Source organism: Diadema antillarum, unplaced genomic scaffold, assembly GCF_040938485.1.
Source record: "Diadema antillarum isolate AM-2024a unplaced genomic scaffold, OU_Dant_1.0 scf00000024, whole genome shotgun sequence".
NCBI lineage: Eukaryota > Metazoa > Echinodermata > Echinoidea > Diadematoida > Diadematidae > Diadema > Diadema antillarum.
The window spans coordinates 2,637,885-2,709,973 of NW_027270913.1; the positions used below are offsets into that span (position 1 = coordinate 2,637,885).

General features: G+C 39.4%; 2 protein-coding genes and 1 non-coding gene across 3 annotated transcripts in view; 2 read left to right on the top strand and 1 right to left on the bottom strand.

Annotated features, from left to right (window-relative positions):
- The window catches only part of LOC139733088 (uncharacterized), a 92,101-nt gene extending 82,301 nt beyond the window's left edge, over nt 1-9,800 (top strand). The window contains exons 11-13 of the mRNA XM_071643934.1: nt 1,960-2,057; nt 3,300-3,541; nt 9,358-9,800. Of these exons, the coding sequence (XP_071500035.1) occupies nt 1,960-2,057; nt 3,300-3,541; nt 9,358-9,560 (543 nt within the window). The 3' untranslated portion in view covers nt 9,561-9,800. The remainder of the gene's footprint in view (nt 1-1,959; nt 2,058-3,299; nt 3,542-9,357) is intronic.
- Nucleotides 9,801-28,064: 18,264 nt separating this feature from the next.
- LOC139733340 (pre-B-cell leukemia transcription factor 1-like) lies at nt 28,065-49,316 on the bottom strand. The gene is made up of 6 exons (XM_071644180.1): nt 49,074-49,316; nt 46,489-46,682; nt 43,471-43,606; nt 40,961-41,281; nt 38,535-38,672; nt 28,065-28,639 (listed from the first exon to the last, which is right to left on the bottom strand). Exons 1-6 carry the CDS (start codon nt 49,272-49,274, stop codon nt 28,418-28,420), a joined length of 1,212 nt encoding a protein of 403 aa, XP_071500281.1. The 5' UTR covers nt 49,275-49,316; the 3' UTR covers nt 28,065-28,417.
- Nucleotides 43,157-43,229, top strand: Trnas-gga (transfer RNA serine (anticodon GGA)). Its single transcript has one exon. It is a non-coding gene; the product is annotated as a tRNA-Ser (tRNA).
- Nucleotides 49,317-72,089: the final 22,773 nt, after the last annotated feature.

Below are 72,089 nucleotides of genomic sequence, written 5' to 3' on the forward strand. Positions count from 1 at the left end.
AAACATGACTGAACTGTTAAACATTGCGGGCTGGTAGCCGTTTGGTCTCGGGATGGCTCGAGCGTCGAGAGAACGTCGCAGGCATAGTTTGGCAATTTCATGGTTGTATCAGGACAGTGAGGTCTGTGCGAGACATTCAATGTCATAATTAGTGATCGATGTTTGTATAGTGATTGTTGATTAATGATGCATTCCTGACATTTTTTATATTTGGCATTGTTGTAAAGGGAATTACATCAGCATTTGTAATCTTATAGAATCATGTACATGATCTGCGTTCATCTGAAATGGTATGCTATGTTTCAATAAGATAGTCTTCAGTACTCGCTAGTTCAAGTAGTTTCTGGCAGAGTGAAGTTAAAAACAATATGAACCAAGTATGATATGACCTTCTACAGCTTTTATATCAAAAGTTTGAGATGATGAAATATTTTGCATCAGCTCTAGTCTCCCACAGGTATTCTACCCTTATGACCTGGGGAGTGTTTCATAAAGCTGTTCTTAAAGTTACGAACGACTTAAGAATGACTAGAACACGTTCTGATGTGCTATACACATCAGAATATCAATAATTCAGCACAAGAACTGATCACCAGTCATCCTTAGAGTTGTTTGTAACTTTAAGAGCAGCTTTATGAAACACCCCCTGTGTTGTTAAAATGTAATATGTACATGTAGTTAGGGTTGTACATACACATAGAATCTACAAATATATATACATTTATGTACATCAACACATTCAGACATTATATAAACATTATATACATTGTAAAGATATAGATAATGTAGATATATACATGTATATTTGTATTTACACTGTATGTGCAGATGTATGCATTGATAGATCTTACATTGTAAATTAATGGGGCAGTGTAGCATAGTGGATAAGACTCTTGACTTTCAAAATGGATATGCCAAGTTTGAATCCCGCTGAGTTCTTAGTCCTTGGACAAGATTTTTTACCCACGATGTCCCTCTCGACCCAGGTGTGTAAATGGGTACCTGGCAATGATGGGGTAGTAATAATTAATGGCAGGGCCCTCTGGTAGAGCAGTGGCAACACTGAAGAGGCTACCCTGGATAAATAAGACCTTATCATTATTGTGTCATTTTACATTGATACATTAGCTACATGCATAGCCATGGACAAACTACTGCATGGGAAAGTTTCAATTGAAGACTGATATTTGAAGCTGGCTTAGGAAGAAAAGAAAATCAAAGAACCAACAAATTACTTATACAACAAGCATGTGTAGCATCTTATTAAGTATGGTTTTCAGCAAGCAGCATTTGTTGACATGTACAACTGTACAACTGTAGCTGTGTCTTTTTGCCTTCTCAAAATCCATGGGTCATGGGTTGTCATCTGCCATTGGACTGTAGGATAATTCCACTTTCTACTTGTATTTGTGACATAGAAAGTTTCATACAAGCATATTTTTTTTTCATTGCCGCACCAATTTTAGAAATCTTTGATCACATGACATTTGCATGCATATAAGAATATTTGTTTTTATATATGAGATCTGATATTGCCTATCATTTTGTAGAGTTACATGTAAATTGAGTGAAATGCACGATTAATTGCCAGCAATATAGTAATTAATTGAGTTCCTGGTGGATAGAAACTGAGCATGATGTTTTGTCAGTGTAGCTCAACTGATAGGTTGCTATAAAAGTGCTGTGCAATTGATCGTGTAAACACTACTGCTCAGTCATACATTTGTAATCGACACAATTCTATCTGTCTTATTTTGAACTGAAAAACAAAGCGATGCCAACATGCATACACTGCTCATTCGTGCATGAATGATCCTAAAATGGATGCTGCATATTTGTTTACTTCTTGTTTTAACTAAAAAGAAAAAAATGGCACATGTACAAACGCTGCTTATAATTCATACGTGTATGATCCTAACACTGACTGCCCTCAACTTTTGTTGCACTCTTCTATTTCAGCTGAAAAAGTCCCCCTCTCTGAGGTCACTCACAGGGCTGCTGAAGAAAAAAGACAAGGACAGTGACTCGGGCTTCTCAGATGGCTTCTACGGCAAAAGGTCAGTCAGATGTCACCAGTTAGCCTTGGGGCAAAATAGCAACAACATCCAACCAAACAAACGAATGTCATTGACTTTGAAGGATGTGTTTTTGACATTTCAAAGCAACGTACGATGTTCATGTGCATATTAAAAAAGAATAGCCAGTTCAGATACCAACATTTTTGTTTGCTATTATTCTTTTTTCCGCCTTTTTTCACCACTGTCTTTTTAACCTCGGTTATTGATTTGTGGTTTTGAAGAGTTTTACTGAATGATCTTTTTCTCTTATCAAAATTGGCATAAAACCCTAAATCTGTTTTTCAATAGTTTTGGAAGGGCTTGAGTATTCGTGTTAGATGAAATGGGACAGGGTTACATGTGTACTTGAAATGACACTTTATACATTGTATATATCAGATGGCATTGAGGAGTGTTGTCTTAGCACACTACATAATCAGAGTTGGGGAAGCACCCTCATAGATGAACTCCACACTCTTCTCTTGTTCAAGTGTTCAGATTCCGGCGACTGTAATGTTGCCTCCTAGAACTGAAAGTGATATTGAATGGTGTGCACACTCCCTGCTTTTATTATGGCCAAGTTTAGCATCGATAGTCGGCATTCAGCTCAGCCCGGAATGATTTGACACAGCAGACGTGAATGGGAATCACAACCTTTTTAACCCTTCCTATTAAAGCCAGTTAGCAATGCATGATGGAGTGATTTCTTTGCCTGTGTGGCATAGATGTCTTGAAACTAATTGTTAGAAAATAGAGATTAGCTAATCCCCCCTAATCCCTATTATGTGTCGCCATGGCCCTTCCTGTTGGACTTGCACACATCGGTACACGTGAGTGTGCTGGCTGACTTTACAACTACAGTTGTACATATGTAGGTCAAATTTGGATAGATTAGTGAATGCTGATGATATAGCATGACAGTTTAACTCTGTTCTCCGTTACTGGAGAGGAGTGGGAAGGCCACATAAACATTTATAGAGATGGTATGTCTTACCCCTTATATCCCTTTTATTGTGGTAGTATCATAGTTACCCTTCGGTAAAAATAATAATGGCAATGCTGTCTGGGAGGGCAATGGATCGAGTTGATAGGGATACCCTGGTTGAATAAAACCATGCCATGACCATAAAACTGAATGCTGTGTTCTAAAACACAGTTTCTGCTAGAAGTAGTATTATGTTTATGCAAATGAGTGTGGTACGGTGACCCCTTTGACACTCTTAGCATGCCCACTCTATCCAGGCGGTCTGCTAGCGTACTTGGCCTGGAAACCGCCCCATTATCGCCGACGTCCTTGAAAGACGGCTACATCCGGCCGCAGCGGACGACGGAGGAAACCGACGTGACCCTGCCGACCCACGGGCGCAAGATCGGCCGGTTGCTTGCGGTCAAGCCGGACGGGACGCAGGTCATCCAGCTGGTCAAGCCGCCAAACGGGCCCTTTGGGTTCTACATCGCCAAGGGGACCTCGAGTCATGGGGATGGTAAGATTTGATAAAGGCTATCCCAAAACAATCTTGTGTTCATGCAGACAAGGTTGTTCCCCTCTAGCATGGAGAGCTCTTAGTGAAACTGGTTTTCCTGAGATGCCTACTGTTACTCTTTTAATTTTATTTGATTTATTCATTGTTTGTATGGTGTCATTTACATGGTTTTTTTTTTAGCAATGCAGTAAAACATAATACTTGTATATATAAATTATATGATACTCACTATAGCTAGTTTCTAAAATTTCAACAATTTTCATTTCACATACATCTGTGACATAGTTACAGCACATGTGTTACGAATTGCCATATACAATGTATATGCAATTTGTGCTGGGTTTTTTTTTTTTGGGGGGGGGGGTGGGGGAACTACATGTTTCATAGAAAATACTTTTTTTTCTTCAAAATTGTAATACTGCACATGTCTGGTGCAGGGAAGGTAAAAATACTGTTTTTTGTGTGTTTCCACAAAAAATACACATTTACAGCCCTTGTTTACAAGGTTGACATTCCTGGTTCTCACACTTGGGTTTATTCCAAGCATACATTTTACATACATAGTCACTTTTGGTTATCATAGCATGTACATGTACAAACAATGCAAATCAGTTGTGTACAATTTTTTGCTACTTAGTGACACATAGCAGTGTTAATGTTTTTAATAATTTGACAGAGCATTTACAATTCTGTTTGGAATTCACACTGAAAGCAGCCATATCATCTAGAAAGAAAGAAAAAAAAACTAGAATGATCACGGATGTGTATGATTATTATCATGACGCCACTCTGTACACATTAGGCGAGACTCGTCAAATCAGAATCTGCCATGAAAATGATAACTGGGTAAAGGTGTTCCATCTGATCAATGTACACTGAAAGAAAGGCAAGATACAAAAAGTATGTGTCTGTAATGGATGCAGCGTAAGCTTGGAAAGGTACATGGAATTGAGCAAGGGAAATGGAAGAATGCTGTAGTATTGTATTTGAGTCATGCTAGCACCCAAACCAATCCTATTGTGTGAGACAAGGTTTAGTGTTTGGTGGAAGCATCATAATACCCATGACTACCACTCCTATAACACACCTGTTTGGACAACAACAATGACTCTTGTAAAAATTCCATTGTGTCATGCTTTGAAGAATGTCTTTTCTTCTCCTTAACTGTGTGTGTACATGTGTGTTTGTGTGGGTGTGGGGGGGGGGGGATAAAAATTTATGATAATCCCTGTCTCATATGAATGATCCCACAACAATGATCACTCCAGGGGGTAATCATTCCAAGTTAGCTTCTCGCCTCCTTTTGACACATTTGTTTTTCTTAGCAGGAGAGTACTAGAAACACAGACAGACAGACAGACAGACAGACAGAACAAAGAGAGGGAGAGAGAAAAAATATATATATCATGTTTTAAATTGCATGTAGTTTTACTTTGCAGTGAGAATAGCAAGCCAGAAATAATTCTAATTTTTTTTATCTCAAAATATTTACCTGTATTGTTATATGGCCCTTCCAGTTTTTGGCAGGATGTAAACTTGTGTACGTGGCACTTTTTTCTTTCTTTCTTTCTTTATTCCTGCAAAATGTTTGTGTAAAGGTTAGTTGTTATCTACATGGCTATCTTTCGTTCTATCTATATCTGTGGTTTTAGTGTTACACTACAAATTATTAAATGTCACCCAGTGCTCTATTTCAGATCCAAACCTGCTACCCGCGAAGATTTTCATCACCAAATGACTACGTTTAGATCACTAGATTCACAGGTTCGACTGCCAATCTTAGCTGATTTAAAACAAAGGTTGGGGGGGGGGGGGGAGGGGACATCATTTGCAAAGGAGATATTTCTGTAAATGGATGCTCCTTCTTTCCACCACTTGTTTCGTGGGAGGAAGTTACGGTGCAAATATCTGTAATGTGAAACACCTGGATAGGCCTTGCCAGATCGTGTCACTCACCCACCTCTCATATTACTTGGAACTTGGGAATGCTGCCCTCTTGTGATCAATGTTGGCGTAATCTACCTCTTCTGTGTCAATGACCATGGGGTCACTGTGTATCACATTGCACTGCTTTACACTATGGCCAAGCTGTGACCAGACACAAATTAGGACACAAAGACATGAGGAAAGTTAAGAGAAATGTATAAGACGGGGGGGTCTTACTTTGGCTGTATATTATCAATCAACCAACAATTAATCAGTCTATCTATCTTTCTATCTATCTATTTATCTATTTATTTATCTATTTACCTCTCTCTCTATCTATCTGTCTATCCATCTATCTATCTGTATTGTTATTCATCCATATACACGCATTTGTTTATAGAGAGAAAAAGAAAGAAAGAAAGAGATAAAGAGAAAGATCGAATTATCTATCTGTCTCTTTATATCTATATATACACACACCTTTAGGTTGAAAGAATGAATGACTAGTGATGCTAGGAGATTCCGTGTGTCTATTTTCAGACAATCGGCTGAAATTTCGAGCAAGATTCAATCAGATGTACAAAGGGACAAAATCCTTGATTAATCAGAATTACAGACAGTCTCAAATGCTTTGAGGAAGTAAAAACATGAAGTTAATTCCACCCCGCATTCCCCAGATTAGGAGCTGAGGTGAGTCGGCAGTTTGATGTCTGCTCGTGTTTGGCCGTGGAAATACACCGGCAGGAGCTGGTTGGGTTTGTATTAAAGGTCCAAGGATAGGGGAGAGAAACTGAAATTGAAGTCACTGTGTGTCGCAGTAGAACAAAAAAAAAAGAAGATGAGATTGCAATTGCCTATGTAGACTAGTACATCTCTTGAGGTTCTGTAAATGAATGTGTATAAATAAAGAACTCTGCTACAAAGGAAAAGCTTTACACAGACACAAAAAAAAAGACCAGGAAATATTTTTCCACTGGCATGAAAAGATGAGGAAGGGAATGCTGCATCGGATTAACCCCTTGCTGTTTGGCACAGACAACCCCCGTAGTGCTGTACACACTGTCCAAAGTCCCTGACATTGAAAGGGTTAAGGAAGAGGTGGAGTCTGGGCTGGATTGAGTTGAGAACAACGGGAATTAATACAAACAAGGCTTACCTACACATTATAGGAGAGTGAGAGAAGGTAGTTTGGTGACAGAGGACACAGAATGGGTATAAAGAGCTGAGGGAGAGGGGGGTGAGAGTGGGGAGAAAGAGAATTCTGAAAGAGGAGGAAGGAGGAGGTAGAGAAAGTTATGAATGGTGGCAAGATCTTTCTTTCTTTTGTAATTTCAATTTACTGAGTGGTCCACATCTCAAAAAGCTTGTCTCACACGTGTGCCTCTCATTTCCCAAAATAAAATGATTTGAACATATACAGTATAGTGACATTTATGTATGTTCATACAGTTTTGTTTTATATTGAAATTTCCTAATGATATTGAGAAAAAATGTAATATTGGGAAAAAAAAATTGATTGGAATTTGAATTTGAATTTGAAGATCAACAAATCAGTTGCAGTAAAATCAAGATGTAGATGTGAAAAAAAAAATTAAAGTGCTACCCCCCCCCCTCCCATGAATACAGGAGACAGGGGAAGGAGGAAAAATGAGAGACAGATGGAAAGAGAAAGTATGATGAGGAAAAAGATGGTAAACTATAATTAGATAAGATCAAAAAGGTAAGTTTGCACCGAGTGGGGAAGGGCTGTGAGTGGGAGTTGATTAAGGAGAAACTGCACTAAGATGAATGTGACATTTATTGGTGACGTTTCATTGAGATATTTGGAAAGGAATACAAGCTGCAGGAGGAAAACAAACAACGAAACAAAGAGGTGAAAGAGGAGAATGTGCATGTATGGGCTTATAGAAATATACTCATGCTTGGTAGGAAATGGAAATGGGGGGGGGGGAATTGTCATGGGGTTTGAATAGATGAATCAAAGAAAGATACTGTACAACCAGAAATTTTTGTGTGCATTAAACTTTTGTGAATTTTGCAAGGAGCCAAGTAAATTGCACATGAAAGTTTTCATCTACACCTTGAATTGCTCCCCTTAGATTGTACCTCTGAATTATTTTTCTTTATCACTAATGTACCGTGTAATTTGTATCAAACAATTGTCAGTATTTTGTATTCATCAAGTTTATCAATTCTTTTTCAAAAATCCTATGGTTTGTACAAAAGAAAAATGTATTTGTTGGTAGGTGCCTATATTACGCTCGTCATGGAATTGGCAGAAATAAATAAATATCAAATATCAATTATCAAATTGAATGCCAGTGGCAATAAGCAAAAATTTCATGCTGCCAAAAAGTTTCATGCCACAAATGTTTCTAGTTTTACGGTATTCTTTTTTTTTCTTCTTCTTCTTTTGGTGGGGGGGGGGGGGGGGGGGAGGGGATGGTTTCGGTGGGAGGGAGGGAGGAAAATGGAGAAAGCAGATGTTTGGAGCTGCAGACGACAGCTAGTCCCCTCCAGGAAGTGCAGATTATGGATGAAGTGATGACATGGTGGCCAACATGAAGGAAATTATTCATGTTTCCTTTCAGATGGGGGGAAAGGACTGCTGACAGAACTCTGGCATCTGCTCCCATCACAGACCCCCACCACCACTCCCTACCCCCTCCTCCTCTTCCCCCTCCTCCTCTTCCCCCTTCCACTCCTCTTCCCTACCCCCCTTCCACTCTTTCCTTTCCTTCCATTCCCTACACTCAGCCCCCTTTCCTCCTTCATTTACTTACAGCCCCACCCCCTCTACATCCAATACTCAACCCTCTTCTACACTTTTTCTGACCATACAGCCTCCTCTCCTCCTTTCCCTACACATACACCCTACACTCATACCCCTCCTCTCTTTCCAGTTATTCCATAATACACTCATGTCCTGTGTGGTATTGGCAAAAGCCTGTACCATTATGCTTGTCCCCTTTTCCTTTTGTCCCTACGACACTCATCCCCTTCCCTTTCTCCATACACCCAACACTGACACCCTTATTCCTTCTCCATACACCCTACACTCATTCTCATTTCCCCCTCCCCTACACCCTACACCCTACACCCTACACTCACCCCTTTTTCCTGTTCTTTCTACACACAATACTCATCCTTTTTTCCATTTCTCCCTAAACCCAATGCTCATCTCCTACCCCCTTCCCCACACACCTTACACTAATTCCCCCTTCCTCCTTTCCCCTTCCCCCTTCCCCTACACCATACACCCATCTCCTTTTCCCCTTCCCATTACGCTCATCCGTTTTCATCTCTTTCTCCGCCGTGGAGGCATTTCACTTCAAACAGTGTGATAAGATGCATCTCAAAATAAGCCCCTTTGAACATTTTAAATCACTTGTATGGTGGATCTCACTTTTGTTATGCACATGAAACATGTCAATAATTTTCTTTTCTCAGAGGATGCATTGTCTTCATTACTTCATTACAAGATTGATAAAAAAATGAAATTTTTTCACTGCTATCAAGATAAAGAAATTACAGACAGTCTTGTATATGACATATTACTACAAAAGTTTGAGCAGAATGTATTGTGTAAGTACAATATTCTACATACCCTATGTGCATGTGTGTGTGAGTGTGCGTGAGTGAAATGCAAATATGGGATGCACATAATGGTGCACGAGCAAGGTGTGTTCTATCGCAACTGCCAGAACACTAAGTCAGAAAGTACGATGACTTTTAAACCGACAGACTGGACTAGGTATTAAGAAATTCATGGCCATTTTGCTTTTTCATTGTTACTGGAGTTTCTACGTCACTAGACAGCTAACCACCGGTTACTGCATTCTCCCTGCATCACCACTATCATTCTCTCCTTCTTCCCCCCTGCACTGCAGGAATCTTTGTGACGCGTCTGGGCGACGGACACCCGGCCAAGATCCTGGCAGGCCTCCTCCACGTCGGCGACGAGATCCTGGAGATCAATGGTCAGGACCTGCGGCGGAAGAAACTGGACGACGTCTACGACCTCATGATGGACAACGATGTGCTGGCGCTCCGCGTCCGACCCCTGGCGTCGCGGGAGGATTTCGGCTCATGAGGGCGCCATCATAATTTTGCATTTTCCTCTTCCCTGCTTGAACATCGTTGACATTGACAATGTGCCCAGTTGTGAGGGAGGCATCTTTTCCATCACCGTGCTAACAAGGATTCCACCTTCCCACGAACAAAAAGAAAAACTCAGGTTTCAATTGGTGGAAGTGGGGCGAATTCTTTGAGTCACTGTGTGATAAGATTGAATGACTGGATGCCTCAAAGGTTTCTCATTGCCATGGCAATGTCAGTGGCCACCCTTCGATGAGGGAAGAAGCATGGCGTAGCAGCAATGCCTTGCATACTAAAAGGAGACACCATATCTTGCCTTCAGCGATGGACGGTGCGAACTTATTTCTTTTGATAACACTGTTTGTGCTCCTATTGGAAACTATCTGATGTGTGTGGATATGCAAGCCAGTCGTACATTTCCCTTGAAAAGATTGGATATTGTTTTGAGGTTGCGCAATGGTAACAAAGTGAACTTCACAGAAATTATCCCTCCTCCAACACCCCCTCCCCTGAAAAAAAAAGAGAGAAAAAAAGAAAGAAAATTAAACAGGTGTGTTAAATAAAGTGGTGGCTTCCATTAGCCATATATCACAAGATGTCTCAGTCGGCCAAGACTGGGCTCAGTTGTGATTGACTTGAATTTAGAGTCTTATCCAAGTGGCAAAGGAATAGTAAACCATAAGAACACTTTTTCACCATGCAGTGTCACACTCAGATAGCCAATCAAACGCACTAAAAGTTTGACTTCATTCTGATCCTATATCACAGCCACAGATGAAGACTGTATCAAAGTTTGCTGAAACGTGCGAAAGCAAAGTGCTGATCGAAGTAGGATTCTATCTATGGTGATTAATGGTATACTTCCAAATGCATGTTAATGGTGGAACTTGTCATAACACACTAAATTCCATGAATTAATGATCTGTGATCAATTACTTGAACATATCACAGTGAAGGAAATGTTCCTTTCTAAATTTTCTGGCCTAACTGCAACTGTATATGTACTCAGTGCACTTTTTGTGTCAGATTCACAAAAGATTTTGTACAGGAAGCAAGCATCCCATCAAACCAACACACAGCTTGTTTATGCCTAATTTTTTTCTTCCCCTTTGTAAGTGAACCATCAAACATTTCAAATGTTACCACTGACGATGGATTATGACAATAGGGGGGGGGGGGGGTTGTAGTTGATGTTGTAGTATGGGGGTGGGGGAAATCACAATTACATGTATGAAAACTCCCTGGTGATTTTGCTGTAGAGACAAAAAAAAAAAAAGAAAAAAAAAGATAATAATGATCCGTACATTGTGCCGTTCCAAGGGCAATTCTTGAGCAGATGTTGTTTCCCAGGGTTCATTGGAAGGTCACGATCAGGACATAAATGATTTGGAATGCAAGCTGCCTCCTGCTCAAACACAATCCATGTTTAACAATACAGCTTTTATACTCAACAGCATAATTCTTTTTCCCTGTCGGGTTCTGACATACCTGAAACCTGCAATAAAAATGATTGTTAGAAATTACAGGGTTTTTCTTCTTTCGTGTATCTATCCACCCACTTACTGAAATATGTACATGTTACATCCTGATGTGCAGTTCAAAGGGAGATTAAAAGATTTTGGAATATGTTTGGCTAGGTTTATGTCAGTAAATTTACCAAGTGAAAGAGGAGACTACCGCACCTTACTTGAAACACATTTATGTGAATCATCACTTGGGTAATAAAATCTTGAAAAACCTTATCACGTATTTCATGAATTTAAGCTTCCAAGTTCCATGATTTTCTAGACCCCATTCAAATCACACATGATAACTATTTTGAAAATCTCACCTGGCATGTTCTCTTGGTGTAAAGTCTCCCTGTAGTCTCATGTGAGTAGTAGAAACAGACTTGATCAGCCATGTTCAGCAATGGGACTATTAATTCACATGTAATCTCATTACTGAGTGTATGGGAGAGATGCTCTTCATTTCACATGTCTACATTAAAGCATGGAGGAAAACCACTTAAAGAAGACTTAAAGAAGATCCAAAATTCTTCTGCAGCTATGCTATACTTAGGTAAAGCTGCTTGGGCTCGAGACATTTTGAAACATTCAAGGGATATTTATTTTTTTCTGTACCCAAATGTATAGGTTCCTGTCTAATTCTTGAAATCAGTCTGTTTACTTCATGGGGCAATATTTTCCAGTTATATGACGATGCGATATTACAAGATGTCTTCCTGAGCACTATTAGCAATCGTCAGACACTTTGGTTGTTTTGTCTGTTTTGTTTTTTTACTCACTTTCATTTTATCAGAGTGATTGGCAAATTGCTGAAAGTCTACATGCTCTCGTCAGGTACGCTGTATTTAAAGATATAAAGTGACTCTGAAGATTAGCATAAGAAAAAGAGAAAGATATAATTTAACCTGTTGAGGACGAGTCCCGAGTATACTCGGGCAAGCGTCTATGGGAAATGCGTGTTGTAGCAAAATCAAACCGTCCTCAACGGGTTAAGCACGTACACAAACCACTCTCACTGAAATCATTCTGGAAAACAGAAAGTCATTTTATTGTATCTTGTGTTTTCTCTTTCTTTTTTCATTTTCCTTGCAAAATTTTATGTGCTCCACACCTAAAATGAAAGAAAAAAATACTTCTGCAATTTTGTTAAAAGAGCAATAATAGGATACCACACAATAATGTTTTATTCACCTTGCATTTTACATTATTATCAAGACTGGGGGCCTCCAAGTAACCATTTTCCATTGACCATGTGTCTTTCAAAACCATGATTTACTATTATGCTGTGCTCTCTCGCTCTATTTGCTGATGCAGTTTTTATGCCTTTGCCTTTTGGGTAGTGAATGCTTTCACCTGGATGAATTGTGATTTCAAGATCTTGTATGAATATCATATCTCCTAGACAAATAACTCACAAGTAGAAAATGCAGGTAGATCTGTGTGAGTGATGAAATAGCAAGTAGATGATGTCATACTGATGAAGTAGGTACAGTGTAGAACATATGTATGTGTTTGTGTATGCAAGGCTTGACATTAACTTTTTTTTTTTTCCTGTCGGCCTGTTAAGGCTGCTAAAATCTGTCAACTTGAAAATTTGGTGGCCCAAAATAATAGGAAATATAGAAATTAATGTTGAATTCTAGCTGCCTGATTGGGCAACCAAAAGATTGCTTTTATAAAAATCTGGTGGCCCGACATCAACTTATAGTGGCCCCGAGCCACTTGGGGCCACTGGTAATGTCAAGCCTTGGTGTATGTGTGTGTAAAGTATTCACAAATCTAATGTCTTCCAGACATTTCATTTAGTAGACAGGTTTTATAGACAGGTTTAGAAATAGGATTCAGCTCAACTGTTGAGTTCTCCCAACTTGGCAACAATAGCATGCATCAACCCATATGATGTATGGACAGTGGAAACATTCTATCTAAACTGACTGCTAATTGTATTATGTACAGTAAAGTACAAACCTTCCAGTGTTCAAAAACTCTGGATATATTTCACCCAAAAAGAATCAAAGAGCAATCAACTTGAACCAATTTATTCATATAATGAAATTTAATGCAAATGTTCATCTGAAATTTGGCAGGGCATTCCCGACACCCAATAACATTTGCCTACTACTTAATAGACAGACATAGTTTAGCAACAACTAATGCATGCAAGCTGACTTCCAAAGGATTGAAATATACTAGATAAGAGTAGGTGATTAGAATTGCTTGTAGCTATCAGTCTGCAAGCGAAGAAAAAAATACATGTTCAATTTTTGAATTCATTCATGGTACCCGATCACCTTCAACTTCTTTTTACCATCATTTTTGATATGTGAAATCAGCTGTTGCTATGGCAAACTTCGTGCAAGATTTAGTTGTCATGGGTATGCTTTTGTGAAAGAAGTGTGCAAGTACATGTATGTTGCACGATGACAGTAAACTGGTCTGCTGTTGCTATGTCATGCAAGTCCCTAGCTAGCTTTATATTTGTTTATCTGTTTGTTTGTTTGTTTGTTTGTTTGTTTAGGGGGCTGTTGTACATGTATGTAACATCCGGTACAGGTTGGCGTGTGACACATTCTGATACAATTTGAGGTTTTTCTACTAATGAGATGTGATACAATTAATCTGTGTGAACCTAGTATTCATTCCATTCGTAGAGTGGCGGGGCTAGAATTTCTGACTCCTTTCCTCACTCAAAAACAGTGCAAGAATCCAAGGAAACTTACACTGGAACATACACAACATTCCAAACATAGCTAGAAGTTTGATTGGTAGTTCACTTCAGTCTTTAGACTTCCACCATGTTGTTTTTTTTAGTCAGACAAAAATATCATATTCAAGATACAACGTGTGGTAAACAAATATACCATGCACTGAGAGACTCTAGTTAAGTTTGGAATGGAGAGAGGCAGGAGTAGCGCTATTTTCTGAAGGGGACAGCCCCCAAGAAAATAGTGCAATTTCTGTTATCAAGGAATCCAGTGCATGATATAATTGTTTTATATCTTTCCAACAAGTCTTAAGTAAAAGAGAGTAAACTTCTTGTTGTAGTGAAGACGAAAAGAACCAAGCCCTACTGCGATGGACACAATTTTACACTCCTGCGATCTATGAGGCCGATATCAATTCGTCGATATCATTCATGCTATTGATGAAAAATGTTCATTGTTTGCATATCCGTGATGTAATATTCATGGTATAGTGCACTATGCCATGAATATTACTTCACAGTATACATACTTGTAGCACAATTTTCTCCATCGGCATTTTGTCTTCAACATAGCAATGTCATGTTTCGTCACCCGACACTATGTAGACCAATCACTGAGCAGGATTTCGTTATTGAAGGATATGATGTGAATTATGTTTGTACGGAGTGAGAAATCGTTGTATTCCGTGGCCGTTAGTAGGTTTTATTCCAGAGCCAAAAATCCCCTTCTAAAAATTGTGGAATAAGAGTTTGGCAACCTTGTTTTCTGTAAACGGACTTGAAGTATTCAAATATATAAAGTTTGTGTTTGAGTCAGTCAATCAATCTCATCAATACATATTGCTACCTTCCCCAGGTGGTACTTATTCTGTCTGTTCCTGTCGAAGTTGAAGTTGAAGTGTTGCACATTATACAATTGTCTTTCTTTTGACTTTTAACATATGCATAATGCTATGCAGTCTCGGCTATGTGTGATGTTACATTGTACATCATGTAATCTTCAATATGCAACGGTTTACAATGTGTGCTGTGTTTTTGTACCAGCTTTTGCCTATGATTGTTCATACTAGATAGCATTTAAAATAACCCACTAATTCAATTATTTATTTACCTTTCACTTGAATCATGACTATCACTACTCTCTGAAAATATTCCAGCTCAGATGGTAACATCTAATTTAGTCCTAAATTCTTTCCTGCACAATTGTAGATTTCCTCCGTTTTTTTCATCCAACCAAAATTGAATGGCAATGCGTGAGCACATTTAACTAATACTGTATGCTGGCAGTAGACATAATGCAATCTTTAATAATTGTTCTATTTTTTTTTAGGAGGGGGGGGGTGTTGGGGAAAGGAAAAGGGGGCAAGGGGTTGATAATGTGAATTTCTCAGAAATGCAGGACAGTTTTTGAGAAGTTCTTTCAGGGTTTGGAGGAGGTTGTGGTTGGAAGATTCCTCTTGGACCCACATTTTCATGGGAGAATTTAATTACTCCAACATTTCACTGTGGCATTCACATTCTGTTGGGGATACACCAAAGCAATGCACAAACTAAAGTGAGCAAAGTCTTGTGGAAATGAATTTTTAAATTTTGCTTATTTATATATACCTCCACAAACTTTGGGTGATTTGCCGGACATACACAGGAACTGATGATTTCTGAGATGTGAACGGCCATCCCGCACCAAATTTGTGACTATCTTTGCAATAGGAAAGCAAGGTCCTATTTTGAATTGCATGTGGAATATTTTGTACGTGTTAATATCATTGTTACCTTATGTAGAATATTGTTACATACACTAATGTTTTAGATATTATCAATGAGAATCCACGATTAGTATTTTCCATTGTATGGTGGTCTCAAAAAAATGAAATGTATTTTTGAATCTATGTTATTGTAAATAAAATATACTGAGGCATAAATATATGTTATGAGTATGTATGTAGATTCCTGCATGACAGTGGTCTATTAAAAGTCTAATAACAAAATAAATTTGTACAATGCTTTTGAAATCTATTGCAGTGTTCTGTATTTGTTCTGTAGTTTGATACCAAGTGTTTCCTACATTTCTTTGCAGTTCAAACAAGCATACTAAAGGATAAGAGATAGATAGACAGATAGATAGAGAGAGAGAGAGAGAGAGAGAGAGATGAAGAATGTACCTTTGTCTCTGTACATGTATCAAAATACATGTAGCATGAAAATGATATTATCATCATAAGAAAGTATTGATTAACCGGAGGGCCAAACCCCAAAAAGTCGCTTACTTAACGAGTGAGTTGCACTCTCTCTACAAACTAAGTAGACCATGCTTATTTTCAAGTTTTTATTGTAACAAACAACATTCCACTGGTCTACCTCAAAAAATTTGTTGCGAAAGCCTCCAAATCCAAGATGGCGTCCAAGATGGCCGCCATATTTACTGAATTTGTTATTTGAAAGATAGAATTTGATTGAAACATCAGATTTCAACAAATTTGATGTCATATGAAAGAGAATAACATTTTCTACAAGTTGATACCATTTTTGTGGGTTATTGTGATAACTGGATTGAGATTTTAAGGAAAAAACACTCATTTTTTGGTATTTTTCTGAAAAAAAGAAAATCATGAAAATGCTTGATTCATCATAAATCAAAGAAAGACTGAAGGATTATCTTGAAACATCTCAAGAATTTTGTTTGACATATAATTGATATTTGGAGAAAATTAGGGGTCAGTACCGTTTTTGGTTCAGGAGTTACAATGTCTCAAACTTGAAAACTCACTATGTAAAAATGACCACTTTAGTTGTGACAAGACTTTATTGGTCGTAAAAAAAGCCTGCGCGCGCCTAGACTGACTACTACACGCACCACTGGCACTGACGCCTGTAGCAGTGCCAGTGGTGCGTGTAGTAGTCTTGGCAAACGCAGACTTTTCTTTGACAAACAAGGGTTTGTGCCTGAAGCTAACTTTTCATACCAAGTGGTAGCTCAGGTGACGCTGATTGCTATTATTTCAAAGTAGATTGTTCTGAAGCAGATGAGATGAAGCAAAAAATATCTTTCAAATAGAGGTAGAAGCTTGAAATAACCTTGCTATAGAAAGTTTAAAACAAAATTTGGATCAATCACTCAAAAAATTCAAGATTGCAGGCCATCAAAGCTGACATAGTGTATTGCGCCAAAGTAAATGTATCATTTCGATTTTTATACAATTTTGTCTGTTTTGGTGTCTATTTATATGGTTTTTATATATTCTGAACATTTTAATGCTATTTCAAACCATCTTAGGTTTTTATGGAGACATTTTTTTTTCAGAATGGACCATGAATATTTCTCTAAAAAGTTACAAAAAATTAAATTAAAAATGTTTATGAAAACCATGCAGAAATTACAATCTTTCCCATATAATCAATATTTGGAGGTCAGTATTGTATTTGGTTCAGGAGTTATAATGTCTCAAACTTGAAATCCCATTTTACATAATATGTATTTGCACGCATCTGTTCCCAAAGACGTCACAGAGGGTCAAATCCAAGATCGTGCTTACTTTTCGAGTTCCACTCTCTCTATAAACAAAACCATACATAATATTAAGCATACTAAGCAATGTTCCGTAAGTACACCTCAGTAGATTTGTTGCAAATACCTCCAAAGTACAGATGCGGTCCAATAGGGCCGCCATTTTTATTGAATTTAACATTTCAAACATAAAATTTGATAGAGACATTGGATTGCAACAAATTTGATGTCATATGAAGGAGAGCAAAACTTCCTAAAAGTTGATACCACTTTAGCTGTGTATTGTGATAAATTGGGGGGGGGGGGGGGGTTGTTTGCTTCTCTTTTTCGGGGGGGATCCATATTTCTATATTGTTTTGAAAAAAAGGAAGAAATTTAAAAATGCATGATTTAGTATTTATCAAAGAAGAACTGAAGAATTATTTTGACACCTGCGATGGAGATTGAGATTTACTGAGATTGAGACATAATTCATATTTCTGGAATTACAGGCAATATCATACACTGTTCACAAGTTAACATCTAAAACTTGAAAAACAATTATATTCATGCATTATAAATTTTGTATACAATGTGTTTACATGGTCACATGTAATACTGTAATGGTCTAGTGACTTGCAAGTACCTGCATGCAAACTAACTTTTCATGCCAAGTGGTAGGTGACGCTGGTCGCTATTACTGTAGCATTTCATCATAGTAGATTGTTCTGAGGCAGATAAGATTGAACAGAAAGTATTTTCCAAAAAGAGATAGGAGCTTGGAATTGGCACAAATTTTTCCAATGTGTAATAATTAGCGATAAAAACAGTATCCACACAAAATTCAAGATGGCGGTAATTAATCGAAGTTGTTGTTCAAGGCATTATTTCCCATTAGTGCACGTAAAACAAAAACCCAGCTTTACTTAATTCCTCAAGCTAGTTCTAAACTGTGAGTTAAGAATAGAACAACTAATGTACAAACTTAAATCAGTATATTTTTAGATGTACTAAATAGATCTGATAAGAATGTTTTTTTTTTTTACATAATTCAAATTCAAATTCAAATTCAAATACTAAATTGTTAACAGTTATCATGGTTATGGTTTCTTGAAAAGAAATGGTGATATCTCCGTATGTTTTAGGCTTTATTATGATTTTTTTACATGGTAGAATGTTTTGTAATACAACTAACCTGCACATATAAATCGAATGTGATATCTCTCCCAATGGCAAACAATACCTTAAGTGTGTTGCGTCAAAGTTAAATCTCAACTTATAACTTATAATTTAATATATATTTCTAATCTTCTTATCTTTCTGTCTATTACATGTTTCTATACATCCGAACGATATTGTACTATTGTAAACCATATTGAGGGTCTTTTTTTGGGGGGGAGGGGGGGTGGAGCTCATTCCAGTGTTTGGGTAAGGCCCAATCTTTCATAAAAAAGAAATGCTTCTGTATCAAAGATACTATATGCTTTTTTACTTGTATGTTACTCTGCTGTTGTAGAAACGTGAATGATGATGGTATAATTGTGTAATAATGTCTGATCCGTAGATGTCCTTGAAAGCCCTTCTGTTCCGAACCCCCCCCCCCCCCGCCAAAAAAAAAAAAAAAAAAATCCGACATGGCGGCAATTTCTCAACTTTGCTCTTAAATGTGTTGTGCGAAATTACTTTTCAGTATATTGTTCGAATAAAATTTTCCAAATTGATTATTCGTGCTGTATATTCCCCATTTACAAATAAGCATGCTGAAACTGTATTTACTGTTATCAGATTGTTTTTGGGCTGATTTCATGTGGGTTATAGTGTCACCATTGATCTGAACTTATGCCATTGGTAGATGCTTTCCCATATTAAATATCAGGATCACTCGAGAGTGAAAATGTTCATTTTCATTTATTTCAGAGTGACCTCGAGATCACTCGAAGAGTGACGAGTGATCCCTATTCAAAGGCAGGGCTCGACACTACGTTGGTCCGGTGGCCCGGGGCCACCAAAAACGCACGTCGGGCCACCAAAATGTCAGAAATGAAGAATTTGGTGGCCTGACCGGGCCACCAAAAAAGGTCGGATATTTGCCTTTGGGCCACCAAAAATAAAAGTTAGTGTGGAGCCCTGCCTAAGGTCACTCTAAAATGAGTGAAAATGAACATTTTCACTCAAAAGTCACTCCAATTTCACTCTAAATTCACCGTTTTCTGTTATTCACTCCTCACATCAAAAGTAAAAACTTCCACTCGATTTATCAGTTTTTTCTTTTTCGGAGAGTAGAATATCACTGGTCTTAAAAATGTGTCCATAAAAACCTAAGACGGTTTAAGATATCACAACAGACAAAATTGTATCAAAATCGAAATAATACATTTAATTTGCCGCAATACACTATGTCAACTTTGATGAATGTCATCTTGATTTTTTTTTTTTGAGCGGTTGATCTAAATTGTGTCTTAAACTATCTATAACAAGATTGGTGCCAAATTTCAAGCTATTACCTCTATTTGAAATTTTGTTTGCTTCATCTCATCTGCAGGGGTGCCAACGCTCACGCACTGAGCGTGAGACTCACGCAATTCAACCAATTTTGACTGTCTCACTCTGATAAACGAAATCTCACGCTAAACCCCCTAAATGGACTGTACATGACTACAAAAATATATATACATGTATATCTAAATTCTCTGATATTCCGAATATCGATATGCCCAAGCCCAAAATGTCGAGATTTTCCAGCCCGGGTGTAAAGCTTAACCAATAATAATCGTTTTCGGTTCGCGCGCAAAGACGAGCTATTGGATTACGATTGGCTTCTACCTATACCACGTGAGCGTAGCTTGTACTTTTGGCAAATTACAGTACATGTATGGCTATGACGTGTGCTTTACATCGCTTTACATAGGCCTACACTGACTGTGTATGTAGTACGTACGTACGTACGGCCGCACAGCAGGCCGCCAGGTGCTAGCCAGGAGGCCGCTCCGCTCCCTCGCAATGTCTCATGCCAAACTCTCACTCAAGGTTGGCAGCCCTGCATCTGCTTCAGAACAATCTACTTTGAAATAATAGCGATCAGTATCACCTGAGCTACCACTTGATATGAAAAGTTAGTTTGCAGGCACAAACCCTTGTTTGTCAAAGAAAAAGTCTGCATTTGCCAAGACTACTACACGCACTACTGGCGCTGCTACCAGCGCCAGTGCCAGTGGTGCGTGTAGTAGTCTTGGCGCGCACAGACTTTTTTATGACCAACAAGGTCTTGGTTACAACTAAAGTGGCCATTCTTACGTAGTGAGTTTTCAAGTTTGAGACATTATAACTCCTGAACCAAAAATAGTACTGACCCCTAATTTTCTCCAAATATTAATTATATGTCAAACAAAATTCTTGAAACGTTTCAAGATAATCCTTCAGTCTTTCTCTGATTTATGCTGAATCAAGCATTTTCATGATTTTCCTTTTTTCAGAAAAATATCAAAAAATTAGTGTTTTTTCCTTAAAATCTCAATCCAGTTATCACAATAACCCACAAAAATGGTATCAACTTGTAGAAAATTTTATTCTCTTTCATATGACGTCACATTTGTTGAAATTTGATGTTTCTATCAAATTCTATCATTTAAATAACAAATTCAGTAAATATGGCGGCCATCTTGGACGCCATCTTGGATTTGGAGGCTTTCGCAACAAATTTTTTGAGGTAGACCAGTGGAATGTTGTTTGTTACAATAAAAACTTGAAAATAAGCATGGTCTACTTAGTTTGTAGAGAGAGTGCAACTCGACCTCTGTTTTTAGCTTTTGGCCCCCCGGTTAGATGTCTTCATGACTACATAACCATCACAGTCAGTTATGAGCACTGCTATAGTGATCACTCCTATTTCTCATTGTAAGCGATCATTTTCATCAACTGCATTTTATATCAGTTGCCATTGTTCTAGTCACCATCAACATCAATCATTATCACCATTGTCATTGTCTTCATCAATATCATCATCAGTAGCAGTAGCATCATCTATCTCATCACCATCATTGTCATGTCGTATCTCCCATCATCGTTGTCATGATCATCACCTTTCTAATTCTTGACCTTGACCTATGCCTTTCACTGCAACCAAGGGATGAGTGGTGGTATCCGCCCCATGATGTCCTGCAATTCTTGGCGATTGCTGGTGAGATAGCTGGCTTCTACTAGTGAGCATATGTTTTTGCTCCTACAGTCTGTTTTTACACAGTCTGTTCATCTCTTGGGTGGTCTCTTACCAGAGATCCTTCCCTCCATTGCTAATTTAGGGAGGCGTGGTGCTAGCATGCCTTCTGTATGTCCAAAATAGCGTAATCTTCTTTGGGAGATTCTGTTTAGTACCGTTTTTTGTTATGTTTCATTGATTCCCTACTGTGGCATTCCCTATTCTGTGCATTCGTGTTACACCACATATTTTTCTCAAACATGTCCTTTCAAAAGCCGTTAGATGGTTTTCTAATCATCATCGTAAATATCATCCATCATCTGCTTTTCCTATATGTCATCTTTCTCACCACCATCATCATAATCCTTATTAGTATCATCATCCATTATCTTCATTTCCCATCGTAATCTTCCTCACCATGGTTCTCATCTTCATCTTTTTAAATATCATCACCCACCAGCTGCTTCTCCCGTTATCATTGTCACAACAATTTTTTCATCCCCATAATCGTTGTCCTCATTAATATCATCCATCGCATCATCATCATCATCGTCATCATCGTCATCATCTTCTTCATCGTCATCATCGTCATCATCGTCATCATCTTCTTCATCATCATCATCGTCATCATCATAGTTGTCATTGTCATCATCATCATTGTCGTCACAGTCATCATCGTCATCATCATCATAATCATCATGAGTGGAAACTAGAAAATGAAATTTAATGAGGAAAAAAATGTTTACCACAAGGAAGTTCTTCCTTTGATACAATGTTTATTATGTACACTCTGTCACATCATATCTTTATGTCACGACTCCTTGTTTGTGTGTTTTTTTCTTTGTCAAAAAAAAAAAGAAGAAAAAATAGAATAGCAAGTACAGCAGGCTTGCTTGTAGCAAACATTGTGGGAACACATGGGTGGGGGTAGGGAGAAGGAGAAAGGAGCAAATACCCAAAAAAAGAAAAAGAAAAAAAAAGGTCAGAATCATTAGTGCCCCTAACCTGAAAGTGTGGAACAGGCACACTCTTGCTTCTAAAATGATGTTGTTATCTACAGTAAATTTCTGAGACAGAATAATGAATGGTATCCTTGTAATCAATCATATTACAACATGACTTATTTCCACACATCCAATATTTTGTTTTCTTCTTTTTTTTGGGCAAAAATGAATTTGGACACCTCTGAACATTTACTGGCAGCTCTGTGCTCACTGGTTGATGCATGGCTTAGACAACATCTCTCCCACACCCCCCTCCTAAACCCATCCTATCCCTGCCCCAACCCACATGCAGTTGAGAAAGTCTCGCAGACTCTATAAACTATTCCATAAAAAATAGCAGACTATAACTGTTCAAAAATTTGAAAGCAGTAATCACATAACTGACAGCCAGAGGTTGAACAAAACAGGAAAAAAAGAAACAAATACTCTTGTTTATTGAAATAAAATAAAAATGTTAAAAAGCAGGATGGAGTTTGTACAATGAAAGAGACACATGACTATGAAAACATACCTTAACAATTCCTCAGAGTATCTTCTTCTTATTCTTCCTATCTCTCGGCAAATCAATTTTATCAAATACTTTACATCTTCTACGTCAATATTTGGCAAGGAGAGATCGATCCGTCCACACAAGTCTGTCCAATAAATTCCTGCAGGTGGACAGCAAACCTCTTACTTTACATCCCTGGACAAATCATCACATCACACTTCTCAACCGTCTCATAATAATGTGGAGAAGAAGAGGGTAAATAAAATAAAAACAACAACCTTGTCCCTCAAATCAAAACTGAGGTCAGACAGCTAAGAGCGGCTTCGGAAAGATAATATGTACAGGTGAAGCCTAACACTCTCCGTCATTGATGAACAATAGCTGATGTCTTTGCTCTATAAAAAAACAAACAAATATCAAGTACACAATTTTTAGGAACAAACAACTCTATAAATGTGAAATTTACTTTAAAAAAAGAGAGAAATAAATAACTAAAAAAGAGATAGAAATGCTTGGAGGATTCCTGAACTATCACAACTTATTTGTCATTCTGAAGGAATGACCAATGATTTTTTTTTTTCATTTTGCCTTCACCTCCCCAATAGAATATGATATATTATATATATATATATATATCACCATGGCAACCATCCATTCTCCAGACGATAAAAAAGTGATCTATCCTGAGATGTGAGTTCACAAATAGTGTTCAAGGATCTTTTCAAGTTATCCAGTGTTTTTTACGAGAGTGAAGTGTCAACAAGCATGTTGATGGGAGCATCCCTTTCCACTGACGAAAGAATATCAAGGGGTGTGGCAAAGTAAATTTTGAAAATGGATCTATTCAAGAAACTTGAAATTTTGCTTATCATCTAACTTCACTGGTCAGTGATACATAATTACACCGATTTGCACAAAGTCACATGGGCAAATTGGTGCTGACCCTTGTAAAGGAATATTGGCATGTTTTCATCTTCCTACAACTGTAAAAGTGGAAATTTTCGCGGTGTTGAAATTTTCGCGCATTTCGCGCAATCAGAAACTAGCGCGAAAATAAAAGCACGCAAATATTTTTGCTTGCCATATGTTCCTGTAGTTGATGTCTTGATACCGCGGAATTAAAAACCCGCGAAACTCTTCTTATCCGGCCGATCGCGAAAAATTAGTCGCGCGAAAATATCCACTTTTACAGTATTCACACATTGCTCCAAATGCATGGAACTTTCCCCATTGTATATTTTCTGTGTATACAGGAGCATTAACTCTCAATGGAGTAAATATTGTTTGGTTTGGTTTTTGCTGTGTTATTTACTAACTGTATCATTTATCTATCTATTTATTTATCTATCTATCTATCTGACTGTTGATCTACATATCTATCCATCTATATCCTTTCTCTACGTACTTGAATATCTGTATTCATCAGTTACTTTTTTTTCTCTCAGTGACTGAAAGACAATTTCAGCAAGTAAAAAAAAAAATAATAAAAAAGAATATTAGACTTGTGTTTTCTTTTACCCTCGCTATATCATGACACAGTTTAAAGAAGAGAGTGGCTTATTAATTAGCTTAGACTCAGAGAATTACAATTTATGAATATCAGGGAAAAACTCAATTTTCGGTATTTGACTCTCCATAACAATGGTAGTATAAGAATGCAGTCAATAGCAAAAAAAAAAAAAAATCAACAATCTACATAATGCTCCGAATAACTCGAGGCCAGTTTCTTTCAAAAAGCAGAACTTTATCTGCTTCATAAATAATAGTTAGCATTCCATATATTATCACTTCACTTGTGAGTCTGACATTACATTAGGTGTTTTCACATCAGCTCGATAAAAACCCAAGCTTGAGTTTTTGGTTTTTTTTCCCGATCGCAAATTAGCACGCTATCTCATTTCCTATTCATATCAGCCCAAAGAGAATTAGACCAAATTTTTTGAGCTAATTCGATGGCTGAACACGCGTGCGTTCAAAAAGTACCCACAATTTGTGAGCACGCTGCCTCGATCGATCAGGTCACACACACACTAGGCACGATGTGACGCATTATGCTAATTTCTTGAGGCGTATTCGCATTATCAAATAGCGTACTACTTTACAAATCATCTGGCTATTTCGGATATTTGCGGAGTTTGAGTCGAGAATTTTCTCGAGCTTAGCTTTCAAATTAGCGTAGTGTGCCAATTTAAATTTGTATTATGAAAATAGAGCGCTATTCCAAAACATTGGGCTGATGTGAAAACGCCTATTATCTGCAGTCAATTGAGTGTAATCAGAAAAGGCTAAAACGAGCTCATTGACTGCCCCAAGATCTTCTGACAATGCCCCCCTGTGCATGGAAGAAAATAAAATTTATTTCAACTGCATCTACGGTATCTATCAATCTATCACAGAGCTAACAACTGCTGGGAGACGTCTTAATCACCAAGCTACACACACTCCTTCCCGCGAAAGACTGCAAATGAATAGCAATAGAAAGCCAGATCTTGTATGATGGATAACGCATGGAAAAACTAATACAAATTTCACTGTTAGAAATAAAACAGAAACGACTCAAATATCGCGGATTCCAAAATTGATGCCAAACATTCTTATCAAAGGTATGCACTAGACTTTGATTAATGTGTCTCTCAAGTCGCATCAACATACGTTTTGCTTTGTTGTTTGTTGAAAAAAGAACACCCTTACATTGTAGGTGTCCCACCACTGAAGAAAATAATTTGGCACAAAAAACAACACAAACCCCCAATTGGTGAACTTTTTTTCATGTGCTTTGTTGTTATTGTTAGCTCTTAAGCCTTTGTTTGTCTGGAGAAGTTAATAAAATCAGATAAAAACTACTTACAACCAACCTGCAAAAGAACAAATCCACCAGGCTCAATTACCACTTCTTCAGCTTTAAGGGCATGTGACCTTCACACACATCAATTCTTTGTTTTCTTACTGGATGAAAGAGAGAATCAGGATATTTTTTTTTCTTCTGACACACTAAATGTGATGACCAAAGCAAAGCCGATTCTAAAATATTCACAAAAACAACAATTATTACCTCATACAAATTCTTACATCGAATGGCTTGAATACAGAGAGAATTCAACTTATTTGGCACAAGACACAGGAAAAAAGGTATGTTTCCACTCACATCACCATCATCAGGAGTGTGAAGCCCCAAACACAGTTTGGTAGAAAATCATAAAACAGATAACACTCACATGCCAATCTTTCTTCATTCATGAGCATAGCAATGGACAAGTCATATAGCATTCTTGTAGATAAGGTTAATGACCATAGAGCTACGCTTGAAGACCAAAACTGGACTCGCATTTGCCTATCTGATCTCGTAGTTTTCATAAATGGAAAAATTGGGAAAGAGGCAATTGCTCCAAAGTTTCATGCCACAAATATTTCTGGTTTTACAGTATTAAAACTAAAGGCCTCTCTACAAACTGTATTTGAAATCCTGTTTGTAATACCCAGCACATAATATGAACTTCAGCATATCTTTTTCCCCCTTCTTTTAATTGCGTTAACCAGTGACCTCTCTGATATTGCAGGTTTCCATAGAGATAATGCATGGCTCAACCAGTTTCTACAGGCATCTGGTTAGTGGGTGAGTTCATATAATATCATGAATACCCGCATGCCAGCCCACATAGAGAGAAAAATCTAGCCACTTTTGGGCAATATTTACTTTTTGTTTGTTGCCAAACCTACAATGGCAAACTACAGCAAAAGTCTTAGGAGCTCTGCCATCACAGCATAGAGAAATATCAACAATGATAAAACATATCATTGTTAAATCGGTGAGAACTCCTCAAATTGGCAAGTGAATTACATTGCTGGTTACAATATGCGAGGTTCGACACCAACTTTTTCTTTTGGTGGTCCGATCTGGCCACCAAAACATAAATGTAGTTTTCCTTAAAAAGTAGTGGTTGATGTCTACTTCTGGTTGCCCCGGGCCACAAAACCATTGCTAATGTCCAGCCCTGCAATAAGCACTCTATTTATTCGGTTACTGACAATATGGAATTTAAGAGGGACTGTGTGTGTGTGTGTGTGTGTGTGTGTGTGTCCGTCGATTCTTCAACTGACAAGCTCTCACTGTGCACTGGTAACATGAACCACATGTGGCTTGACCGTACGTGATTTAATCAAGGAGGTACAATGTACTAGGCGAGCCTAGTACCTCCTTGATTTAATGGCCTGATGAGTAGGTTCGGGAGTAACATTACAACTATGGGACTGCTTACAGGTGCTAGTACTCGCCATCTTAATAAGATGTACATGTACATAGTGTATACTTGCAAGTGCTCACTTCAGGCTTGTTGTAGAACTTGACATGCACAGACCCTCCAAACAGCAACTGTACAAACTACAATATTCACTGGTGTGATTGTGCGTGTCATAATGGCGTCTAATGACTGTCCACCTGAAGTTGGCACTACATTACCTCATGACAGGTCTCATGACCGTTCAAACTACAACTGTTGGGCTCTGATGTGAAATATGGAAGTACATGTAGAAATTGAATGATCTCTTTTTCGCCATTTTTGAACACTTTGCAGCATCTTTCAGACATCCTATGATTTAAAGTGTCATATTTCTAGGACTGAGTGCACCAGAATGGCTATGAATCTAATTTGTGACATATTAAGGACATGAGTCGTCTTGAAAGGAGCGATCTTAACATACAAATGTACATGTATTAAACTATAAGTTGGCACTAATTGAGTCTTGCTGGCAACTTAACTTCCTAAAAGACACTCATTTTTTTTTTTCATTCATTTGATCGTCTTTTGACTGGGGTAAAAGCATCATGTAATCAACTTAGAATCAATGATAATTAAAAGCATTTAATTCTTTGGATGTGAATGATGTTAAAGTCAAGTAAAAAATTGATAATGTGATGTGTTTATTCCACTGCTTGGCAGCAGTCCCTGGTTTACCCGATTATGGACCAAGGCAAATTAACACCTACGAGAAATCTTGCAACCACGAGGCGACGACTCCAAATCAGACCAAGCGCAAAGGTCCGAGCCCCACTGCATTTTGTGTTTGTACCATTCATATATTTGCTATACCCATAAAGCTGGTCATTTGCGGCGTCCTTCACTGAATCATCCTTGCTACGAGGCTATCCAAACTATTCCAGAAATTGACGACAGGAGCTTGAAAGAGGCTAACATCACAAGACAATATTTTGGCACTAGACTGAATACAACGAAATAGAAATGAACAGATTGTAGAAAAAGAGAGGGTAACAGTTTCACTTACACGTAAGAATACATTCCCCCGTAATATCTTGTTATAGAACAATAACCATAACAAAAACTTTAAAATGAGACAAGGGGAGTATTTTGTCCACTTGTCTTGTTCTCTCTCCCTCTCTTTCTCTCGTATTCTCGCTCTCGCTCTCTCTCTCTCTCTTGCTGCCTTCTTGCGGTACGACGATCTCTTGGTTTCAGTGTTTGCTGCTGCTGCTGCGAGAGTCGCGTCCTTCCTCGAACGAGGCGCCCTCTATGGGTTGGATGCCGAAGTCGAGGTTGGACTGGCCGCCAGCCCAGCTGGCGTTGCCGTCCTCGTTGGCGTTCCCGTTGCTACTGCTCCTCTCCTCCCCGCCGGGGCGGGGCGAGGTATGCTGGCTGTCGCTGCCACTCCCTATGCGGTCATGTGTCCCCGTGTCCTATTAAGGGGGCGATGGGGGGGGGGGGGGGAGAAGGGCAGGCACGGTGGGGCAGGGGATGGAGAAAGAGAGAGATAGAAAGAGAGACAGAGAGGTACAAAAAGAAGAGGACAGAAAGAAGAAGAGACAAGTAAGGAAATGTTGTCAATAAATGAGCTCTCTTCCAAGTTTTGGGCTTATTATTTCAAAATTGGGACATTTTCAATTCTGTCATTTCGAAAAAACTACAAGCCTTAATGCATTCACGACATACCTACGTGTAGTGACTGAGTTCTAACCCCCATGGCTTGACATTTTAACCTTATCCTAACCATTTTTTTTCCCTCTACCTCCTGCATTCCCTGACGCACAGAATGTGAGGGTGGGTTTCAGGAGACAAATATTTTTCTCTTGTCCTTTTTTTTTTTGTTGGTCTTTTTTTATCTTGGATAAGTGGTTTTAGGAGTGGTTGGCGAGTGAATAAAATGATGATAAACAGACCCATGCAGAGGTTGGTATTTGTGAGTATTCTGGAAGCATGACAAACTTTGAAGGAAAAACAAAACCAAAAAATTTCACATGGAGGGTATGGTAAGGGTGACAGCCACAAAAATGCAGGGCATTACAAAAGATATTTCCCCCACTTGCTTGAATGGGCATGTTTGTAGGCCTCATAGGTTGAACAGGCAAGCACCTGGTCATCGCAGTTGCCCAAACGGCAAGTATTAACTGCCCAACAAGCAAGTGGGGCAAGTGGGTTTGTCGCACCCTGGAAATGTCATCATGCTTTTGCCATTTGCACACATGCAGTTGTTTGAAGTGGTATATGGTCCAAAAGCGGGGATCTCGTATAGCTATGTGATTCTGCACTCTACAGGGTCATGCATTACTGGATGAATATTACCACCTGCCATGGGCATATCAAAAGAGGAATCGTTTATGATATCATCTACGATGGTATGAATACTGAGGGTGGGGATGGTCATGTAACATGCAGACATGCAAATCATAGGCCAACTGGCCACAACTATACGTATGTAGTAAGATTATATCGGGATGGGGGTAAAAAAAGAGCTCATTTATTACATAACATTTCAATACATTCTTCATTTCTTTCCATCTCTTCTCACCCCTCTTCTTCTCTTCCCTCCTTCTCTCTCTCTTTCTCTCCTTCCCTCGCTCAAAGCTCTTTCTCCTTTTCTTTCTTTTCTGATTTCTTATCTTCATTTCTTTTCTTTCTTTCTTTTTTGTCTTTGACTACTCCATCTGCCATTCTAAATATCTTGAAACTCGGCAAAGAAGTTCACTGGAGATTAATCAACTTCTCCAACAATATGAAAAAAAGTTTTCCATTCTTAAATGAAAGCAGTGGAACAAAATAACTTTGCAGAAATTTGAGCAAAATCGAAACAAATATCAAGAACTCAATGACTCAGTGAATGTGAGATGACAGCCTATCAATTTGCTATCCAGCAGATGTGGTGGGAATAAAAATTGCTGCATCTACGTGACTGTGATGCTGCTTGCACAGCACTGCTCACTTGTGTTAAGTCACAAACTTAAAGTAATTTTGTTTCAGAAATATTTCTCATTCTGCACGAGGTTAAGCCGATGACGTATATCAAATTTTGTTATCTAGAATTCACTTTTTTCTTTTGTCACCACTTAGTGCAGAGCAAATAAAAAGTAAGGGACAAGATGTATAGTTGAATACAATTTTGCATTGACCAAGAACACAACATTGAGTGATGTCCAAAACGGCAAGATGACTGCTGTACTGAATTTTAGAAGATTGTTGCCCTGACTCTACCTATCCATTTTTTTTTCCCTCTTGCTATTTTCACCACAATGCTGATTTGTTTTCATTCATTTCATTTTCCCCCTCTCTCTCATGGCATTAATTTGAATAGATATGATTTCATATATCTATGATGTCATTTTCCAGCGTTAGATCATAAATGAGTATATTCTGCCATATCCTAACATGATTTCAGTGTCTATTTCTTTCTTCAGATAAATTTTCCATCTTCTAGCAGATCTGGTCTGACTAGAAATTAATTCCAAGAAGAGAAAATGGAACAAAAGATATTAAAAGAATCTGTCACTTCAATTGAACGTTGATCTTAATGCGTTTGGTCATCTAATCCACACTTAAAATAATAATAAAAAAAATGCCTCACCACAATGAAAACGAGCGTAAATAAAATTAGCAAGTGTGTTAGTAAAGGATTACAGGGTTTCATAAAAAGAACATGCATAAATATGGGCAGAGCTTCAAGATATTTCAGATGCTGCTAGCAAAACAAAACAAAGTGTTACTGTCTCCTTTTAGGGTTATGCTTTTGAAATTTAAAAAAAAAAAATCCTCAAATAATAGTATGATGGCTTCAGGGAATTGACAGAGTGAATTTCTTGGTGACAGAAATCAGATGGAATATTCACATTTGATCACATGACACCATCGATTTTGTGGTAAGATTCCTCTGAATTTGTGACATGAAATGTGATAACAATAACTAAATGTATGCAGAATTACATATATGTGTCGTTACAAACTACAATGTTCATTTTCAGAGTAAATGTAAAGGAAGCTGAATGATGATTATTTTCTTTTTTTTTAATATATCTTTGTAGCAAGTCTTTGAAATGAAGCAGAGATGACACACACAACACACATACACACAGAGAGTTAGATGAAAGCCGTTCATTAGTAGAAGCTGCGTAATAAATGATGCTGTATGGGAAGAAAGTGCAAAAAGCAAACGAGGAAGAAAAAAAAAATGTTTTGCGACGTCGAATGGCTAGAAATGTTTATGTGGCCGAGGTTTCCTGAACAACATGAAATTTATATCTAAAGTCCATCTTAGTGTCATGAACAAGATAATATGTGACGTCAAACGGCTAGAAATATTTATGTGGTCGAGACTTCCTGAACAACATAAAATGTACATCTAAAGTTCATCTTAATATCACAAGCAATATAACATGTCATTGTAAGAGATATAATGGTAAAATGCGGTTCAACTGTGTGAAACTGAACCGTTCCCATTAGAGCTTGTGGTCAGGTTTGTTAAAAGTTGGGAACTTCCTTCGTCACCGCACTCTTCTAGGACATACTGACACGACTGAAGAGACACCTCATCAGTCCGGCGTTCATATCTGACCCTTTGAATCGTCAACATGTTTGCAACGTTGTGAGAAAACAAACACAAATTTGAAGTACACCATGGAACTCTTTTTTTGGCACTGATTTAATGTTTTATTTAGGTATAAGTGCTGACCATTACCTTGACAATATACATGTACACGGCATATAAATACAAATTCTAAAGTGATCGAGAAGAATGCGATGAAATTGGCATGTACAAGAGATCAAATCAAAAAATGATTTCCCAATTTAAAAAAAAATATGAGATAATAATTGGTATGACTCATTAAACTCTGCATTTTCATATCCATATTGACAAGAAAAAAAAATATACATTTGATACGGACTTGAGCATTGCAGCTTGTGTGAAGTCTGGAAAAAAAAAAACACTATTAGAAAAAGGAAAGAGAACATGTGACCACATTGCTTGAACAATGTCTTACATGGCTACTTCTCAGCATTATTGTATAATACAGGTAACAACTGACAGATACTTGTACACAATGGAAGATACCCTACACATAATCCTTATCTCTCTCTCTCTTATACATGTATGTATACTACTTCATTCTTGAATTTATTTTTTTCTTTCTAAAACAAAAACAAAAAAAATAAGGGAAAAAGCTTAATTTAGGTTTGGCATAGCATAGAATTCAATACATTAACATTGGCAACACAGCAACTAAAAAAGGTGTAAAGAAAAAAAAAAACGCTTCTGGAATCACATTTTGAAATATATTACGTTTACAGCCTAGAGGAATAACAAACATGGATAGTTAGGTAAAGTACCTGCTGCGAGATTATGAGGGAGCAGCCATATGGCTTGAATTGGGTGATTTTATGTATTTTTTTTTCTCTCTTTTCATGGCAAGTTCTGAAAACATAATTGGCAAAAACTAATCTGCATTCGAGAGGAAGAGAAGATTATTCGTCTCTGTTCATCTGCATTTCACATCTGGGCAGAAGTGGAGAGTTACAGGTGTATGGTGCAGCTCTTATAACAAACATGGATCTGGAAAACAAAACAACCTGACAGTGTCTAATGTATGTCTTGTTTGACAGTAGATGGCCCCTCGAAAACCAATTCCAAACCATGTTGTCCAGAATGGCGGCCCTGATTCCTCACCCTAAACCCTGTGGAAGAGGAGCTCACATCAAACTACAACATTGCACTATGAGGGGTTTACAGCTGTATTTTCAACAAATTTACCTTTAAACAGTAAATTCTGATAATCCATTTACCGACATTTTTTTGTTAGACTTATTGTAAGTGGAAACACTCTTCGTACATTTCTTCTCCTTCCATCATTTCCATTTATCCAAAGGATTTTTTTTGTTGACATCGTGGCTTTAATTTATATCCCACCTCATATTACTGTAAAAGTGGACACTTTCGTGTGAGTAATTTTTTTGCGTTCTGCCGAGTACGATAAATTTTGCGTATTTCCAATTCCACAGAATCAAGACATTACATAGTGGTACAAAGCATGACAAGCAAAAATATTTGTGTGCTTTCACTTTCATGCTACTTTCTGGTCGCATGATACACATAAAAAATTTCCACACCGCGAAAATGTCCACTTTTACAGTCACTCTTACAATACCGTCTGCAAACTATTTGGACATGACGTCAATGGCATTTTGCATTGGTCCAAGTCTCAATTCCCCCCTGTCACGGACTACAAAGGAACTTATGTCAACAGTATGATAAAAAACAAAACAGAACGGCAGAATGAATCTTCCACAGTTTCCTTCCTATGTGAACTGCCTTTAGAGCAAAACCACCTAACCACCATTATTGGGCTAGCAAACAAATGCACTCTTATGAAATTACCGCACTGCTTTTTGTATAATTTCAATAATAAACAATAATGACAATAATCACTAGTCTGATCCATATCAGCTGGTAACAGGACCAAACCTAAAAGTGCATATTAAAGGCCCACTCTTAACCAATAAAGCAGTGATAACTATTCTCGACCACAAAATCATTGCTTCCCTTACATTGTATATCCCACCTTCCTACTACCCTCCATGAGCAGAAATATGCTTATTAAAAATACTTAAATTTGGGGGAATGTGTGAGATAGATCTTGGAGTACCCAACCCTTAGCTTGGAGCCATCTTTTGTGCATCGAGTATCACACGCTACAAAGTAGCAAATTCATGACATACTACATTCCACTAAAGCTGTGTTCATGTACAGCAAAGTGCGTGAGTGGACATCCCTTCCATGGGCTACCCTTAAACAGCCATAAAATTGCCCCCCCCCCCCCCACCTGAAGCTGTTGTCTAGTTAGAGGATTACAGTATGCTTATATAATTACTAACTCCCCACCAAAACAAGTGGTTAAGGGGTTGATATGTTTCAAATCTGTCACATTTTCTCCTCCTTCTTCTTCTCTTTTTAAAATGTCATTGCTTCTGACAACTTCCAAATAACCCATGGAAAGAAATATTTTAATTTCCCATGTGTATTCTATGGGCCATTCATTTGGCCATAACTTAAATGTTGTGCCATTACCTTAAGCTACAAGGACACAGTTTACTTTCATCTCTGTTTAAAAAAAAAAAAAAAATTGCAAAATCTCCATCTCTGCTTATCAAACTTATGGCTTTCACAGTAGATTTCCACTGAGACTAAAATGTTCTGTAATTTCTTAAAAGTTTAGAGTGTGAGAGGTATGGTAGCATAGCAACTAGGACGTGTGTGGGCGGGATCAAACCACATGAACTTGATAGCTGCATACTGCTCTTCAAAGATAAAAATATGCATAAAAAGAGATTATTTATTTATCTCTGGTCTCATCTGCTCTGAAATACCTCACTTTTTAAAAAGCAAATACTTTTATTAAAATGCATTGCGATAAAATGTCCCAGAAGTATATGATAATCTGAATGGGTTATATTTTCATTGAAAAATCACAGATTATCTTAAAAGAAAGATAAATTTATACTTGTGATCATCTCTAGTGCAAGAACTCTGCCTAAAATCCCCTGGATTGAAATAAAACTTGAAAAGTGAGAAAGACGACTCCTTTTGTAAAACAATTTATAGTCAATACGGAGACATCACAGGATAGTGCACGATATTGTTATACAGAGCAGCAAAATGGCCTACAAAAGTTAAAAGTCTCATTTGTTAGACATTTCATTTAAAAAATGAAAACACAATCCCAGTTTAGCGATTCTGATAATTTGTGTGGGCCAACGGTCCAATTGACAAGTTTGGTTCTTTTGATGGAGTGACAACTCACTTGAGTCTCACAAAATCAATCATCATGGATTTTAGAGCTTTCATTTGTAAGTACGAGAGAGTTGTACACACAGTTTGAAATAAAGAGATAGGAGTCTGCAGAATCAAAGGCCTTTTTTTTTATTCTGAACAGAGTGTATCATAAAAAGTGATATGACTTAGCACTAAACTTTGGTATGCATTCAAAGTCTCATCTATTAGATGGCTGAGGCCATCTGTTTTTCAAGTGGCGCCAACTTCTGTTCCATCAACACTGACCCACAGGATCCAGAGCAAAGTACGATTTTGGCGGGATGCTACCTCACAATGCACATGAAACAAAAACTCGACCTTAAATAAACTGTTGGCTGCAATCTTAATAGGCAGAATTTGGGATAAAAATCACTTGCAGACTTCAAAATTTTCCCAATCCGAGAAGAATCGTACCAGAAGGAGTTAGTATATTAGGCAGCTAACATGCACTAAAAAAAAAAGAAAAAAAAAGAACTGTCTGTTTCTTATCCCTCTCTCTTCTCTTTTTACTTTTAAAGCAATGCATAAAAAACTTCGAGGCTTATAGGCCGACATACAACTGGATATCTACTACATTCATATTTACATACATGTTTTGACATAAGAATTGTTGCATTTTGATAACTGTCTCCCGTTTTACGTCAGGAAATTGGCACAAGCTGATTTTCTTATCTTCACACCGCGATAAGGGCAGAAGAGGAGACAAAAAAACAAATGAGGAAACGCGAAACTTGACAAAGCAGCAACAGAGTGGCATCCTAAAAGATGAAAAAAAGATGATAAACAAGGGCCTCAATTTCAGTTGCACTTTGGTGAACTCTCTATCCCTTTCTCACTTTTGACTTTTCTATCATTAGGAGGAGAGAGGAGCGAGAGAAGGAGAGAAGAACGAGCACGAGATGGAGAATAGAGCTAGCAAGAGAGAGAGAGAGAGAGAGAGAGCGAGAGATGGAGGTATCAGCAGTGTGTATACATCTCAATTTCAGCTTTCTCTTAAAGGGACTGTACAGTACTGGTTGAGGTGGGAATTCATGTTTTGAACATTCTTAAGTGATATAATGAGAAACCTCTTATGAAATATGAAAGATCATGTAATTTTAAGAAGGATTCAATGTTTATTTGATGAAAATTGGTTTTCAAATGGCTGAGATATCCAAAAAAGTGATAATAATAAAAGACAACATGCCACAACTTTATTAGGATTTCTTTGTTTCACCTTGTTTTTGGATATCTCAGCCATTTCAAAACGGATTTTCATCAAATAAACTTTTGATACCCCTTAGGATTGCATTCTCCTTGACATCTCACAGAATGGTTTCTGAATATCTGGCAAAACTTAAAAAGCTAAATTCTCATCTCGACCAGAACTGTACACACCCTTTAACCCGTTGAGGATGAGTCCCGACTATACTCGAGCAGGTGCCTACGGGAAATGCGTGTTGTAGCAAGATGAGTCCGTCCTCAATGGGTTAATATCGTGTGGCGATTTGGTTTTTCTTCCCCATTCCTCAAATCCAAGGACATACCACTCTATAGAGGAGGTGGTGATTTTCGGAGTTCCAACAGAGGGTATTGGACACAGTATAGATTTGGCACACAATTTTTCACTCCTGAGTCATGAGGGGAAGAAATATATAGGTACTTGCATCCTTTAAAAGTTGCAAACTTTCTTTCTTGTGGACAGTCAGTGGAACCAACAAACATATGCTTGAGATTGAGCTACCTTTTATGAGCTGACTTTTAGTTGTAAGGCTCTATCAACCTCTGTGGAACAAAAGGAACAACAAAATCAAAGAGATGATGATGCACAGCTAAAAAGCACATTTTGAGGGGAAAAATATTTGGTTTACGAGACTTGAAATTTGCATGCATGAAGCATGTTAAATCACCTCTGCAGAAAGAGATATTTTCAATTCATGGTTTAGGGAATATTTGGCTTCTTTGACTGAAGAAGAAGAGGAAAAAGATATACTCATTATGGCAAAAAGGTTCTAGTTGGCACCTCTGTGATTATCCAAAAAAACATGTGGTAAGCTACGGACGAGGAGGTCCCAGAGATGTAACTTTGTGTTTCTGTGCTTCAAATGTATACACCAACCTCCGCAACAGGTGCAGATCTTGTATGTCGTATGGTATTTGCACTGGCAATGGTGAGTTCAAACCAGACAAACATCAAAATGTGTTCATCACCCAGCTGCTGTCCAACTCATGAGAGATCTCACTTTTTCGCTCTTTGAACATAAAGTGATAAGGATTCAGGAGAGAGGGTGGAAAGAGGATATTTTTCTCGCCTTATGCAAACTGCTTTACCCGAATTTTACATGAGAATATGGCGGTGTCTGTAACTGCACTGATGTACACCTACATGACTTGGTGAAAGCTAAGAGACTTACTGAACACCCGTAGATATCATCGGTGCTGCGATCGAACTTGTGCCAATTTTCAGACAGGTTGAGTGTTTTCTCTAGACCCACACTCATCTTTGAGACAAATCAAAAAATAATTTTTGAAAAAAAAAGAGAGAGAACGAGTGTGTTCTTACTTCAAAGAGATTTACAATAATCCTGAATCCATTTTGCGTCACAATCTTTGTCTTTTTTTTTTCTCTCTCTCTCTCTTCTATTCGTAATCGGTGGTAATGTCTCATATGTACATCAAGATTCTATTGGCATAATTTACAGGTTTGGAATCCGCAGGCTCATGACTCTTCAGGTCGGGACCAGGCTGAAATCCACTTCACATGTAGGCTGATGTTTTCCATCCTGAGGTTAGGGGGGAATTTCCCCCAGTGATGCAACAGAACTAGCATGATTTTTGGCACCCTCCACCATTCCTTGAAATATCACATCCATCCAATTTACTGCACAACTTGGATGAACTGTTTGATTGATACGGGCTCTATCGACAAATTGTTATGAATTTGCCTTCACCGGATGAAGATGCAAAGATTACTTTTTTTTTTCTTGGGAGGTATTTTTACAAGTGTTTATCATCAGTGTCTGAAACAGGAAATATCAATTGATATGTTGATAAATGTCCATTATGATATATGGATTGAGAATGGATCATCTTGAAGATCAAGCAAGATGGTATTCGACTTTGATCATCACAAAGGTCTATGACCCTTTCTAATAGATATACATGGCAACATTTCTAAGGGTCAAATAGCGTGAGACTGTACACCATCCAACAAGGTTTTCAGAGTGAGGTAATAATTGATACAGCTGCTTCTATGCCTCTGTGATAGTGTCGAAATTCCCCTGGAAGAGGCTACTCCAAGATTTCAGGACGTGCGAAAGAGTGATCTACAGACGGACTCATCGAGAGAGGTACATCATCCCTGCTTTTTCTGTTGCAGTTCACTGGGGGGAAATCCCCCCACAATCAAGACGAACTGGGTAGCACTTGCAATGCTGCGTATCTCTCTGCTTCTCACTGCGTTAACTTTTTAAAAGGAGGGTTAGGGTTTGGAGATGGAGAGGGGGTCATGTTGCACCTACCATGTCCCCGCTAGCCCGCCCCGACGGGTACTGGCCCAGGGAAGGGGTGTTGTAGATGGACGGCGGCTGGGAGTGGGGAGGCAGGCTGTCGCTGCTGTAGCTACCGGTCTGTGATATGACTTGCCTCAAACTGGCCACCTGGATATGGGGGTAGGTGGGTGGAGGGGAGAGTAAGGAGGAGTCAAACCAGAAAAAAGAAAAGAATAGGGAATATGGATAATTGTTGAGAAAGAGGCAAAAAAGGTTAAGGGCAGAGCAGACAGGGGAGGAATATTGAAAAGAGGAAGAAAAGATAAAAAAGAATGTTAAGATACAAAAGAGGTTGTGGGTGTGGTAAGTTGAGGGGTGCAGAGTTGTGAGTTGGAGATTTATGATAGAGTTTGCAAAGGGGTTGGGGGGGGGGGGGGGGGTTGAAAGTAGGATAATGACATGATACCAGGGCAGAGAGGAATAGGGAGTATTCATTATGGGGAAGCAATAGGAGGAAGAATTAGCAAAGGGGAGACAGTTATGGAGGGGGAATGGGCGGATGAAATTATGAGTTGGAATGCAGGGAATTAAAATGAAGAATGAGAAATGCAGGATATTGAGTTCAGGAACAGAGAAAGAAATGAATTGTGAAAAAGAATGTGATATATTTAGGTGTCAAGAGTTATCATAAAGATGTCGGAATGAGAGAGGCAAATGGTCGAAGGGCAAACAGTAAGTGTCAATAAGGCAAGGATACAGAGATGAGGAAAGGGTGAGATGGGAAGAAAATGAAAGAAATAATAAGCATTTAAAATGCAGTGTATCAAACGCTGGACACTTTAATGCAATATACATAGTACGTGCAATGAGAGGCAATTTACTGGTTTCAAGGCAGAAGGACATAAGTCCTTTGCCAATCTGTGCACATCTGTGGGGACCCCTTTTGGCAGAACTGGGACAATACATACAATTTCAGCCATCACCGTCTTTTAATGTCTCCTGCTCTTCTTGTCTCATTATGGATGAGAAATGTAATGAACAACAGGAGCGGTGTGGGCAAAGAATGAATGCACGAAAGAACGAACAAAGGGTGAGGGCGGGGTGATCTTGACGAGCTCTGGTGCTCCCGCGACAGATCGCTTGCATACAGTGCGCGGCGGGGAAGAAGGGTGATGGAATGAGCTCTGAAATCTGCACGCCCCGGGCAATGCGTTATCTCTGATTTACCGGCATATCGCCGCATCACAGAACATTATCATTTAGAAGGACACTCTAAAAGCATGCAAATGGCAGCTTGAAATATTCATGGGAAAATGATGCCACTGCAAAGGCTGCCATATTGCACACAGGTATAACTTAAGTAAGGGTGAAGGTTTCTAGACATCACAAACTGGTCTGAGCAAAATGAAAAAAACAAACACACAAACAAACAAACAAACACCAAAAAACCAATCACACCTAAAATGGGGGCTATTGGTACTTGTACTATATGTGTCGTGACATAAGTAGAGCGCTTAATTCTCCCGCGATTTACCGCTCAAAATTCCATGCATAGCAACAAGCACCACCACCACACTCTCCCCTCATCTTAATTTCAAACGCAATCACACGGACCCAATTGGCGCGCTCTCCCTGAGCATGAGGGGATGAACGCCTCTTTTATAAGCCATCAAAAGTGAGAATTTCCACCTCCATAATGATGCCCACATCCATTCCTTGGATAAGTCTTAAAGAGATTCATTCATGATTCTGGTGATCTGCCAGAAAAAAAAAAAAAAAAAACCCTCACCATCCGGTGCAGATAAAGCATGACTTTTCAACCCCCATGACAAAATGACACAAATCTCGTGTAAGGATTTTCAAAAAAATTTCCAGGGCAAATACAAAGGCAGCTGTTTACATTATCCTACCACTTTCAAATGTGTTTTTGAGGGCATAAAGACAGATCTTACAATGTAATAAGGTGATTTTTTTTGTAATCAAGTCTGAATTTATATTAGCACTTTTTACTAAACCCTTTAATCACACACAAGTTCCTGCTTGCAACAAACACGACTCTAAAGTGATTAAGTCAAACATTTTGTCAACTACTTCATCATTTGCTAAAGCCTGTATCTTCCTCAAAAAGTTAGTATCACTGCAAACTTCACATGCATAATTGACACAAAACACGGCCAGTCATTTTAATGTTTTATTCTGCCAGAAAAAAAAAAATCTTTTCTTAACTCTACCCCATTGTCCTTTGTCACACACACACACACACAAAAACCATAAAGTTTTAGGTCTGAAAAAGAAATTCCAGAATAAAGTGTCCATAACCACTGTGCCTCTCAAAGAAGCTCAAAGTATTGTTTTTATGCCAACGTTAATCTATTAAAACTTCTGTAAACCTTGAATGGTATGGAAGAAGAAAGAGAGAGGGGGACCCTATCCTCACACCTCACACATCTCAATACCTGGGACTGAACGTTGGCACCCACTTGATTTGGCAGCTGGTAGCTGTCCCCGTTCTGCATGCCCATGTACTCCTGCCCGCCGCCGCCCATCATGCTCCCGCCTGATGACATGCCGTAGCCCCCGCCCCCGCCCGAGCCCGAGGTGGGCGTGCCCGGCGACTGGCCCTCCTGTGAGCCGGCCGAGGCCTGCGATTGGCTGGACGGGTTGACGCTCGAGACCGCCGAGGCGGCGTTCTTTGCAGCATAGAGGTTGGCTTCTTCTTGGGCCTTGCCGATGTTCTTCTTGTAGCGAATTCGCTTGTTGCCAAACCAGTTGGAAACCTTGAATGGGAAATAAAACAAAAACTTTGCGTACCACATTGCTAGGAAAACCATTTAATGCACACACACACACACACATGTACCGATATGTCTGTGACGCGTAATAAATTCTTCTTCTTCTTCATATAGCACAATGTATCTGGTTGATACCGTTTGCTGACTATTACTAGTCACGTGGTAAGTTGTACACCATTACAATAATGAATAAAGCCATTGCCTAGAGAAACACAGAATGTCCTGTGGATTTTCTATGAAGATTTCAGAATCTCGTAGGATGATGGTTAATGCTGAAGGGAGTCGTTGAAAAAGAAGGCAACCTAGCAGAGCTACATCCAGACGGTTAACTGGTCACGTTTGTCCCTGTTCAAACAATCATAGCACAAACACTCAATATCTCACACGTGAAGAGCAATCTATAGGGCCATTCCCAGATATAAAACATACTGCTGAACAATTTTGAGGGCAGTCTTTGGACAGTTTTCAATGTTTATGTCACGATAACTCGAACTATATCATCCTAAAATGGGTCAAATGTTATCACTTTCCCTTTTTAAGTGTGCTCCAGACAGGCTGGTGGCAACAAAAATGCTAATCCTGAAGCATGGTGTTTCATGGGGATGTGAGACAATCAAAAACCTCATAAACCAATGTCACCTGCTCTTTCATTTTGGATTGAAGTCAAATTGGATGAATACTGATTGTTATTGATATCCGGAGGAAAAAGCAAGAATTTTATAAATTCTTTAAAAAGACCAAATGACTCTTCTAAAACTTATTTCCTTTCCATACTCATCAATCACAAGAAGTAAAATGACAATGAAATTAGTATGGATGATGAAGAGATTGAATGCTTTCACTCAAAAAAAAAAGAAGAAATAAAATTCTGCTATAAATGAAAAAAAAACAGATAAATAACGAAACTGAAAAAGAGACTAGTATATGTGAAGAATGTCTGATTAGTTGGCACATATTGTATTCACAAGGATATAACATTTTTTTTCTCAAAAGCAATTAGTTATTGACAGAATGTGAGGGGGAGATAAATGTCACTAGCTCAAGGGGATTGAATGGCAGTGAAAATATGATCGCTGAAAAATTGATCGCCATGATCTGATTTAGAAAGTATTAACCTACAGAATATTCTCCCTTCATAGCATAATATGTGTACAGGACAGGGTTCATAATCTTTCTCCTGAATTGAATTCCATGACTTTCCATGACTTTCCATGACCTTTCTAGCCAGAATTCCATGACCTTTCCACGACTTTTATATAATTTTTTTAAACGTTAGACTGAAAATTTGATCTCAAATCAAAACGAAGCAAAGGGAATACATACATACACATCTCACACAAACAACAGATAAACTTCTATAATTTTTGCAATTCCATGACTTTCCATGACCTTCTGATGGAAATATCAAGTTTTTCATGACTTTCAAGGCCTGGAAAAAGACTAAGCCAAATTCCATGACTTTCCAGGTTTTCCATGACCTGTATGAACCCTGCAGGAGAAGATGTTGATCTGTATTTCCAATAAATCTATTTCTCTTGAGAAACCCCCCCCCCAAAAAAAAAAAAAGCCCTAACAAAAGAATTGCAAATGAGGTAAAAAGCTTCCTTGGCAAACTGTTATAAAGAATTTTCAATTAGACAGCTTTAATGGTGCTCAGACACTAGTATCAAATATCATCAAAACGTGATTTTTTTTTTCCCAGTATGTGAATCGTCAAGATGTTTTCATTGTCCTACATTGACATAAATAAGCACTGAATTGATCACTGAATCGATTGATGGAAGAATTTCATGAATTTGAATAATCACGCAGTAGCGGCATGCTATAAGGATAAGAACCAACACTTGCTGTCGGGCGGAAGCTCGGTGGTCTAGTGGAGATGACGCCTGTCCGGAGATCAGGAGGTCGTAGGTTCGAATCCTGCTCGAGTACAAACGCCCATGATTTTTTTATCATGGCTACTACTAAAACACTGATCAATTCACGGCTTATTTACGTCGATGTAGGGCAAATTTGTTAAATCAGTTGCAATGAAAACATCTCGACGGAAGAATTTCATGAATTTGAATACTCCATAGTCTTAGGCATCCTGTCCAAAGTCCCTGGCATAGAAAAGGTTTAGGAGAAAAAAATGCTTGCAGGGCTCCGGGCCCACTACGCTCCTCCGCACTCACCTGTGCCACCGTGATGCCGCACTTTCTCGCTAGCTCTTCCTTTGCCTCCTCGCTGGGGTACGGGTTGCTCAGGTGGGAGTAGAAGTATTCGTTGAGGATCTCCGTCGCCTGCTTGCTGAAATTCCTCCGTTTTCTCCTGTAAAGGGGTGAGGGAGTGGGGGTAGGGAGGGTGTCAGAATTGACGATTGAATTGAATTTTGGTTGTCACAGGTGTGTATGTTGTCATGGAGACAAGTGTAATATCACAGGGGCAAGTTTAACCTTGAGAACTAGTACCATTTGGGTCGATGATTCAAGTCAATACACATTTCTTACTTTCTAAAAAATAAAGTTTCAGAGTAGTACATTTTGTGTGACTTGTAGCTGGGGGAAAAGTAATAAACTGCTTTAACAAAATACAATGCAAAACAAAATTTCAATAATCTATCGATAAGTCTGCACATTAGGATACTCTTCTTTCAATGTTTACTGGAATTCATGGCATATTAGCTCATTTGCATAATACGTTTTTATACTGCTTTGCCTTCAGAAAACATGATCCACAGACAAAGATAGAGAAAGCAATATTGCATGTAAACAAATAAAGTTTAAAATGTATGATAAATCTAAAATAGCTTACAAGTATAAACAATATCTTATTTGCAACTTTAACACATACTTCAAGAGAAGAAAGCAATAGAAAGTAAGAATACATTGTAGTTCAGGGTTGCTGACACTCAAACACAAAATTAGGGATATTCTAGACAGAATATCAAGAAATTAAAAGAAAAAAAAAGAAAAAAAAAGAAATCAGACGGACATTCATATTGGGTCCCACCTTTTATTAGGATCGCTACCAACATTTTATTAGGATCGCTTTTGTTTGGGATATCTCAGCCATTTCAAAAGCAATTTTCATCACATAAACATTGAACTCCTCTTAGAATTACACGATATTCTATATCTCATAAGAGGTTTCTCATCATACACAAAAAAAACTTATCATAAAAAAAATGTCAGAAACCTGAAGCCCCATCTCAACCTAAAGAGAAATGTCAGTTTTCAGGAAGCCTTCAACAGAATCTAGGAGAATTTCCATCTCTTTGTAGTGGGTGCCTTGTTGACAAAAATCCAACCACAAAACACAGTTAGTGGATGGTTGCACCACTTTAAAGAAACAGCGCCCTCTGTGTGTAGAGTGCAGTCCAGTGTCTTCTCAGATGTTGCTGATGACACCATTTAGTGCAGATCACATCTCATGACACAATCGGAAATATCACAACACAGCTAGAAATATAAATGTATACATAACTTGATACTATCACTGCAGCATCAAATCATCATCTCATGATGGTTATAATAAAGGACATTTGTATCTATATATTTCTTTCCAGAATACTCATAAAAGTTGACAATTTCTCATGCTAAACTAGCTGCAAGAAGATGTTAAAAAAACCCCCAAACTGGTAATGTAAGCACATGTAATTTCTTGTTTTTCTCCCATGTTTGATTCAATTAATGATATCAGCTGCTTAATTTCTGATGCCTTGAACATCATTACAAGGACTCCAAGATGGATGGGCGCAAGACTTTGACCAAATCAAAAACTCAAAAGCAGCAGCCGATGAGCGGGTCACACAAGTTTGATCTACACCACTTTATTCTAGGTTGCTGAATGAAGGATCAGATAAAAATTGACTTTCACTAATATACTCCAGTGCAGACACAAAAAGCATTGCTATATACACAGTGTTTCACAGTCTCAGGATTTCTACACAAGTTTGATCATATCAGCAGTTCGTCCATTTGTGATGCTGTGGTGTCACTTGTGCTACAGAATTAAAGGACAAGTTCACCTTCATAGACATGTGGGTTGAGTGAATGCAGCAATATTGATAGAACATATCAGTGAGAGTTTGAGCAAAATCGGACAATCCGTTAAAAAGTTATGAATTTTTGAAGTTTCTGCTCAGTCACGGTTGGATGAAAAGACTACTACAGCTTGTGATGTCACATGAGTACAACGATATAAAGAAAGAATAAAGAAAATTCAACATATTTCCATTTCTCTCGCATAACAAAAGAACACTCGACTTCTCTCTTTCAGAAGGCAGGGGGAATAATATTACCCTTAGCATACGTCAGTAGCAAGTCGAAGAAATGTGCACTTTATTCAAAAGTAAAGTTTTGTGAAATTCTCTTTTTATTTTCATTATATAGTTGTACGCATGTGACATCATACACTGTAGTAGTCTTCTCTTCCAGCAGTGACTGTGCAGATATTTAAAATATTCGTAACTTTTGAACGGATTGTCCAATTTTCCTCAAACTTTCACTGATGTGTTCAACTAATATTGCTGTATTCTCTCAATCCACCTATATGAAGGTGGACTTGTCCTTTAAAAGTGTTGTTACTCCTTTAACATCTGGTGAAGATGTGGATGAACAAAAATTGACATTCTTACTCACCGCTCCGTATCACTCATTCATTGATCTGTGCCAATTTGATTCACTTTCTCAAATCAGGCAGGGCTTTTGATTAGTGCTGATCAAAGTTGTTTTGCATTACGACTTGTTACCTCCACCAAGGGAGGAGGTTATGTTTTCATTACCGTTTGTTTGTTTGTTTGTTTGTTTGTTTGTTTGTATGTCCATGTGCAAAATAACTCAAAAAGTTGTGCACGGATCTGGATGAAACTTGCAGGATAGGTTGAGAATGACACAAGGAACAGCTGATTAAATTTTAAGGTTTTCATACGGGCACTAAAGTGCGTGCTCTAGTTTCTTCTAGGGCGAGGCGCGCTGCGCAGCTGAGGGTTTATGACGTAACAAAAGCTTCTATATATTGGAAAATCAGGCAATCTTTCAACATGCATACGTATGGGTGGAAATCACTGATCTCTATGGAACAGCAAGATCATCGGTGGAAAAGTAGCTGCTTGGCGGAGGTCTGCGCTCTAAGAGTGCTTTTCTAGTTTGGGGGATTTCTTTGTGTGAGTTGATTCTTTTACTAAACTAATTTCGGGTCGAAAGACTCACCTCGCATCCAGGAAGCGGGAGCGTAGGATCATGACGGCCTCGCACGTGCTCTGCTTGAGTTGTACCTGGATGGCGTTGAACTTGCGGTGGATGATGCTGACCATACGCTCGATCTCCTTGGGCGCGATCGGCCGCGTCCGGCTCTGCTCCCGCAGTAGGTTCATGACGTGCGTCGTGAACTCGTTACAGGCCTGCTTGAGAGTCAGATTTAGAACAGGGGGGGATGAAGTCGGATCGAGGCGTGACTTTTGGAAATCCTTTCATCCCCAGAATGAGTGTTATTTACTCTTTTATTTTTTACTATGTCCCCCTTCAAATTTTCCTCCTTACCCTTCAACAGTTGAACAGCGAATACTGTAAAAGTGGATATTTTCAAGAGTGCAAATTTTCAAGCATTTCGCCCAGCATGAAACAGCAGCAAAATAAAAGCATGCCAAGTTTTCCCTTGTTATGTAACAACATTTTTATGATTTGATTCCTCGGAATTTGGAAACATGGGAAATCATCTTACTCAAATGGACACAAAAAACTACCCGAGTGAAAAATTCTGTTTTTACAGTACCTTTCTTTACAGTTGAAGACAGACGTGAAGCTAGACTAATCTACTGACACCATTAGTTTTTAAAATAAATCCTCTTCATCATATTGCCATGATGACTCAAACTCTTTGTTCATGACATTACCCTTTCAGATTCCTCTTCGACCTGATGAAGAATCTTGCTTTCCAGAAGCCTGGAAGAACTGAAGTTCAAATAATGAAGTACACGAGTGGAAATGCTTGTATCATGCGCATATTACAATTCTACGCGCATTAACATTCTCTCCCGTTTGAGACCAATAGTCAGATCCCTTTCTGCTTCAAGACGGAAGCGGTACCGACTTTTGACCCACTTTTGCCTCCTAAGCTTGGGGATCTGAAAGTCGAAACAACTCCACACTGCCGAGAGGTGGTAGAAAGAGGTCTGAGAGGGGAGCGTCGAAAGCTACACGCCCCCTCGGAGGGATTCGGACTGCTCTCTGATCATCTGCTAAAATCCACAGGCTTTGCACGTCCTATACGCTCATTCCTTAATGATGCCGATGTAGACAAAAAGAATGGAGAGCCTGAACAGATAAGTATTCCTCAAACGCCTCACAGAAGTCTATCCGCTCCTTCGGCAATCCCCTTCAGTAATTTACTCGCTTGCTCGACAACTGCACACAAAGAATAATTCATTCTCTCTCCGAACGAGAAACAAATTCCAAGGCGAATCCCCCAAGCAGAATTAACAGACTTATGGAGACATGAAAAAATTGTCAGTTTTTACGGCACATGAACAGAAAAACAAAAAGGAGGAAATACACAAAGTGTTTATGAAAATGCAATGAGAAGACATTTCACGTTTAACCGATATTGGGCGATTTCATTCAGACAGTCTCTCTGCTTAAATATAGGCAGACAATGTGTCTATGCACAGCTAAAATCACATTCGCTCTTGAATGAATTTGTACACTATCAACACCCAAAGTTTCCCTCAATATAGAATCGCTGTATGCAATCTGATATATCTTTTCAACTAATGGTCCAAACAACTCTAAGAATGCAAAAATCACTTGTTGACATCTCGGAGAGAAATTTTGTAGTAGCAAAGTCTGCTGATCCATAGCTAATATGGCTATAAAGATTTTAGTATTTCTTGCCATGGTTATTGCATTTGAAACGTATATCAGTTGCATGGTTCGGTCATAATGAATTTGTAATGACCTGGCTGGCAGAATACCACCTCAGAAATTCATTTTGACTGCTATCTGGGTGTATTTAAGACTTGTAATAGGCTTCTCCACCTGTTACAAGATATAATCATTCATAGAAGTAGCACTGATACACTATGATGGATGTCTAAAAAAAAAAAATTGACGTAAGTGGTTGCCATGGTGAAAATGCCGCTGCTGACATCATCAATGTTGTAGGGTTGCACACTTGAGTGTTTCTTTTTTTTTTGTCTTCTGTTGTCATCATGATTACGATTAGGACTACAGATGATGGCTTTATGTACGTGTATGAGTCAATATATATATATACATAGGTATAATCATCATCATAATCATCACTACTACTACTTTAATCATAGTCATTACTACCATTGCCGTCTGAATCATTGCCAATAAAATATGACATGCAATAATGATGATAGATATATACAGAAATAGCAAAAATGGTCTTTATTGACATCCCTGATAACAGATCTCAATCTGGAGATGACATGCTGAAGATACTGTCAGTAGCCACAGTGGCAATGATGTCAAAGTTGCAGCAAAGTTGCGACAATGATGGGACAAAAATGGGGGAAAAAAAAAATCTTTTTTATCACAAAAACTCTTGCCCCTTTTCCAGGGCTTACAGTTAGCAGTGCAAGGTGAAGAAGCGGAAGGAGGGGAAGAAGAAGAAAAAAATGTTATTATCAACAATGTTTCCACTCTTGTTTCTCATGCGTCTCATCTCCACAAGATTATTCCACCTGCTGGTGGCAAAAAGGTCTCCGCCCACCCCTCCCTCCCTCACCCCACCCCCCCTCCCCCAAATCTCATCACCCGCCAGTCCTCACCTGTTCGTATTTCTCCAGCTCCGTGTGGTAGATCTGCCTGATCTGGGCCAGCTTGGCCCGGTAGTCCGAGTGCTCGATGGCGTTCTCCGGCTGGCCCAGCCCGCCTCCGGATGCGGCTGCCGCGGCCGCCGCAGCCGCTGAACCGCCTCCCTTCTCTGGTCCGGCCACGCCCTCCGCTATCAGCATGTTGTCTAGCCTCATCAGCTGCGGATCTGGTGGCTCCTCCTCCTGCGCACCGCGGATGCTCAAGACTGGAAGATAACAGAGAAAGTATGGAAGGTTTTGTGAATGTGCACATCTACGATAACCAGTATCACCCTTCAGTCATAAGTACATGAAACAACAGGTGCAATTTGAAGAATCAGGAGGAGGAAATTGAACACTAAAATCTGACATCTGAGGATGAGGATGAGATTGAGATTGAGATGATTGATGATGATGGTGGTGGTGATGGTGATGGTGGTGATGGTGATGATGGTGATGGTGGTGATGGTGATGACGGTAATGATGGTAATGATGGTGATGGTGATGATGATGATGATGATGATGATGATGGTGATGGTGATGATGATGATGATGATGATGATAATGACAATGATGGTGATGATGATGATGATGATGATGGTGATGATGATGGTGGTGATGGTGGTGATGGTGGTGATGGTGATGATGGTGATGGTGACGATGGTGACGATGATGATGGGGATGATGACGATGGTGACGATGACGAAGATGACGACGATGGTGAAGATGATGGTGTTGATGATGGTGTTGATGATGGTGGTGATGGTGATGATGGTGATGATGGTGGTAATGGTGGTGATGATGGTAATTATGATGATGATGATGATGATGGTGACAGTGATGATGATGATGGTGGTGATGATGATATTTATTCTGCTGAAGACCAGATGATGAGATGATCCTTGTCACAAATAATAATTCTACTTGAGAATTATGATTATAATCATTCTACTTCAGTGATTATGAGGGTGATAATATAGCTGGAAAATACGTTGTAAATGAGCATATCATATCCAAATGCTATTCAGACTATGATTATGACTCTCAATTGTCAAAGTAATGCAAATATCACACATCGTATAAAGATACCACGCTGACAGAATTGGAAACACATTTCATCATTTCTAATGACACACTCCGCGTGGATTTTTCTTTATCTCTCTGCAAACATACACTCATTGATTCACACATATGCACAGACATACTCAAACATAAACACACACACATTTACACACAAACAGCTAGTGGTAATTGCAGACAATTTTTACCACGTGCATTATTTGCCTCACTGAAACAGTTGCATGGATGACACAGTTTTTCCTAACCACGCATGGATGAGAAATATACGATATATCCATCAAGGGGAAAAAAGGGGGGGGGGAATATCTCTGTCTTGGGCAGTGGGGGATGGGGGGGGGGGGGGTCAGGAAAAGGAGAGGCAGCTAGTAAATTATGCAACAGCACGAAGGGCTTGCCTAACCGCACTGTTATTGGTAGGTGTATTGTGATGGATTAGCGCTCATTAGGCCAATCTTTATCCACTTTATTTGACAATCCCTCAAGATCCTGCATGCGTTAGCGAAACCCGCCGATTCGCGGCCGCAGAGCGACGCGCACGTTATGTCGTTGTCCTGTTCCAACTAGAATGAGAGAGAGAGAGAGAGTGAGAGGGAGGGAGAGAAAGAGAAGAAGGAGACTATGAAATCTCTGTGTAGGCAGGTGAAAATAGGAGGAACGTACCAGCAGGGCGAGAAATCTCGGGGAAGAGAAGAAAAAAAAAAAACGAGAGGGAGAGAGAGAACCCAGAATGTTACACTTGGAATGACTTGCAGCAGCTTTTCCTGCTGTTATGAAATAATCATAGCTTTGAGGGTTGTGAAATTAGTCACACAAGTCACAAAGAAAAGAGGAAAGAGGGGGGAGGGGTAGGTATTCATCTTACTCAGCCGCGACAACAAGTTAGATGAAAGAGAAAAACTGGAAAAAAAAATAAGAAAATGAGAGGGGAGAGAAGAAAGTGAGCGGGGGCAAAATATGGTTGACTGTAAGATGGTGGGACTAATTGATGGTGAAGTGTGCGGGGTCCGAGATCCGGCGTTGTGGCGTAAAATTTTGTAGACGGAGAGGTCAATGGCCGAACTTCCACTTGAAATGACCAGTTTAGCTGTGCGTATTGGGAGGGGGGTGGGGGGAGGAAGGGGGTATTCATCGCGTCTATGCCACAAGGCATGGGTTTACATTAAAAAAACGTCCTGTTTAATCCATCAACATGTGGAGGCGCATTTTTTTCATCATTCAAATGACTGCAAGAACAATCAAACGAAATCCAAAGTATGAGAGAGAGAGAGCGCGTCAACATTTACATCATCACAACAGACGAGACACACATGTACACACAAACACACTTCCCTAATCATCCGACTTGCAATGATCCGATCATTCATTTATCTTGAAAGTCTCAGACTCACACTTTTTCCTCTCACAACAGAAGTGCATGCGTGGATAAGACATCATTGAATCTACGCATTAGGTTCATTTTCTGTTTGAGTTGCTCAGCCATGCACTGTCACGAAATGTTCCTCTCCTAGCGACAGGTCGCCTTCCATCTCGAGGCGCACATCACCACCAGCAAACCTTGCGCCGACAAAATACAATGCTGCTAATTAGAATAGATAACAATTTCCTGGCAGACATCCTAAATCAGTTTTTCAACAATCCCTGCACTAGAGAAAATTGCCAAATGCAAATTGCTGAAAGATGTTTTCCCTCTGATATCGCAAGGCAAAGAATTGACTTCATAGATATCTATAAAGGCTGCTAGAAAGGGAGGCTTAAAATAAAACACTATTTTTTCTCTTTCTCGATCTATCTCTCAAAACTGTCTGATATACTTGGAGACGTTTCTGGCCAAATCCAGATTAATTCTCCAGTGTCTGAAGTAAGCAGAGGGCTTGCCTTAGGATGCCCCTTAGATAAAAAGGACCAAAAAAAAAAAAAATCGTAGGCATGTATCTGCTGGGGAGGGTGAGAATGGGGGGAAAAAGAGATTAAGCGTCTCAACAGAGAGGGCGATATGCAGTCAAAATGGAGAAATCGTAATGGAGAGAAAGGAGCAGGTCTGAGACGAGTGTGATCAAGAGGGATTTAACAGTTGTCAGAGATCATCTTAACCTGTCTCCCTGTCTGACATTGCTCCCCTTTTTCTGCAAATTAAACTGCTTCCACAAGAAGATGCAGAATTACTGTCACCATTTACACTTCTTCTTGGGCTTTTGTTTTGCCTTTTTTTTTCATTTCAGGAGAGGGGGGAGAGGGTGGGTGGGGCTCATTCCATTTACACTTGTCCTTTCACTGTGATTTCGTGAGTAATTGCGTTACTCCCTTACGGTTGCATAGAGGAAATGAGGTCTGAACAAATATCGAGGGAAATGTTTTGGCTTACAAAATTTTTGCGGTCATCTTCCTTCGGGGGCAGGGATTTTGTAACGCTATCATATCAGACACATAAAAAAAAAAAATCTGTATCTGTTCCTCACATTTAGGATTACCATTACTCAAGCTATCAATAGAAGTCCCCTATCAAAACAAATATATCCATAAATCACAGCAATCGCTATTATCTAGGGTAATGAAAACCCACGAATTGGTTAGTCTGTAAAGTAAATGTGCCATTCTATGAGAGTAGCAAATTTTATCACACGGTGGTTCCTGTGATGACACAGATTCACAAAAATTATATGAATCTCTTTGAACTAGAAATTTAATCTCTTTGAATTTGAAATATATCATGGTACTCAAATCTACTTTGCAATTTCAGTCTGAAGCATACAATTAACTACAAATTGGGTGGATCAAATTTGACATCACAAGACTTCGGCATAGTTGACTTTGTACATGTACACACATGCATTACGTGTGCAATTTACTATGCATGGTGGGGTATCCCATGGTTTTGTACGGATACGGAACCACTGGCAAACTGTGTATGGCGCCCTCTGTTGTCCCAAAGTAGGTCACTTCCGTTCATTCACACTGCGAGTGACAGAGGGGGGCAGAGGATGCAGGGGAACGGGTAAGGCGAGAGATCACTGTGAGAGAAAACTGAACTGGGTGAAGGAGGAGGTGGGAAGGACTAGATATGGGGGGGCAGGGGTAAGGGAAGGGGGTAGGGGAGAGGGGTAGGAGTGGGGTAGTGAGAAACTACTTATAAACTCAATGTGAAGCAGTATAATGATGAAAGGAACAGGTTTCAGCAAAGCATTGCTGCAACTCAATATACAAGCTAGAAAGACTGTAATCCGTCTAGAAAAAAAAAACCAAAGACAATATGCCAGAATGCAACAGATGATTTTTTTTTCTTTTTCTTGATTATCATGCAAGGCAGGTAAGTATCACTATATAATATCAATGTTCACTTATCATGAAGGTAATTTCCAGGAATAGGAGAAATTATGCAAGAAATTGGAGCCTTTGGGTTTCTTTTCTTCAAGAGGGTCTTCCATCGTCAAACTAAAACAAAAACATAAGATATGAGAAACAGAGGAAGGAGTGGGAGCTATGATACGGACAAGGATTGAGGATGGGGTAACAGGGAAGGGGGGGGGGGCAAGAGGGGGTAGGGAGGGGGGAGGATAGTAGAAGTGGGAGAAAGCGGTCGGTCGGTGGGTGTACGGGAACCGTCGACGCCCGGAGAGAACGGCGACTCCAGCGGACTGTGGAGCGAAGAGGAGAGCGCTGGGATTTGGGCAACCATGCTCCAATAACTCGCAGATGAAGGAAGAGGCTAATGAGACAGGACTGCAAGCAGCTGGTCACGTTTCTGCAACCCCTCATCCCCCCCCCCCCCCACCCCCCATCACACACACATACATACACACATACACAGGCAGAAGAGGAGGAAAAGAAGATGAAATTGAGAAAGAGGGTGGCTTGAGAGAAGAACATTAGATGAGAAACTCAAGTACATCACATCTATCCACACACACATAAACACACCAACACATGTAAACATAAAAATCAACAACACATAAGCCAGGGAGGTAACACATCACAACGAACCACTGAAACATATGCTCACACATTGACGACTTCTCTTTTTCAATTTCACTATCCCTCACCAAAGCACATGGGTAGGACCACCAAATGAGTGCACAGGTAAACGCAAATGTTCCTCACTTCATATGATATCGTCCCACACATTCAAATTCATGTGATATTCTCTAACAAAATTGTCTTCATGTCCTCTTACGGATTATTGAGAGGGTCAAAAATAAACCCTAAATGTTTCAAGCTATCTAGATCCAATGAGTGACCAGTTTTGCCATATTCAATAAATCTCGCAGTGCTGGAGTGGTTTAGCATTTTTTTTTTTAATGCACTTGAACAAATTCCTTCAGCTAAGAATGGCAAAAGTTTGACAATTTCTGAAGTCCAGCAACCACAATGCTATATGCCTATAGCATGATGAAGGTTTATCCATGTACCTCTTCTTCACAACAAAACTTTACACCTTGAAGTTTATGTTTAAAACTTAAACAGAAAAGATCAATGACCTAGAAAGTAGAATTTGCAAATCAAGAGCTAGTGAGCACCCTTTTATGGCATCTCTCAATGTTACAGTCATTGTAGCTGGTATGTTAAAAAGGGGGGGGGGGGGAGGGTGAGAGAGAAAGAGAGATGCCGAGTGAGGGGTGGGGGGAGGAGGGGGGTGAGGAAGGATACACAACTTCATGTCAATCATGAAATTTTGGTAAACGATCCATCCCCTGTCCTTGTGGAACCCAATTTCCAATGAAAGGTGACCCTATCATAAAATTCCCCCCCCCCCCCAAAAAAAAAAAAAAAAAAAAAAAAAAATGGTCTTCATCCTCAAAGTCATTTCAAAAAGAAAGAATTGTTACAGACTGTTTTGGCAACTTGTATGACTTCATTTAAAAAAGCAAACTGTATTCTTTTTTTTTTCTTTTTTTTTTTGCTCTCCCCAGCTCTCTCTAATGTTTTTGTTGTTGTTGATTTTTTTTTTTTGTCTGGTACAGTCACTTTGAGATTATCTTTCACCCCCCCCCCCCCCTCCTCCTCTTTTAAGTTCATTCGTCATGGATACAGGCTTTTGTTGGTCTGCCTTCTAAACGGCAACATATCATCAAGCACGCTTATCTGGTTCCAATCATAGAAACTGCTGGCCAATGAGGTTAACTATGCCCCTTGGCACCCTGACCCCTCCACAGGGGTTAGTGGTATGGAGCCTGCGTATTGAGGGCAGTCAGATATACAGAGAGAGAGAGAAAGTTCCATAAGACTCGAGTATCAAGGGGAGTCCACGGAATGAATGGGGCATAGACACATAATTGTTGTTGGGGCGACAAAACCTCGTATCTAAAAAAAAAAAGCAAATGTTCAGGAGAGTGAAGAAACGTGGCAGCCAAAGCACTATGATAAATGGGGTTGCCTTTCCTTTGACAAGCTGGGTTGGCTTCATTTTTTTTTTCCTTTTGGGGGGGGGGGGGGGTAAGAAAGCTAGTATTGGGGCAGGACATCATATAAATGATTATCTGACAATTACTGCAAAAAAACGTGATTTTCACCAAAATATGAAATACAAGGTCTTGTCACCCCATCGATGTAGACAGTTGAGCAACAAATATGTGTGTATTATGTACATATAAACATGTCCGTATTAAAAATAATGATAATAATAATTCGCAATATTTATAAAGCGCGTATCACACTAAAATGTCTCTAAGTAGTTGTATATGTGTATGTGTATGTGTATACATGTGGTGGTGGTGTGTGTGTGTGGGGGCGGAGGTATGTGAATAGGCCTACAGGGTTCTAGATTCGTTTTCGATGAGCGCGTGACTTGCACATTTCGTGCATTCTTCATATGTTCTGAATGTCTCTGAAATTTCCATTTTATGACTGAGATGATTTTGGGCAATAAATACCATTCTTCATCAGTCCCTAACACTTCTTTTTGTGTGTCCCTTTACCATAATACCTTGCAAATAGCTGTTGGACATTTCTGAGTCAGAAAATTTGAATCATAATACAAATATATGAATGAACTTGCATTATCAAAGGGAAAAAAAATAAAAACAAACAAAGCAATGTCTCTAGTACTCTTCATAAGGGCTTTTTACACTTGTAAATTTTTGCTTAGCCCCGGACCAACGGTGGGGCTAAGGGGGGGCCTTAGCCCCACCGTTGGTACGGGACTATCCTTAGCCCACTTTCTGTTTACACTCGTTTTTGCCAAAGTGGGCTAGCCCCACCGATAGTACGGTACTATCTGGCCCTGCAAAATAGCAGGGGTTAGCACCACAATTGCGGTGCTAGCACCGCAATTGCGGTGCCAAGCAAGTGAGTGTAAACAGAACGAAAAAATAATCCTGGGCTAAGCGACGGAGACGAAGTCCGACCCTCACTGACCAATCAGAAACGAGGTAATCAAGTGTTGCCGGTGCGTGCGTGTACGTGTACAGTACACAGCGTAATTATGAATATTCATGTGGTTTGGAAAGTCCGGGGCTAAGAAATACGAGTGTAAAAATGTCAGTTTTCTCCTTAGCCCCGGACAAGAGATAGTCCGGGACTAATTGGCGAGTGTAAAAAGCTGAAAAAATTGGTACGGGACTAACGATAGTCCTGGGTCAGAGAAAGTCCGGGGTTAAGAAACACAAGTGTAAAAAGCCCTATAGAGGCCTGGAAGAAAAAAAAACTCACTAAAACGATAACCTGATTTCACCATTTCATGATGACACTGAACCCCCCTTCCTCCACCATTTCACCGCCTTGCATTGACTCACTTTCACATCGTGTTCAATGTTACCAATTTGATCAACTATATGCACTCCTTGTTTCTTTTTTTTTTGGTGCCAAATCCAGGCTTTATAAACTTTAATTTCTGTGACTACTCGCTTAAATAAATATGTGAGGTCACGCTTTTATACTGTACTGGAGGTAAAAGATACAAGTAATAGTGTATACAAGTTTGATGACAAAACCTGAGGAAGATTAGTCACAATTTGTGGCTAATAATAAAAAGCAGAAGGGGAGAGTAAAATGTATTACAAGAATTAAGGAACCATTATGTCACCTTCAATCAACCCACAAAATTTTGGAACAAATCAATTTGATCATTTCACGCAGACATTTTTGACAGTGAAGTTTCCACTGTCTGTACACAGGAGCAGCATCTAGCAAAAAAAAAAAAAAAAAAAAAAAAAAAGATCAGTTTCTCGAGTGCCGTTTAGCTGGAATAATTTTCCATTATTCATCGCGGCCTGTGGTATTATGTGGACAGATCTGCCCGATTCCAGAAACTTACTCAATAATTGATAATCGGGGCACAATCCCATACCCCTAATGATATCACTGCGTTAATCCACGGTACAGACATCACATATTGTGCCGCTTGTAATCTGGCTACAGGGGGTTTCTCTCTCTCTTCCTCATTTTTTTTTTCTTCTTCATGGACAGGTGTATCACGTTTCCAGCTTTTGCGATATTGATATTCCGCGTCTCAAACGACAGCTCATGGCGATGAATATCTGCAAGAATTCCCTCCGACCCATCTGTAACCATTGCCATTGAAACCTGACCTCCGCGAGTTGTCAATACGTCAACGATATACAGCTAATCACCAGAATGAACCGTACGGACAGCACAACGTATCGACTCCCGAGAAAAAGAAGGAAAGAGAAAAAGATGGGGGGAAAAAAAATGACATCAACTTCTGGCTCACGGAAGAGAGAGCGCGTCCACAAGAACACACATCATTTCTTCAAACATATTCCACTTGAATTTTTTATCCCGCCAGCTCATCGGGGATGAGGGCATCTCCGCGCTGGCTCCCATCGCCACGGCGACGCGGCATAATGTCGATAAACGACGCAAGAGGGGCGACGTTCGCGGCTGCAGCTTGTGTGCGTGAAATTCAAGCCCTCCCCAGATACTTGTGTTACAGCACGGGGACCAATTAACGGGCTAAGGTAGCACATTGTGGGGAGCGAACACAGACGCGGGGAGCGGTAGCAAGAGGAGGGCTAGCCGTGCGAGATGCCACACGACGCTCTCTCCATCCCAAACGAGGAACATGCGGGCTGGAACAGCAACAGCAACAACAAGAAGAATAAACCCAAAATCTCTTCACAGATGCTCAATAATGAAATCCTACGATGTGTTACTGAGATGCTACAAACACTGGTGAATCATAGCGATGTGTGAGCGGCTTAGCATTGTTTTTATTATTCTTCCTCCTGCGTGAGTTAATAATTTAACAGCAACAACAACAATGAAGAGAGCTTTGACTCAGCCCCCCCCCCCCACAAAGTCAGCTCATTTGAATAATTATTTTCCCCCTTGCAACAATGACAAGAGAACTGTGGGAGAAATAAACTGGAATATTTGAATCATTAAATCAGTCATACATGCAAGGATTGGAAACTTTACAACAGAATTAACATCTACTTCCCAACATGATCTTAAAGTGTCCTCAAATGACTATAAACATACAGTGTACCTCGCCACAGGAAAAGCATCAAAAACCTAAATCCATCATGTGTTGATGGCTATCGTCTTATATTGAGCCTGTGTGTTGGGTTTCATTGTGTTTGGTGGGAATTTTTGTCTGCTGGAGTTGAAAGTTGTCGTAAATAGCTGTGAAACCCCGACAAGGGAGGGGACAGGGTGGGGGAGGGCTTCTCTTGTGTATACACACTATAATTCATCGTCTCTTGTAAATGCTAGGTAGCCCAGACTAAACACACATACACACACATATACAATGTGTATCTATATATATATATATATATATGATTTTTTTTCTTCTCATATCTCATTCAAACTTTGTCTTCCAGTTGGTACACTATTTCAAATTGGCTGCTGTCTTTTGTTCTATGGTCAGAAGGACGGGGTCAAATTCATCATTATTGGAATAATTTGCAAATGGTCATCTAGGAACGTTTCTGCCATGAAATTTCTGCATCTTGAAGATGAAATATTCCACTGAGACCATAGCTGGCCAGCTTGTCCAACACTGTATTCAGTGTCTTCGTATGAGATACAAATGACGAAATGACGATTCGTGAAGTTTACACTCCGGTGAGTATGAGACACAATTTCTATCAAATACTAACTGTGAACATTTACAAGATGATGAATGAAATTTAAATCACCAAAAAAATAAAAACGAGAAAAATCAAGCATGTCACTTCTGGGAGTATGTTCTCTAGAACACAATAATTTTGTGGCAAGAGTAGCAATATAAAATCCTTAAGATATAATGCAAAAAACAACAACCCTGAAATCACTGTCACTAAGTGGTGAGAAACACTTGTTCAAAAAGTTGGACGGGATAAAAACAAACTAACATAAGAAATAGACATTTTTATGCATATTGTCATAGCAAAGTACTTGTCTGTTTACATCCATATGGCCTGGTTAACCTCATCTCATATTGGTCAAAGTGATAAAACTTCTTCTATCTATTATATACCTGCATGTATGAAAATACCCAAACACACAGAGACTAAAGCAGATACCTGTATATACTACACACGAACCATTTAGCTTTACACGAAATGTTCAGATGCGCTGGCATACACGCATAATTAATCTTAACAAATCATACCACTTGGCTATCTGTCAATCATAAACAAATATTGCATTTGTAAAAGAGGGACTATGATGCATATACACCCACCCATGCCACCCTGTAAGTTGAACCCCAAAGTTTTTTCCTGCAAAAATTAACCAATGAGGCAAAGGGGAAAAAAAAAAGAGAAAAAGCTCATTGTCCCGAGTACTTGATCAAACACCTCTTGCCACTCTCTCTCTCTCTCTCTCTATCTCTCTTCCTCTTTCTGGTCATATGTTCATATGTTAATATATTCATCTCTTCATCTCTCCTTCTCTCCCTCTCACTCACTATCTATCTATCCATCTAACTATATAACTATACTGTCTTCCCTTTTTCCCTGTTAAAATGGGGGTCTGCTCTTTCTAGAAATTGTGAAATTTCATCCAATTATTTGCTCTCCCACTTTCAGCTCGGGCAATCATTAACTCAGACCAAATATTGGTAAAGGGGGGGGGGGCAATGGATACGGCAAGAAAGAGAAAGGTGGGGAGAGAGAGAGGGAGGGGAGAGAGATAGGAGAGAAAGAAAAAGAGAAATACATAGGATATAGAATAAGGTATATTTCACAATGTATTAGAATGAATACAGACAGCTGAAGATATCTTCAGACTGAGATTATTCAGAGCGCGTTCTTCATTTGTTTCATTTTCGTTTTGTTGATGGAGAAATGCTTGTCCTCTCATCTGTGGGGAAAGAAAATGGTCACTTCCAGTGAATTTTAGATGAGCATCAAACGGTAACCATTTCTTGACAAACTTCATCCCATATTTTTCAAGGGTACTATCAAAAGTAAGAATGGCCAATTCTCAGTATGGGCATCTTCAAATGAGATACCGGCCAAGCGATAGATACCATATCCTTGGCGAAATAAGCATTCTCGTGTCGGCACGAGCTTGGCTTTGGCGGACTACGCACTCCTCGGATAGAATCTCCGCCTGGTAAATTATTCATCACGGGGGGAGCACTTGTGCGTACGCGTTCACACGAACAGTTGGGTGCGTGTGCATGTGTGTGTCAACACTTAATGTATTATCACGCTATATGTGTGCATCATATCAGCAGCCTTCATCGAGCAAACAAAATATGCTACGGTCAGAACGTGTCCCTTCCATCTCGGAAAGTTTTCATGTCTATCGTTTCGTTTGAATGAAGCCAGCTAGTGCGCTCATTAGCAGGAGACTTACGCTGGCATCATGTAAAATTTGTAAGACTCAATGTATCATGAAATAATCGGTCAAAGCACCATATAACCAATTTACCTCTGTATAAGACAGTTGGAATCAACAGATTAACCCTCTGGACTATTGGAAACTGGTGGGCCCTTTGCAAAGTCTACTCAAATTCTGGCTCTGGTGGGAAAAGGATTAAGCTGCCATTGACACATGAAGCAAACAGAAAGAAAGATAAATAAAGACCCATTACTCTGTTTCTCCAATTCCTCTCTTTTCAATAAAAAAAAGAAGATAATTAGTGAATTTTTTGCTCTCTGAAATAAAAAAGAAGAACTATGAGACAACATTTCACTGTAGTTGGCCCTGGTGACTAGGGGGAATAAGCAAACACAGATAATCAGAAATGTTGTGCCAAATGACAAGAAGAAAAAATCATGGACATGCCTGTTCTAACTTCATCCTCTTATCTCTGCCTTCATCTTGGGTAATTCTTTTTTTTTTAATGTATTCACTTATTCATTTTCAAAGCAATACCTGCTTGCAACCTGCTTATGTGATTTGTTTGGTGTGAATACTGTTCAATATGGCAGTCAATGCACAAAACACAAGTTGTACACTACGTAGGTTGACTCGCACACTACGAATGTGGTTGTGAGTTTTGGACATAGGTCTGGTATCAAACCAGCCGTCACTGAACCTGTTGCACAAGCCTTTATTCAAAGCTTTGATGAAAATACCTGTCTCCTTGTGAACTGTAATATTGTTGGGTTTTTTTTTTCTGTGGGGGAAGGGGTACGAGATGGGAATGAGGAAGGGGGAAGTAGTCCACCCAACTTCAAGAGAATCTTTGTGCACTAACGGACGTGTTAAAACATATGGATTCACAGACAGACACACTCGGACTTGAAAAGATGAGAGAGAGTTAGCGGGGTGAAGGTAGGTAAACACAGTTGGGGGGGGGGGGAGGGGGAGGCAATATCACCGAGTTGTATTTCACAATCATATTCCAAAGTTGACAAGTTTGATTTATTTTACGGCCCCGCATTACGATGCACCAGCAATCAAAATTAGCATCCTCCAGGTCTTGTACACTGACTTCAAGAAAGAAAGGAGGTTAGAAAATAACAGACAGTCGTATCTCCATTGCTCTCCATTTCTCCCTCTCGCTCATGTTTCTTGTCATTTACATTAGACACAGCAAACATCCACATCGGATTACCATCACGTGCAGAGCACATACTTCCTTTAGATGGGCGAATATCAACTTTAATTGAATTGTAAATGTCAAAATTCCTATGTGAGCTTGATTACTCTCGCTCATTACGAGCAATGAAACTAAAGTGACCCTAAAAAGACACTACAGACAAGAGAATATAAGTTACGGCTTCTCCAATGTTTGCGTCATTATTTTATGGCAGTAATTTGTCCCTTCCTAACTACGGAGCAGAGTTGTAACTTAGCATACCATCGGTCACGAGCAGTAACTGTCACAGGAGGTAGCCTAACTCTTATGCAAACCTTCACAATTCCCACAAGAAAAATTTCCTCAAGACGCGTGATGTTACATCAGAGTGAAACCTTCTTTACATTACATGTGTCCGCAAGAGTTGAAAGCAGGGTACGGACTTTCCTGAATATTTTTTTTTTTTCCTGTATGCAAACAATATTTTAATGTCTCCCAAAGCATATAACATAGTTGTGTCCTTCCCAAAATCCATACTGTGATGTATTGAACAGGTGCCTTTCTAGGGCCACGCAAGCTCAGTCCAGTTCTCCACCATGTTACAATGTTTCGTAAATGAGAAATATTGATACTACTAACTTCACAGAGGATAACGATGATTTTGCATAGCAAAGCTGTGGAATTGAGCCCCTTTTCAATCCTCCTTTACCATTCAATGCCCCCACCCCCTCGCCTGCACACCCCCCCCCCCCCTACCCATTTCAGGACAATTAGGCAACTATGCCCAGGAAATATGACCCCCTTCCCTCCCTGGCATAGGGATTTTTCCAGAGCCAAGAGTCCAAGGTCAAGGGTCAATGCTCTGTGGAGTTACAATGGTGAAGCCATTTACATTTGGAGAGAATGAACGTTCCACTCACACTCACACTCACACACAACACACACACACACACACACACACACACACACACACACACACACACACACAAAGAACAAGTATAAAGCTAAATTTGATCATTACAGCAAACATCTCTACTATCTAGAACCTGGTTTCCCAGTCAGTTCTGGGGTTTCAAACTCATTGGACACAAGTTTTGAGGACAGCTCATGAAGCTATGCACTTCCAAAATTCACATTTCCATGAAATACCCCTCTACATGTAGCTTAACATTATGACATACTGTCCCCTCTGTGTAATTACTCTCAAAGTAGTTTCCTAATAAAATATATTTCTTTTTATTAAACATGTAAAGACTCGCTTATTTCACTAATAATCGCATTGTAAAGTGCATTTGAACAGGTACCAGCGTATGCAGGTCTACATGAAAAATGTGATTTATAAACATATTATTATCATTATCGTTATTATTATCATCATTATTATAATTATTATTATTATTATTATTATTATTATTATTATTATCATTATCAAAAATGGGGGTAAAGAGTTTTCAAAATGCTTTTACCAATGTTAATATCTTTTTCTGTATCAGTTCTACTTTTGCCATTGAAAATATCAGATCAACACATAAAGATGTAGGTCTATATAAACAGAAAGTATTTATGTGCCTTCCCCATCCCAGAACAGAAATTGGTGCTGCCCATGAAGACTTCTACTTTCTCTTCCTAAAACAGGGAGTTAATCATCCTCAGACTCAATATCTCCCACCATTCTGCCCCCCCCCCCCCCAACCATCCATGATCATTGGGGGCTTTCAGGGGGCAACAGATTAGAAACATTTGCATCATAATTCATATGCCCTTGCATGCCCCTGTGTGTCCTTACCACAGGGGGGCTTTTTCACCCCCCATGCTTACATTATGAGGAATGCAAGATCTTTAAAGTCAGTGTAATATCCAACACACTGACTATATTGAAACATACAATTAACTTTGGTATAACTGCATCCAGATGGACTAACTAGTCTTTACATACACAGACCCTTTTGCGTTTTTCCCAAGAGACTATAATTCCTCCTAAGCACTGATGCACTGTAAGTTTATATATGAATACATTAATGTTGCAACCTCTTTAGACTTTACACCTCTTCTCTAATAGTCTGTTTCATACATCAATGAATTAACCACTATTCCCATGAATAGATTTTCAGTGGGTGAAATATCAGAAAACTGAATTTCTTCATCTTATCTCACTTGTATTGGTCAATCATCTTAAAGTCATTAAAAGACAAGTCCTAATCAAGTAGAAAGGTGTTCCTTTTATCAGACGAGTCAATGGATATCGGGTCAGACAGAATCTGCATTGTGTATCTTTTGCAAAGTGGATGAAAATATTGTCAGTTTACTCTCTACTCTACTGATACATTTCAATTTATTACATGCCATTCCCTATCCAAATCAGTCTGGCATGTGTAGAATATTTATTTACATATTGTGTCTGCAATCAACTACAAATGTATGCCATATAAGAGCTACTGAGTATGAAACGGACACACACACATTCATATACAGACAAATATATACCTTGTATTTCACCTGACTCTGTATGTTTCACATACAGTGAAAATACGATGAAACTTTCATGAATTTTACAAAGAGCCAAGATTCGCAAAAGTAAAATGCACAAGAATGTGTTTCTGTACACAACGCATTGAATGCCAGTGATGATTCCCGAAAGTTTCATATAAAAAGAAAGAGAAAAAATAGGCTGTCGGCTCTGATTCGCAAAAGAGTCGTGCTGCGAATGTTTCTAATTTTACAGTTAGCCCTATATGGCTGCTATTTGATTCACTAAAATCCCTCACAGTAAGAACAAAATGCTTAATAACTAACCAACGACTGTGATATCAGAAATCAAAGTACTCTATAATGGGGGGGGGGGGATAAAAAAACTCATGGCATTGTCAAACAATGTTTCATGTTTGAAAAATCTCAGCCGCATTGTTGTACATGGTACTTGTGTCTATGATGTTGTGCATGGAAACTTACAGTTGAAAATAAATGCTCAAAAAAGTGAAAACAACTGATGAACTAGGTTTACAACATTTCAAAAGTTCCAATCGACAGAAGTGTCATAGAGTAATTCGGATATGGTTTACCTGCATGATGGTATTTGTTCAGAGGTATTTTGATCGTGAAGGCAGAATTTCATGTACTTAAAACAACTTCATATAACGTCAGATAGTTATGTCAGAAAAGTTCACAAATTGTTGAATTAAAATATACATAATATATGTATGCATACATACATACCTATTATACATATGAAGAGTTGAATATAAAAACAGAAAAATGCCATTTTTAAACTTCTTTACGTAAGGTCATTGTCACATTGAGAAATATCAAACCTTTTACATGGGAAACATATTACATAATAGATATTTTGAAGTTATTAGTAAAATCATGACATATATTTTATTCATTTCTTTTTTAGTAGTTTCAATCTCAAAACGCATGTATCGATTTTTGCATCAAAACTCTTTAACAATATGTAAATAAATATCTATCTTAAAAAAAAAAAGACGGCAAGTGGCCAATACTGGGGCATGGCGGCATGTTAGTTTGCATGGAGTGCTGTCTTGGGACAGTTGGGATACCCGCTTTTCATCTCTTTCTTCCCATCCCCTCCCTCTCCATGTCCATTTCTCCCTTCTTATTCTGTCTCTCCATCTCTCTTTCTTTCCCTTTTCCTCTCTTTCTCTCTCTCTTTCTCTTTCTATTTCTCTTTCTCTCTCCAACCCTTTCTCTCGTCTTTTTTTTTTCCTCCCTGATTTTGCTGATTGCGATGGCGGGGATATGGCCAGCAATCAGCGCAAGTGGCTGGATGGGAATCGAAGATAAACATTCTTTTCCTTCTAATTATCATTTCTCATCCACACTGGAGGGCAGGGTAAGTTCGGGGGCACGGAGGGGCAGGACGAGGGGGGGGGATGGGCACCAAAGCGCTCAGCGGACGGCCGACACGGGAGTCATGCACATCAAACAGAGCAGCACTGAGAGGATGATATCGGGATCCATGTTTCTACCCTTAGCCGTGTTTGCTGAAACCACAAGAGAAATCTCTGGTGTTGATAAAAGAAAAAAGAAAAAAGCGAAGCCCCACTTTAAAATACGGACAGCATTTCTGAACTCTACCCCCACCATCTCATCTGGACCTTAAAGGCATAATTTACCATTTGCAGATGAAACAAAAACCCAGCATCAGTGCTTTAAAATAGTTCTAAAATGTGAGTTAAGGATAGGAACAACCACTGTAAAAATCTGAATCCGTATAATCGATGTTAAGTGTTGTTAAATACACAAAATGTGAACAATGGTTAATATAAAAATGTTTCCAGACTAAACCGTCTACAGTTATGGTTAATTGAGAAAAACACTGATATCTCCTGATATTTTAGGCTTTATCGCGAAAATTCTATATGGTAGGATGTTTTGTGATACAACAGACCTACACATATGTATCAACTGTGATATCTTGAACATTTTTGAAATCACTGCTCCCAAAGGTAAACTGGACTTTCACCCTGTAAGAGCCACAGTATCATTGGGTACTTACTGACTGCAGCACAGTTGCCCATTTGTAATAAATGAGTTAGCCTTACTTCATCCTAACACCCATCCGTTCATCCCCCTCCCCCCACATTCACTTGCAATTGTCTCATCAGATTTACAATATTTTAGATCAGATATAGGCCTATATATGTTAATGAAGTGCTACTCAGAAATTCATCTCTCCTTATGAGCCCTGCTAATTATGTCAGTATCTCTGTGTGTTTGTGTTATGGAGTGTGTGTGTGTGTGTGTGTGTGTGTGTGCCTACATAAGGAGTAGAATTTTTTTTACCCACTTAATGTCATATATGGCATCCCAGTGGATCAATCAAAGTGGGGGGGGGGGGGGGAGGAGTAAAACCACATCGGTTTGGCCAGTATATGACTACCCCATGATTAAACTGGACATGCTGTGGGTTTCCCTTCTCTCCTGCACATAAACATAAACACAGACACAGATGCATACACACACAGACACACGCACACACGCACACACTCACACTCTTTTTTTTTTCTCCTCCCTCTCACCCATCAAGCCTCATCCCCTCTCCCCAAAACCACGGCAGATGAAAGACTTTCGCCGATCCAGAAGGGCAGGAAAAGGCAAATTAAGGCAGCAACTGTGAAATTCAAGGTGAGTGGAATGAAACACTTCCTGCCAGGGAATCGTCGCCGATTGTTGTTTCGCGCGGCATTCCCGCGCCGTGCCACGCCGCGGGCTGATATCGAACAAATTACGGCGACCGTACATGCGCAACGGCACGACACAGACACGAAACGCATCTCCCATCATTACGTTTGCGTCATTGAGAGATCATCAGCTGAAATAATGATGCATACACGACTCGTCTTTCAAATACTTTCTTCCTGTATTTCTCGACGACATTCACACCTGAATTCTTGCACGACTTTATTCGCTCTGTTTCGACATCGACACAAACAGAGCTCAAACTAGTCACAGTCTTGCTCCAATAATCATGACTCAAGCATGATAACAAAAAAAACAACTATTGAACACAGTCTACGACAAGCAAAGATATGGTTGCGCCTGTTGGATTCAAAGGTTGGGGTGGATAAGTATACAAATAATACACATCAATGAGGGTACTAGTAAGAATAACCCACACAAGGTACCTTTAGAACAGTCCTAAACTGTTTTCAAAGCAAGTTTCCAGACTGTTTTTAAGGTACCGGGTGTGGGTAGTTATACTAATGCCCAAAGTAAATAATGTGTATTATTTGTTTTATAAAACGATGAAGTAGATCCTTGTTGCCTTTTCAGTCGAAAGAATTTCAAATGTAGGTGTTTGAATGCCACTGCAGCCATTTTTGCAAGTACATAAAATGATGAAATCTCACCCGGTCACCACTGCTACTTGAAAATGCTAATGACCGGTCATCTATGCAAGCCACTCTACTGCCCTCAAATTTGACCTGTACATGGCAGTAGAGATGAATACAACATATAACACTCAACACTTTCGGATCAAACTTCTCTTTCACGTGAGAAATCTGAAATCTTGCATGAGCTGTCATATACATGCTTGGCTTTTGTCGTCGAGCCGCATCATTACAAGCATGGTCTGTTTCCACAGACAAGTAGAGAAGAACGCATCCACAGCACTACCAGAGTTCTCTTGAATACCCAACAATTTTTTGTCCTTACTGATTTTTCCTTATGTCCCCATCCTTCCCCCCCCCCCCCCATCCCCTTCATTGGCGACTCATATTCCTCCCTCGGTAGACCTTACGTTTCTTGGGCTTTGTGGTCACGTCTGACAAACGTGTCACATTGCAGATCCCCTGCAAGATGCTACTCTTCACGTCCAGATGACAGTAAAATCCATACTCCTGTCAAAATCCAGCGGTCCCCCTCCCCCCATTCCATCAGAAAAAGTAAGATGTAGGCCTACATCACCAGAGGGAAATTCAGGGGTGGAGAGGGGAGGGGGAAGGGGAGGGGGGGACTTTCTATGTTATCGTCTCATTGAATTATTCAAATCATCAAGTGTATCCCGACGATATCGCATTCGGCCAAAATGCAACCGGTGAGCGGGATGCTGATATGATCGCGGAGAGGAAGAAACCAATCGGCGAGAGGGAAAAGTGACGAGCCGCACAACACTGCCTCGGATTAATCTTGTCCCAGGACCTGCCCAGCTCGGATGAAATTCGGCAAGACGACACCCGACGAAACAGGAGTCTAAATCCTGCCAAAATCAGATTTGATATCTAGTCCCAAAAGTGTTCCCCCTTCTCTCCCTCTTATAGTTCTGATGGGGGTGGGGGGAATCCATACACAAACAATCCCAAAGAAAACGATGTCACCACTTTGACATCGTATACAATAGCATACCAGTAGGAATCCGGAGGAGGAGGTGAGAATGGCACAAATGTCACGGGGTGAAAGAGTCACCCCTCCCCCCTTCGGATTAAGGTTAGATCTCTCTGGCAAACGGCTGAAAATGCCAACTTTGTTGCCCCTCCGCCCTGTCACATTACTCGGACTTCCTCTTTTAATCTCAGCTTTGACGACTCACTGCATGTATATATGAAAAATCTGGGGAGGGGTCAATATGACTGTTGCACGCTACCTCCATCGCTGTTTGCCGATACTCTTGGCATTCCGTTTTAGAGTAGAGGAACATTTGAGGCCAGCAGATTTCTGACATCCAGAACTTTCACCTCTTCAATGCAATGATATTTCAGTCAGGTTTGCTGGAACGGTTTTCAAATTTGCAGTTCTTACAGTAGACACCTGAAGATCAATGTTTAATGTCAAAAAAAGTTTCTCCATTCAATTAATTCTTTCAATGTTTTCTCTTTCTTTAATGGGGAAGGGGGAGGCATCTTCACTGTCAGTTAAGATATCTTTCTCCTATTCCTGCCATTTATAGAGTCAATGTTATTCCCTTCAAAAGTGAATGGTGGTAACATCTGTGATCAAAATTATCATAACCATCATTTTAACTACATGTACAATCATTATCATCACAATGCATCAACATCATCATCAGTATCTTCTGTCACTTCTCATCCTTCTAGAGTAGGACAGCATCTTTATCCCTTGCCTTTATAGTCATCCATGTTTTACCACCATCATCAACCTCCCCTCCTCCTCCTGTTCTTCTTCTTCATCATCCTTCTGCAAATCTATGACATCTTTATTTCTTGTCTTTCTTTCATTCATGCTAATCTGTCCTCAACCATCTCCTCCCTCCTCCTCCTCTTCCTTCTTCCTCCTCCTCCTCATCTCATCATCATCATCACCATCACCATCCACATCATCACCATCATCATTACCATCACCACCATCATCACATCATCATACTCACCATCACCACCATCACCACCATCATCACCATCATCACCATCATCACCATCATCATCATCATGTGTCATCACTCATAGAACTGGCTAATCTGGACCTGTTGTATTCACAAGCATACCCATCTATTCTTCTTATCCCTTCTTTACTCCTGATAGGTGCATCATCCAAGTTGGTGTGTATTTTTTACTCTGTCAACAGAAAAAAAAAAGCTTGAACATTCTCACATGGCATATCACCCATTCTACTACCACAAATGCCACGCTATTTTCACAATGATTATGATCAGCTATGTTATATCATTAACCCAGCATAATTAATAAATCCTTGCCTGAAATGGCTGATCCATTAAACGGGGGATCCACCTAATGACCCATCGCCATGGCGACGATCAAACATTAACTAGGCATCAGAACAAGGCCAATAACCAAACCCTCCTCCCGCTCATGTGCTTCCACTTAAAATGGGAAGCCATTCTTGCAAAGTCCTACTGTTTCCTGCTATGGCTGAAGTACTAAGTACCAGCGCCTTACCCATCAAAATAATGCCGTCCAACAGCAAAGGAAAGAGTATTGACGATAATAAGTGACACATGCCACATGCCGAACAGCTTACCACAATAATTCAATCACCATAATTTGATGCGAAACATCAACTTCATCAAGGATAATAAACAAGATTAATTCACACCTTATCGGAAATTTCACTTAAAAGCATATTCCCATGGCATGGCGTGGACAAACACATCTTAAAGCCTTATCAGTTTCCAACGACCCATTTACAAAATAAATTTGACCAACCACTTTTTTTTTTTGGTTTAATTTTTGTGTTATTGCTTTTTAATCAAAGAAACAATTCCAACATTTCATCATGCCTAGTCCTTGATAATACATCATATGCAACCATTTGAATAGTATCTCCAACCATTTGAATAGTATCTGCAAAACAATAAGTCATCAAAATCTTCAAAATCAGTCCTACATTAATCCTGGATGGCTACACAGAGAAATACATTGGATACACATTTATCATGTGCAAAATTTCAAACAGTATCCAGATAAATCTAAAAAAAAGCATCAAAATCTTCAAAATCTATTTTTGCAAATATGGATAATGCCTGGCACAAAGAAACCAGGACTGAGGCAAATCTTCCATCAGATACGTAAAACAGAAGTAACGCAGAAACACATACAATCACTGTGACAACAACAAAAACCTGTTGTATCGAAAAGCAGACAATGCTCACAACCCAGAGATGAGAATCATAGTGCGACTGGTTGAAGATTGGGCGTCACATCATTTTTCTCTCGGTAGTTAAACAATACAGAAACTAATGCTATGAAAAAGAAAAAAAGAAACAACTACGGTTGTGGTATATCCACAAACATTTGTGTAGGTGTGTTCCAATTGTTCACAGCATCACTATTACGTCGCTATGAAAGATCTTGACCAGATCTTGACCAGATCATGAGAGAGGGAGGAGTATTGACTGGACAGGAAAAAGCATGGTCAATGAGTATCCAGCTGGTCAGACAGATGACCAGTGGTCATGCAACACTTGACCCTGGTTGGAACTTTAACCCTTTGGGGACGGGCTGACTTCGCTACAACACACATTTCCCATAGACACCTGCCATATTATGCTCCGGACTCGTCCTCAATGGGTGAACAAGCCTCTATACTTCTAGTTCCCTTTAAATGACCAACATCATCCTTTTTCAGTTTTTCTCTCGAATTCCGGCCCTCATTTCTCTCTCCTATTCTCTTTTTTTTTCATTCTTTCTTGAACACTGCTTCATCCTAATTAATAAGCACTATTCACACACGGATGTGTGCACATGGAACACCCCTGCTATACCCATTCTCAACCCCTCCAAGCGTGTAGCGCCACCAAAGCGTGGCATCCAGACGCAGTGAAGGAAGAACCCCTCGAAATGCGCAGATGCCGGAGAGAAGCGCGCCGGGAGTTTTTCTGCCGCTTTCTTTTTCCAGTGCATGCATGCAGTGCCAGCATCGGATCTGGGTGAGTGTCAGTTGCTCTTCTGTTTTCCACCATTATCGTTATTCGTTTTAGTTTCTTTCGCTCCTCTTTTTTTGGAGAGGTGAAATATAGGTTGATTCCTGTCTGAACTCGGGAATATCGTTGTTCTCCTGTTTTT

Coding starts and splice junctions, on each gene's coding strand:
- LOC139733340 (XM_071644180.1), bottom strand. CDS start 49,274: ATGAGGCTAGACAACATGCTGATAGCGGAGGGCGTGGCCGGACCAGAG. Junction 46,683..49,073: donor AGCTGGAGAAATACGAACAG/GTGAGGACTGGC, acceptor CTGACTCTCAAG/CAGGCCTGTAACGAGTTCAC. Junction 43,607..46,488: donor TCCCGCTTCCTGGATGCGAG/GTGAGTCTTTCG, acceptor ACCCCTTTACAG/GAGAAAACGGAGGAATTTCA.